The following is a 72,089-nucleotide window of genomic DNA, read 5'->3' as shown; positions in this document are numbered from 1 at the left end:
AGGTCGGACGTCATGTTTTGCCATTTTAAAACATGTAATTGGAGGTCGGACATCCCGCAATATAAATTTGAACTTCTCCATTTTTTTGTAAAATGTAGAAGCACCCTTTTTTATAAAAAATTTGAACAGTTCCATTTTTTATTTTTGAACTTCTTGGTTTATTCTATAGTAACGGGGAAAATCAAGTTTGTAATAAACATTGAACCACCCTATTATTTAAATTTGAACTTCAATGTATTTTATAGAAATGGTTAAACTTACAAAGCAAAATTATAGCTTTTTCCACTTTCTACGATTTGTTTTTTTCTCATGACATTTTTAGGCATTTTTTGCTGTCGGTGAAATGGCCTAGGCGTTCCTTTTTTTAAATTGATGATTTTTTCAGTATGTGGGTACACGTGAACTTAGGAATTTTTGAAACATGAACTTCGCATGCTATTGAAATTCAAGAAAATTACACACAACAATACACAGACACTTTGTGTGCTACGTGCACAACCAATACATCATCAAGTGTAGCACACCAATACATCATCAAGCTTGGTACCAACATACAAAAATAGCGTCACAGGAAAAATCCTTGCGAAATTTTTTTGTATAGTCATTTTTTTTTCAAATTCACCGTCATTTTAAGCACTTTTTATAAAATGCCAAAACAACATCATCCTTTTTTGTAACATGAAAAATCGGAATTTTTTATAGACATCAAACTGCTCTACTTTTAAAATTTGAACTTGTGTGTGTATTTTTTCATACAAAGAAAATAAGTGAGTTTTCATGCATAAACGCGGAGTTTTTTCAGTAAATGTCGAACTTCGTCGTTATTTCTAAATGAACTTCTTGGTTTATTTGTTAGTAACAGAAAAAATTCGAGTTTTTGTAATAAATATCGAACTGCTCCATTTTTTGAAATTGAACTTCTTGGTTTATTATTTAGTAACGAGGAAAATCTAGGTTTTTCATATACATTGAACTATTCCATTTTTTAAAATTAAGCTTCTTGGTTTTTTCAATTTGGACTCCTTGGTGTTATTCATTTGTAACGTAAAAAATACTAATTTTGTAATAAACATGGTAGAACTTCTTGGTTATTTTGAACTTAATTTCTTGGTTTATTCATTAGTAACGGGAAAAATTAGAGTTTTTTAATAAATATTAAACTGCTCCCTTTTTTTCAATTGAACTTCTTGGTTTATTATTTAGTAACGAGGGGTTTTGAACTTCTGTTTTTTGTATGTATGAACTTTCTATTTATTTAAAAAAATAAAGGAAAAGCATACACATAGCACAAGCACACCGAACGCACCACACACACACAAACCACACGAACACACACACGACCATCTTATAAAAGAATTGGTTGGTGACACACTGTCGGCTTTCCTAGTTTGCTAAGTTGGTACCATTGATCTCAAATTGGTGTTCAGTGGTGATTTTCCTTCTCTGTTGGTGGTAGCGAGACTTCACAAATTCACCAAAGATGTTAGTTACTAGAGAGGGGAAAAATCACGCGTGCGCAGGGAGCAGTGTGTGTGAGGCGCTACCGGATTGAATGCCACATTGTCGAGATTTGCCTTACACAACTCGTACGTTTTCGCTCGCTTTTACATCTTGCATGCATTCGAGAACAAAATTGTGTTGCAAACATATGTTATTTCTTTGCCCAAATTTTTTGTGTGCTTGTCCAACCGTGATGAAACCCAGATCAGGATAAGAGCCCTTGCTCAACTGTCACGCTCGATGGCAAGGGCAAGCAAGGGGAGCTATCACGCGAAGGTTCAGGGCCCGTCACTGGCATGTGAGGCCCGGCCGTTGCTCGGGTTTTACACAATAGCTCGTCGGCAGATGGCCCGTATCAGCGACGCACAATGATGAAAGACACCGCTGGCACCCCTTGAAGGTCAGGTAGGCACCCATGAAGGTCGGGTATTGGGATGGTGAGGATCCGCGTCGGCGGCGCATGGTTGCTCAGATTTGTGGAGGAGCAAGAGGCTCCGGCCGATGTAGCTCACGGCAACTTCACCGCCGGTATTTTTCTTCTGCAAACTTCCAGTGTTCTCATATTACTCGAACCTCTAAAATTATACTTATTGAACTTTGTGTGGTTTTCCGATGAACTCGCCAGCATTTTGTTTGCTGAATTTCGTTTTGGTTTCCAAGGCTTTTTAAACGTACGAAGTTTACTATGTTTTCAGTGGATTTCGGATTACAACAAGCACCTGTGGAGCATCCGCACTTTGCACAACTAATTTTGACTATAAGTGCTATTTTTGTGCACTCTAAATTCTAAAATACATATAACAAGGTGCCAGACTACAGAAAAGACCAAATCCAAAATGCTCCCGTATATTGTACAAAACTAAAAGTCAAGTACGGCCAAACATCAAGACCAAAATTCAAGAACCTACAGCACTATACCACTACCCAATCTATATGGCCAACTAGTATTAGTATATTCGAACTGCCCGTGATAGAGCACCTGGGCGTCAGGAGCATCACGGGCTGCGAGTACCGCGGCACAGCTTGGCACTACTCCCTCGGCCCAGCTGCATAGCAGCTGTACGCGACCTCATGGGTGGCGGCGGCCTCGAGCGCTGGAACCAAGTCGTCTACAGAGCCCGCCATGGCCGTGGGACACCATGGAGCCAGCTCGTTTGCAGAGGAGCTTGACGGTGGCCTACTTTGAATCCATTCTTTTCATACAACAGACACCATGTCATTTTTTCCTGCTAATCCACACTCCCATGGTAATCCGAGGTGCAAATCAGGTTCAGATGCCCGAATGGACCAATGTCCGATAGTGAGATAGACATGAACTCTTGCCAGGAATCCACCTAAAGGACGAATGGGAGGGAGGAGGTCATTGTAGATGTGCCATGCTAGGGGAGAAAACGAGAGGAAGGAGACTGGCTGGTGGTGGCCTGTGGGTTGTGCCACCAGCGGTGGTGGGTGGCGCACCGACCAGATCAGGTTGGACCTGCGCGCGCAGCTCCACTCCTCCGTCTCCACCCAGATGCGCACGCGGCTCCACTCCGCCGTCAAGCGAGCAGATCGGGCGGGAGCTCCTTGTCGGTGTCAAAACCGGCGGATCTCGGGTAGGGGGTCCCGAACTGCGCGTCTAGGATCGATGGTAACAGGAGACGGGGGACACAATGTTTACCCAGGTTCGGGCCTTCTCTATGAAGGTAATACCCTACTTCCTGTTTGATTGATCTTGATGAATATGAGTATTACAAGAGTTGATCTACCACGAGATCGTAATGGCTAAACCCTAGAAGTCTAGCTTGTATGACTATGGTAATTAATATCCTGATCCGGACTAAGCCCTCCGGTTTATATAGACACCAGAGGGATCTAGGGTTACATAAGGTCGGTTATAGAGAAAGGAAATCTTCATATTTGGTCGCCAATCTTGCCTTCCACGCCAAGGAGAGTCCCATCCGGACACGGGTGAAGTCTTCGCGGTCTTCGTATCTTCACAGCCCATCAGTCCGGCCCATAGCTAACAGGCCGGACGCCCGAGGACCCCTTTGTCCAGGACTCCCTCAGTAGCCCCCGAACCAGGCTTCAATGACGAGGTGTCCGGCGCGCAGATTGTCTTCGGCATTGCAAGGCGGGTTCCTCCTCCGATGACCTCAAGGTGATGTATCCGGCCTTCCATTTAATGTCGTACCCCTCGACTTCTGTGCGTCAACAGCTTCAGCTTCCACGTGTCGAGCAAATGCGAGAGGTCAGAGTATTTTTGCATATAACACCCTAGCCATGAAAAAGAGCCTCAATTTAAAGAGATTGGATCCCAGATCCATTTGGCACCACACGGAAGAAATCCTCAGAGACGGCCAGAAAAGACCATCCCAACATGGCGAGCGCACCCAGCTCCTCCTCCCATCCCTGCAGCCCAGAAAAAGGCGAGTGGGAGAGGTGCTCCGTATCCCATGGTCAGCTGGAGAAGCTACAAACACAGGGATTTCTTCCCCCGCAGATCTAGTCCCTGTTCGAGCAGGATTGACTGTCTTCAATGGCGGGGCTCAGGCCGAAGATTTCCCCAATCCATCCGAGGGGAACGGGTGTGCTTTGTCCCTTATCTGCTAAGAGGTGTCGGGTTTCCAATTCATCCATTCCTCCGCGGGCTCTTGGAGTATTATGGCCTCCAACTGCACAACTTTACTCTGGCCTCCATCCTGCATATCGCGGGCTATGTGGCCCTTTGCGAGCTATTCCTGGGTTGTGAGGCCCATTTTGAATTGTGGAGAAAGTTATTCTGTCTCGTCCCACGCAACCGCGAGGGATCAATATTTGAAGTGGGCGGAGCCGAAATATGGCACATCGCCGAGACCGGATACCTATTCGGCACACCAATGAAGGCATCTGAAGAGTGGCCGTCTGAATGGTTTTATATTGAGGACGTCGCGCTTCCGGAACCAGTTCGGAGGGGTCTCCCCGAATTTGCTAGAGTTCCTTTGAAGAAACGCCACAGCTGGCGCCCCCGGAGTCTTGAAGAAGACGACAACGCGGAAGTTCGTCAACTCATGGGCAAGATAAAGACGCTCGCCCAGTCCGGATTATCAATAGCTGAAGTAATGGCGATTTCAATAGTGTGGGGGGTTCAGCCACTCCAATACCGAGGGCTTCCCATATGGCACTACAACGGGGAAGATGACGCCTCCCACTGCGGTAGGAAGGGTCCGGAAACCCCCGCCGCTCTGGCCAAAATATTGGCCGAACTGTACAAAGGGGAGGAGGAGGAGTTCCTTCATATCAAGCGCCGAGATGGATATTCCATGTACAATCCACCTAGCTGGGTAAGTCTTAACCCCTCTGCTCTGTTCTGCTTACTCCCCTCCTCAAGTCATCTTTTAATGAATTAGTAATCCGCCTGTTTATTATAGCACTGGCGAAAGGTCTCCGAGGGGCTTTACAGCCCCGCCCCCCAGCCAGAGGACCACAACCGGGACCTCGATCCTGGATTCGAGGAGGATCCGGATATATTCGTGACGCTCGCGGACGGGATGTTTTACCAAGCGAGCTACGACGGCACGGAAGTGGCCATCATCGCCGACTACCCCGGTCTTCTTCCCGCCTCCCATGTAAGTACTCGGGAGATATCTTCCCCGAAAGGGTTTTATCATTCCACCTCACCCACCGCACCATCCTGTGCTCAAAAGGGGAGGCGTATGGCGCGCCATGCCGCACCAGGGGCGTCTCCTAAGAGAGCGGTCCCCACGCCAGGCGAGCCTTCGAAGAGGAAGGCAGACAAAGATACGGCCGAGCCTTCGTCCAAGATGTATGGGTTTGCAAATATGTGCTTCAGCAGTTGTATCGAATTGCGATTCATATATTTGTCTTGTATTAGGAAAAAGTAAGCTGGACTATGTTCGGGGGTTCGGCCGGTCGGACTCCCCACAGCCGGGATCCAAATCCTGCCGTAAAGACGGGGGCTGGTATGGGGATGACGCCGGATTGTCCTCCGGCCGAGGATTCGGACAATATGCCCGTCACCAACTCGGAAGTGGAGAGCGCCATGAATCATCGGCGCCGGAGGGCCATTCTTCGTGACCCCGGCTTTTCAACGGAGGCATTCAATGCCTTCAACTCAGCTGATGCATACATCTGGACTGCCCGAGACGGGCTTGCCAGAGCCACAGACCAATATTTGAAAGATGTGCAGGTAATTTCACTTTGTCCAAATGCAATGGTTATATACCAGTAGCCCCCGAGACTTGGAGCAGTTGGCACAACTGATTTAAGGATTGTTGTGTACCCAGGTGTTGACAGAGAAAAACAGACTGTTGTCTCAAGAGCTGGAGAAGTGCCGGACACAGCTAAGCGTTGTTGCCGCCGAACTGGAGAAATCCAAGAAGGCGTCACCTGGTAATATTCCCCTCCAGCGAGAAATAGAAGTATATATCAGTAATGCTAACAATTTTGCATGTATCATGGCATGATCGTCAGATAAACTGGCGGAGGCACTGGAAGTCGCGCAAGCGAATGAAAAAGAAGCCAAAAGGCTATGTGCTGCGGGCGAACATGTGCTGAAACAAGCCATTGCTGAGAAAAATCAGCTCCAGGATTCCAAGACCCATCTGGGCGAAGAGCTGAAGGATGTGCGGGCTCAGCTAGCCGACTCCATGAAAGAAAATAAGAGGCTGCGAGGCGGCATATTTAGTATCTGTTCAAACTTACACCGTGTAATTCGGCAAGGAAAGGAACTAACGGAGTTAAGTCTGTAGGTATGTTGACTGGCCGTCCCGAGGCGGAGGTATCCGGATCATCGGGCGATCTGCTTCAAGGGTTGTCCCAAATGCACGAGCAGGCTCGGCAGGCAATGCGGAGTGTTGCCAAGGCTTTATGGCCATCCGCCTCCCCTCCAGGAAGTATGGAGGAGCTTGTAGAGCTATACAAGGGAGCACGGTGGCGTATCCGATTATGGAAGATATCGTCCTGCCGGGAGGGTGCGCGAGAAGCCTGGGCCCTGGTGAAAACACGGTATACCAAGCTTGATCCAAATCGTATGGCCCGGGTCGGGCCTCTAGGGTCATATGGGAAGGAAATTCCCGTGAGTTTGGTATATAACCAAGTAGAAGTGGCCGCCAAGTATTCTCAGCAGGATTGCAAATTAGATAGCCTGCTGGACGACATAGAACAGGAAGTTTTTGAGTCTTAAATGACTATGTACTTTCCTTTTCACATGTAACTCTAGCTGAATTGTAAAACATTTGTCATGGCAGACCTTTTCACTTCAACCTTTGGGCCCAAAGGCGCGGAGTGTTTCCGAATACCCGAGCGGCCGAGTAGACCGGGGTATGCTTGGAAACCAGGCGTAGGGGTCATAGTTGCTTGAACAGACAAGTATCCGGCTAGTTATGTTATATTACATTAAAATTGTAAGAAACATCTTCCAGGGAGAATAGTTCCGTTAAGGGTTCCTTTCCCTGGGTGTGCATGCGTTAACGTGCATGTCCGAACTGTGATTGAAAAATCGCAGTATATATAACTTCTGGGGGTTCACAATGGAGTGAGTGCAAGAACATCTTTAGTTCACCGACCGAATATTCCCTTAAGAACGCTAGCATTCGGCTTCACCCCGTCTGAGGTACACATCCGGATGACCCGGCAGTAACAATCGCAGAGGTGCTCCCTTTATGCCCTAGCCGAACTAACGGGAACGTAGGGCATAAGCACAGGAGCCAGGCAACCCAGCTTGGCCAAAACTTAAGTCATATCGATGCATATAATGGCGAAGAAAAGGCACATATGGAAAAAAGAAACACATATGTGATGAGCTTGATGCTCGAAAAATAACATTAATAAGCTTCTGTTAAAGAAGCCCCCAGGTATAGTGGACGTACATAGTTGAGTATGTATTCGTCGCGGGTGTGCGGTCGAGCCGCATGAAAAAGCTTGAAGGCTAAAAAAGGAAGGAAAAGGGGCGAAAAGAGAGGAAAAAATAATAGAAACAATTGGGAGAAGGAGACGAACAAAGAGTTCGGCGCTTAGGCATAGAATCTTTGGAGTCTGGCCGCGTTCCATGGGTTCGGCTCTAGGCAATTGTCTGACGCATCACGCAGGCGGTACGCTCCTCCGGTGAGAACTTCGTCAATGATGAAGGGACCCTCCCACTTGGGCTTGAGTTTGTCCTTTGTCTTCTTCGATAGGCGTAGAACCAGTTCGCCAATGTTATAAGTCTTGGCCCGCACTTCTCTGCTTTGATACCTGCGAGCCTGCTGCTGATAAAATGCGGAACTGGCTTTTGCAACGTCGCGCTCCTCCTCCAGGGCATCTAGGTTGTCCTACTGATCAAGCTCGGGCTCTCTCTCTCTTCGTACATGCGCACTCGAGGTGAGTCATGAATAATGTCGCAGGGTAGCACAGCCTCTGCGCCGTACACCATGAAAAAAGGTGTATATCCAATAGTGCGGTTGGGTGTGGTCCGCAGCCCCCAGAGTACGGAGTCGAGCTCCTCAATCCAGTGCTTGTCTGATTCTTTCAAAGACCGCACTTGTCTGGGTTTAATGCCGCTCGTAATAAGACCGTTGGCCCTTTCGACTTGACCATTTGTTTGCGGGTGATAGACAGAGGCGTAATCAAGCTTAATGCCCAGATTAGCACACCAATTTTTCACCTCGTCGGCTATGAAATTGGAGCCGTTATCGGTGATGATGTTGTGTGGAACACCATAACGGTGCACAACGCCGGATATGAATTCTATCACTGGCCCGGCCTCGGCCGTTTTAACTGGTTTTGCCTCTATCCACTTAGTGAATTTGTCCACCATAACCAGCAGATACTTTTTCTTATGGCTTCCCACTTTAAGGGGTCCGACCATATCGAGCCCCCAGACCGCGAAGGGCCAAGTGATGGGGATCGTTTATAGGGCGGTGGGTGGCATATGGCTTTGGTTGGCGAAAAGCTGACATCTGACGCAACATTGGACAAGGTCCTGTGTGTTCCCTCGGGCCGTTGGCCAATAGAAACCTGTACGGAAGGCTTTGCTTATGAGGGCCCGAGCCACGGCGTGGTGACCGCCAAGACTAGCATGAATTTCAGCCAAGAGCTGCCGCCCTTCGTCCTCGGAGATACATGTTTGAAGTACTCCGGTAGCGCTCTTCTTGTAGAGTTCTCCGTCGTGATCTGATCGATGCGGGGGAGGGGGAAGGGATCCTTAGGGCAGGCCTTGTTGAGGTCTTTGAAATCGACGCACAGGCGCCAGGATTTATCCTTCTTTGGCACCATCACCAGGTTTGCTAGCCAGTCCGGGTGTTTTATTTCTCTAATGAATACGGCCTCGATTAGCTTGGCTAGCTCCTCCCCCATAGCTTGACGTTTAGGTTCTGAAAAGCGCCGCAGTGTTTGCTTCACCGGTTTATATCCCTTCAATATATTGAGGCTGTGTTCCGCCAACTTGTGTGGGATTCCTGGCATATCAGAAGGGTGCCAGGCGAATATATCCCAGTTCTCGCGCAGGAACTCTTGTAGCGCGGCGTCAACCGTTAGGTCTAATTGTGCACCAATGGATGCTGTCTTCTTGGGGTCCGTTGGATGGACTTGGAATTTGACTATTTCTTCTGCCGGTTTGAAGGAGGTGGATTTGGGTCGTTTGTCTAGGATTACGTCGTCCCTGTCCACCGTGGAGCGCAGTGTGGTTAATTTTTCGGTCGCGAGGGCCTCAGATAATGCCTCAAGGGCTAAGGCTGTGGTTTTGTTTTCGGCGCAGAGCGCTATGTCCGGATCACTGGCGAGAGTAATTATGCCGTTGGGCCCGAGCATCTTAAGCTTCATGTACCCGTAATGAGGTATAGCTTGGAAGCGTGTAAATGCATCTCGCCCCAAGATAGCGTGATATCCGCTGTTGAAAGGGGCCACTTGGAAGGTTATCTCTTCGGACCGGTAATTCTCCGGTGTGCCGAATACCACGTCAAGTGTGATTTTTCCCGCACACCGAGCCTCCCGACTGGGAATAATTCCTCGGAAGGTCATGCTGCTTTGCTCGATGTGGCTCCTGTCTATTTCCACTTTGCGGAGTGTATCCTCATAGATGAGGTTTAATCCGCTGCCGCCGTCCATGAGGACCTTGGTGAGCTAAAAGCCGTCCACAATTGGACTGAGGACCAAGGCGGCTGGTGCTCAAACTGTCTTGTACTTTGGTTCGTCACCGGCATTAAAAGTTATAGCCGTGTCGTTCCAAGGGTTTATTGCTGCGATTTGGCAGACTTCGGCAAGTTCGCGGAATGCCGTTTTGCGCCTATTATTTGAAGCAAATGTCTCGAAGACCGTTAATACTTTGAGGTTGTTGTCTTCTGGGGGGTGTTGTTCTGGGGTGTTCTTGGTGAGGATATCCTCGCCGCTCTTGGCCACTTGCCGGAGTACCCAACATGCTCTAAGGCTGTGGGTTGGCGTGTTATCCGGTGTTGTATGTATTCTGCATGGCCCATCGAGCCATCCTTCCAGAACGGTTCCGCGCCCCATGATGGGTTTGTATCTCTTTACTATTGGGACGGGCGTGCCACGAGGGTGCGCCCTTTTCGCCTGAACAAGGGGTTGAGTGGGGACCGATGATTCCCAGCAGGTCTCCTGAGTCTTCCAAGCGCTTTCCATTGCGCTGTACTTTTGTATGATAGTTGCCAAGTCAGCGAAGTGTAAAATGCGGCGACGATTGATGGCATTAAGGATTCCTTCATCCATGCAGTTGTTGCGGAACTTTGAGATCGCGTCTTCGTCGTGGCAATCTTTTATCTTGTCTTTAACAAGGAGGAAGCTGGCCTAGAAGTGATGGACTGTTTCCTGAGATTGTTGTCGTATGCTCATTAGAGCGCTTATGTTCGGGTGGGTGGGTGGATTTAAATCAGAACCCTGGCCCAACTTTGGATCTGGAGTCTGAAGATCTTCCGGAATTAACAGTTCGGGCTCCGAGATATCAATTGATTTTTCAGGCTTGCCATCCAATTCTATGTTCGGAGTACAAGGTGTGTCTTTCTGCCGGTGGGTGTCCGGCTCTTCGAGATCGGAGATCCAAACATAGTTCGTCCTCAACATAGAGGAAGAGTTGTCTTGCTCCTCGACTACCGCTATCTGGTGGGTGATCGACGGAGTTTTAATCTCTCTTTGGTCGGGTTTAAGCCCAATCTGATCGTAGTCTGTAGCGACTCCCAAGGTGGCGATGCGATCTAGGAGTTCGTTTAGGGACGATAGCTCCGTCGGATCCATCCGTTTGGAGTGTTCAGGATCAACGTGGAGGCGATTTTTGATGACTCAAGAGGTCATCGTCGGCTTAAGGGCCGGACAGGCGGTCATGACGAAGCCGCCCAGCCGGAGGGTTTGGCCTGGGGCCAGGGTTCCTCCGGAGGTAATATTTTCCTTGACAACAAGGCGAGCCATCGACCCTTTCGACGACGGCACAGTGGAACTCTCAATGAAAGCACCAATGTCGGTGTCAAAACCGGCGGATCTCGGGTAGGGGGTCCCAAACTATGTGTCTAGGATCGATGGTAACAAGAGACGGGGGACACAATGTTTACCTAGGTTCGGGCCCTCTCTATGGAGGTAATACCCTACTTCCTGCTTGATTGATCTTGATGAATATGAGTATTACAAGAGTTGATCTACCACGAGATCGTAATGGATAAACCCTAGAAGTCTAGCTTGTATGACTATGGTAATGAATATCCTGATCCGGACTAAGCCCTCCAATTTATATTGACACCGGAGGGATCTAGGGTTACATAAGGTCGGTTACAGAGAAAGGAAATCTTCATATTTGGTCGCCAAGTTTGTCTTCCACGCCAAGGAGAGTCTCATCCGGACATGGGTGAATTCTTCGGTCTTCGTATCTTCACAGCCCATCAGTCCGGCCCATAGCTAACAGGCCGGACGCCCGAGGACCCCTTAGTCCAGGACTCCCTCACTCCTCTGCTTAGTTGAGGCTGCTCGGAGGTGGGGACAACACCGCCGCCCGCCTGGAACAACGACGGCGACACAACTACTCGAGGTGATGGCCGGATCTTCTTTCCATGGATGGGCATGGCGACGACATCCTGGGGACCTCGGCGGCGGTGGGAAACAGGGAGCACGGGCCGATGGACCTCGATAGCGGCGCCTGGTGGAGGTTCGCACAGGGGTAATAGGGAGGGTATTCGTGAGGAGGTGCGGGGAGGCAGGTGCGGCGCGCTGGGGAAGGCGGACGGCGGCGCGCCAAGCAGCGGTGGGGATGGTGGCTGGCGGCGCGCTGAGTGGTTGCGGGGAGGGGTCCGTCACGGTGACACGGAAGAAGGCTGGCGGCAGGATCCGTCACGGTGGAGGTCCGTCATGCGTCGCTCTGTTTGTTGTTGGCGGCGGCGAGGCTCCCCCTGCTACCACGCAGCCTCCTCCAAGTGGGGCCCCACCACCGCAGCAGTCAAGACGTTCACCCCTGCCATCTCCGGCCGTTCAACTACACAGCCCCAGGACATTCGCCGCCTTAGCCACCCGGTTCCCACTACTGCAGCGCCCGGACGAGGCCCATGTCCTTCTTCCAGGCTCATACTTTTGATTTCAGACTGTCCATCGTTATGCACCCAATTTATTCATAGAGATGGTCAGTGATGCTTGCCATGTTATGCTACTGCAGGTTAGGCAAGGAAAAATGTGCTGAAACACACTCACGCAGGTATTTGGTTCTAGAAATTGGTCTGAGTTTGGCAAGACTGCTACTTCATCTTTGCAGCCATGTAAATAATGTTGTGTTGACATTTTACTTCATATAATTTTCTACGACCATCATGCATGTCAGTATCCATTTATCAATTGGCATTGCATTTATTTTAACTCCGCTTCTTCTTTGCAGCCATGTATGATAACTACAGAAATCCTCATCCTCCTGGGATGCAGATACCCCCACCAAACCCTCAGCCTGGTCCCTATGACAATCCATTGTATGGTGCTAGCTTGGGCCTGATTAAAACTGGGTTAGGAGTATATGGGGAGAAGTTCCTCGGCTCCAGTTCAGAATTCATGCACAACAATGTAAGGAGCCTCCAAAGAACCTTGACCCCCCCCCTGGTGTTTCAAGTCACTCACATATTTGTTTCATAACGCTCATATATTCTCTCTAAATTATTTATTGGTTGTACTCTTGCAGATCAGTAGATACTTCTCCAACCCACAGTACTACTTCCATGTGAATGATCAGTATGTCAGGAACAAGTTGAAAGTCATAATGTTTCCGTTCCTTCACAGCGTATATCTTCTTTCCTAGCTGCACTGGATGTGTTGTACTGAAATGAAATGGTTGCAATGCCTTTTCAGGGGCACTGGACTCGGATAAGTGAGCCTATGGGTGGCCGGCTGTCCTACAAACCTCCGATGTACGACATAAATGCGCCAGATCTGTACATCCCTTTCATGGCGTTTGGTACCTTCATTATTATTGCAGGCTTCACACTGGGCTTCATGGGAAATGAGTTTTTCTTAAACTTTATTCAGCCACAAAACAACGTCACTTCAAATCATAGTTCCTAATGCACTCGAACCCATATGCAGGTTCACTCCAGAAGCCATAAACCTTCAGTTCACAAGAGGATTGATCGGATGGGGCCTACAAATCGTCGCCTTGAAGACGGCCTTGAATTTGGCATAGACCGCTGCTTCATTCAGTACTCCATACTCATGAAGTAATTGTTTTTTCATTGAGAGGCTCATGAAGTAATTGTTGTTCTCACAGATCACACCTAATTGGCACCTCGGTGATCTCAGGGTCCAAGTTCGGCAAGTATTTCAGTTCAGGAAGATTTGGTATAGATAAATTTTGCACGGATTAGTTGTGGATGGATCATTTGTCTGTCAAATTTGGAATTGATACTTTGCTCATGTATATATGTGAATGAACCTTCTCTATATCAAAAATAGTATTGTGTTGTTTATCATATGGTATGTACCTAAAAAATTCTTTTGGACCTTGGTTGATATGTACAGAAGTTTTCTTAGACCAAAAGACGACTTTCTCTCTGCCCGGTTGTTGACCTTCTTCCTTCTAATGCACCCTCCTCCCCTTCAGGGTGAAAAAACTTCATTACATAGTGGTGTAGATTCGCAGGCATTACTCGTCCTATTTTGCGTCACTCTTGCTATTTTAAAAAAAAGTTAAAATAAATATATGGGAGAAGGTCATGCACGTGTACTAGGAAAAAATTTGTGTAAAAATGTAGAAGACATTATTATCGATGTGCTCATTTATACAAAACACATAGAGTGTTAAGAGCATAAAAAATCCTTTAAAAAAGATGAGGGGTCCATTGGGACAAACAACGGGTATTCATGAAAAAAGGTTCAACAAAAAAGGAAAAAAGAGTTAACAAAACTCACAAGAGGTTCGACGATTCAAAAAACAAGAACGGTTAAAGTTCGAAACACGAAATACTTGATAATAAAAGAAAAATAACATTGAAACAAATAAAAAACTTCAGTGAGATCAACAATCAGATTTCATTCAGTCTCTCACTTCAAAACACATGAAAAAAAACATGTAAAAATTACGCGAGAAGTTCAAACAAGAACAAAAGGAAGAAAGTATCACTAGTGAGCACGCGTTCGTGCCGGTCATTGCATACCCCCACATGATGAAGATGCTTGTGTGACCCTCTTTCCCAAATGGTTTTTTCCCGTTTAAAAAAATAACCTATAGGTTGAAATTTAACTAATGTATAAGTTCGTTGTTTATTTCAAAAACCAAGAAGTTCAATTATAAAAAAACGAGAAGTTCAAAAAATACAAATGTAGAAGCTAAAAATAATAATTGAGGAAGAAGTTAAAAAAATCAACTTAAAAAAGCATTTAAAAAATAATATATAAATGATTTCCCCATTTTCAAAAAATAGAAGTTCAAATTAAAATAATGGAGTGGTTTGATGTTTATAAAAAATATATAGAATTTTCCTGGTATTAACCAAAAACTAAGAAGTTCAAATTTTAAAAATGGTGAGGTTCAATGCCTATAAAAAATCAGAATTTTCTCGTTAATAAAAGAATAAAACTCAGAAGTTCAAATTTTAGAACATCTTGATGGTTAGATGTGTGTTAAAACCATGTGCGTGTAGGTGCGTGCCAACACAAAAGTTCAGATGAGGAAAAGGTAATAAAATGAAACCTAAAATTGTTCATTGCAACAGGTTCCCCCCCCCCCCACCCCAAAAAAAGAACACACCATCAAAATATCCACAAAAATGGAAGGTAAAATTAAAATAACAAAAAATGTTCAAAATGTAATTAGAAAAATGGATTTCCCTGTTTCTAAAACAGATCTATAAGTTCAAATTAAATTAACGGGCCAATTCAATGTTTACTAAAAACTCAGATTCCAACCGATAATAGAAAATCAAACCAAGGTGAAGTTCAAATTAAAAATAACATAGAAGTTCAGATTATATTAAAACCTAGGATTTACATGTTTAAGTGATAACAGACTGAAATTCACGTAGTACATGGTGTGTGTTTCATATGAGAAAATAAAAAAGCAAAGTCTAAATAAATTTGTTGCTAGAAGTTCAAGTGCTTGGCTCGAGGAAGTTCAAAAATACTTGTGAGAGAGACTCATCGTGTATTTACATGTGCAAAAACGCATAAAAAATGGTGTGTTCTTTTTGTGAATTAAAATAATACTCTCAATCCATTACCAATTTGAAACAAAAATGCTCTACATTAAAAAGTTCCTCTTATTCAACAACTTTTCAAAGGTGTATAAATATTCTTATTCTGAAGAACGGTTAAAACAAAATGGTGCATGTTGTTCAAAACAAAAGCTTAACCGTTATGTTTTAAAATTCATGTTTTAGGTATAAATGTGAAGTTCATGTTTTAGAAATTCATAAGTTCACGTGTACTATATACTGAAGAAATTCATCAATGAAAAAAAGGACCGTCTCGGCCATTTCACTGACAACAAAAAAATGCCTAAAAATGTCGCGAGACAAAAAGACAAATCATAGAAAGTGGAAAAAACTATAATTTTGTTTTGTAAAAAGTTAGAGCAGGTCGGTGTCTATAAAAACTCAGATTTTTTCCATTACTAAAGCAAAACAAAGAGAAGTTGAAAGTGATAACAGCCGGAAGTTCACGTACTGCATAGTGTGTGTTTCGTATGAGGAAAATACAATAAAAAGGCAAAGTCTAAAAGTTTTGTTGCTAGAAGTTCAAGTGCTCGGCCTGGGAAAGTTCAAAAATTCTTCTCAAAGAGGTCCACCGCGTATTTAGATGTTCAAATGGAAAAAGAAAGTATTTCAAATAAACCAAGAAGTCCAAATTATAAAAATAGAGAAGTTCAATATTTATAAAAAAGACAGGTTTCTCTTCGTTACTAAAGAATAAAATTAAAGAAGTTCAAATTAAAATAAAAGGAGTAGTTTGATGTTTACGGAAAACTCAAATTCTTTCCATTTCTAGGAAAAATAAATGTGTGAGATTCAATTTAAAAAAATTGATGCTTATTAGAAAACAATTTTTTTCTAAGAATAAGACTAAGAAGTTTAATTCAAAATAACAAAGAAGTTCGAAGTATATAAAAAACTTCATGCACGGTTCAGAATTTATATTGCGTGGGCGTCCGACCTCCAATTACATGTTTTAAAATGGCAAAAAATGACGTCCAACCTTCAATTGCGTGTAATTTGACATATACATAAATATGTGACAGAAGTTCATAGTGAAAACAACAAGAAGTTCAAGTACTGCAAGGAATGCATTTCAGGTGAGAAATAAAAGTATAGAAAAATAAAAACTTCAAAGGTTTATTAAAAGAAGTTCAAGTGCTCTGTTCGGGAAAGTTCAAAAATTCTTGCGAGAGAGGTTCACCTTGTATTTCATGTTCGAAAACACAAAAAAGAAATTGTTTTTTGCATTTTAAAATAATTCTCTCAATCCACAAAGAAGTTCAGTTATTATTTGGGAGCAATTTGATTTCAAAAAGAAAATAAAAAAGTCAAATTATAAAAATGGAAAAAGTTCATGTACTACATAGTGTGTGTTTAATATAAGAAAAATGAATTAGAAGGCAAGGTCCTTTTTTTATAAGTTCAAGTTCCCCATCGGAGAAAGTAAAAAAATTATTGTCAAAGAGGTTTGTACAAAAGGAATATCATTTGTGTAACACTTACGAATGGATGGAAAAAATTACAAACGAAAATATGTCATAGAAGTTCAACGTGAAAACAGGAGGAAGTTCAACTACTACACTGAATGAATTTCAGATGAAACAAATTTAAACCGTCGCGAGTATGAAAAAATGATCAACACGAGAAAGTTGTGTGTTTACAGCAGCTTTCCATCGGTATATCACTTGCTCAATTCCGGTGAGTGGATGGAGAGCTATGAGCAAAAAAACATGTGAAAAACAAAGTGAAGTTCAAGTAGACATGCTGAGAAGTTCAAGTTCTTCACGCGGTGCATTTTAAAAAAATCTGTCTCGCGATCAAGGCAGAACGAATGATCTCGCCGTTTTCAAAATTACTTGAAAACGACTAGGAATGAGAGAATACCATATACATGAAAAAGATTCACATTTTCATAGCTTTTCAACGGTATATTATTTGCCCCATTCCAATAAAGTTTGTAAAAATTACGGCGAAAATACATTTTTAGCCATTTGCAAAATTGACTTAAAACCGTAAAGAATTGGGAGAAAAAATATATACAAAAAAGTTTCGCATTTCCTTAACCTTTCCAAAGCTATATCATTTGCTGCATTTGGACGCACGGTTAAAAAACTAACTTGAAAATACGAACTTGGTGGAACTTCGACCGTTTTCTAAACTACTTTTAAACCGTTCAAAATTAGAAAAAACTTTCAACATGAAACAGTAGCACATTTTTATAAGCTTTTTAATGCCATATCATCTGCCTAAATTGGATTAGCCACAAAACTATCAACATGTGAAAGGAGCAGTTTTGCAGCAGCTTTCCAAGGCCATATTATTCGCCTCATTCTGATAAACGTTTTAGAAATGCGATCAAAAATACGATTCATGTTTTTTATATGAAGAAAAAACGATTTTCAAAACTGCTCTTAAACGCTTACATTTTGCCAAAAATTTAACTTGGGTCATGATACTCGTGTCCATAGCTTTCTAACGGTATATTGTGAGCCACATTTGGACAATGTTGGCGGAAGTTCAACCTAGCAATGGGAGAAGTTCAACATACTACCGCCGAGGCAGGTCAGTTTGTGATCAGAATATCATTCTTATCCCGTGATCAGAATATATACAGCCGGTCTATTCTGCTAATATTAGCAGAATAACTATTCTGATAACACTTCCGCACTGCACGCTCAACGCAAGTGCACGTCATTGTTTGAACCAAGTGTGCTGCAGTACTCACGCGAGTGAACTTCCCGTCGCAAAAAAACTGCACGCCGTGTTTTTACGGTACCTTTTTTGCTCTAGTTTTTAACCCTTTATCGGAACAAGGCGTATAATATACTGTTCAAATGCTATAGATTAGGCGCTACTTCGCCACGTTGAACACTTTTCGAGATTCCTCACGGTTTAAGAGCAGTTTTGAAAATGGTGCGGCCCATGACGAGTGGCAGCGAGCGTTTTGTCGCGTTTTCTTCTAAACCGCTCGTCAGAATGAAGCAAATGATACACCGTTGGAAATATATCGTTGAGGCGCTTCTTTTTCATATATATTATTTTCTCTAATTCGTTACGGTTTAAGAGCAGTTTCAAATTTACTAAATCGCGGAATTCTGTTTTTCAAATTTTTTGAAATTTTCGGTACTGTTTTTGCTCCAGTTTTCTAACGTTTGTCGAAATGAGGCATATGATACGCCGTTGGAAAGCTATGGACGAGGCGCAACTTTCATATGTTGAAAAGTTTTTGAGATTCCTTACGGTTTTTAGTTAATTTTGAAAATCGTGCGGCTGACGACGAGAGGCAGCGGTCGTTTTTTCGCAAAATTTTTACAAACCACTGGTCGAAATGATTCAAATTATACGCCGTTGGAAAGATATCGATGAGGCGCAACTTTTTCATGTAGAACACTCTCTCCGATTCCTTACGGTTTAGGAGCAATTTTGATTTTAACGAAATGCGGACACTCTGTTTTTTCGCGACACCAAAATCGTCGTATGTACTGCATCAGATAGAAAACCGCACTTCTTTTAAACTAAAAACTGCACTTCATCGGACAGACAAGTGCACTGCATGATTTCTTTTTTGTGGGACGTAAATTTTCCTAAACGAGGTGGAGTGCACTTCATGTCGAGTGTTGGTGAACCGCAATACTATGAAAAGTGAACCTCGAGACTACCATAAACGGACTATACTGCATCAGACAGAAAACCAAACTTATTTAGACTAAAAACCACACTTCATTGGACAAAGAAGTACACTGCATGATTTCTTTTTTGTGGGACGTAAATTTTCTAAAGCGAGGTGGAGTGCACTGCTTCAGACTAAAAACCACACTTCATCGGACAGACAAGTGCACTGCATGATTTCTTTTTTGTGGGACGTAAATTTTCCAAAACGAGGTGGAGTGCACTGCTTCAGACTAAAAACCGCACTCCATCGGACAGACAAGTGCACTTCACGTCGAGTGTTGGTGAACCTCGAGACTACCGTAAACGGGCCGCGACACTACCGAAAGTGAACCGCGTGAGTTTTTTTTCAAATTTAATATTTTTTATGGCGAACTTCGTGAGAGAACAAAGTGAGCTTCAAAGCATACATATCCATTCATTATTTTGATAGAACCACACTCACATCCTTAATCCTTTTTTTCACACATAGTGACCAACAAAGCTATACACAGTGAACTCCATCCTATGAAAAAACGCTGTGTGAGCCGCGCGAGGCACCTAGCAGAACTGGACCAGACCATGTCCAGTGGCAAACCACGTTTTTTTGCCAAACCCAGGATGGAATCCCAACATCGCCAGAGTGTACTGCACGTGCGCTCACTGCCGGAGTGACAAAGCTTGGCGAACTTCAAAAATGTTTATACAAAACATTTATACAGTGCACTGCAACACACATCTAGAGAATTACAAACAATATTAAAACAGAAAGGCTCTATAGCCCACGGACTCGCACGTGAATTACACCGAGCACAAAGTTAACTGCAACGATACTCTTCAAAAGCAAAAACAAAACTACCGGGGGAAACAACACTTGGTCATGGGACGGAGGCAACCTACGGTCAGGGGAAGCAGCAATGATACAGAGCCAGCGGAGGCCACCAGCGATGGCGTCAACAACCCTCCTTGTCGCACCACCATCAGCTGCTCTGCTCCCGTACCTACGCGCCGCGACACACGCAAGCGAGCTGCAAACAAGAAGTAGGAGAGAGTTGCAGGTGAGAGCCGTAGACTGCACGCCGACGCGAGCTGCACTGCACGCCACGCTCGACAGCACTGCATGATGTGCTCGCTGGAAAGGGCTGCCTCACCGGTCGCTCATCAACTTCACGGCCTCGTTTGTGGATTGCACGGGTGTTGTCGCCTGGTTGCAGGGCAGGGACGCCCGCACGCTCACGCTGTTCCAGACACTGGCCGAAGTGAGCTGCAGTTCGATATAAAAAAACACCCGTATGGACGAAGTGAGCTGCATCGATGCGGGAGTGCTGCCAGGCCTGCCAAACAGAGGAAGTGGGGGTGGGGGATCCGCCATCCCTCTCCTCCCACGGCACCCAGACCTTTCCGAGCCCCTCTCGCGCTTTCCTTTCCGTCCGTCGAGGGTCGGTGGAGGCAGATGCAGAGGGGAGGGAGGCGTTGGCGATTGGATCATGCTGGACTGCCCTCACCAACGCACGCATGCAAATGAACCGCAGCATGATCGATGGCGACCAAAGCATAACACCAGAGAACAGCCATGGCATCCTCGAGCGAAAAAACCGCAACGGCCCCACCGGAATCGGTGGAGTCGTCGGGGGCCGGAGTAGGTGGGGCTCCATGGGCGTGGCTCGTCGGATCCAGCCGCTGGCTTGCGGATCTGGCACTGTTGCCGACGGATCTGGGGCGGGAGGCCGTGGTTGTCGTTGTTTGACCACCACACACCCCCAGCGGTCTTGGTCCGGTGCGCGTGGCAGGGCGGATGGTGGTCGGGGTGGCATGGGAGAAGGTAGGAGGGAGGGGGCGGCGATGGTGGGGTGGTGGCGGGGGAGGTTGGCAGAGGGGAGGTAGCCGGAGGGCTCGGGCAGGGCTAGGGCGCCGGCGTGGCCACGGGAAGTAGGGGGCGGCGCCACGGGAAGGTGCTGCAGGGGAGGAGGCGGGTCATGGTGTAGGTGGCGGGGTGGAGCTCCGGCGGCGCGCGGTGGGGGTGGGTCTCCGGCGGTGCGGGTTGGAAGGAGGAGGTCGGCGGCATCGCATGGGCGGGGCCGACGCGGGGTGGGAGGTAGGAGGTCGTCGGGATGGCGCCGCGGCGGCGCGGGGGAAGGAGGTGGGGCGATGGCGCGGGCGAAGATGGCGGCTAGGCGGCGCGGGGGAGGAAGGTGGTGCGGCGGCGCGGGCAGGGAGGTGGTCTGGCGGCGTGGGGAAAGGTGGTCCGACAGCACAGGGAGGTGGCCACGCGGTGGGATGCGGGCGTGGATCACGGGGAGAGCGAGGGGTGGAGGAGAGAATAAGGCGGGGTGGGTTCGGTTTTTTTTCTTTGCGTCTGCAGTTTGGTCGTGGTTAGTTTGTAGCTACAGGTGGGTCGGGGTGTTATCTAAATAAGCCCCGGTGTTATCATAATAAGACTCTTAAGGGTGTTATCATAATAGACCCACCCTATATATATATATATATATATATATATATATATATATAATTTCTCCTACAATTTGCAGATCATTACATGCAGGCATTAAGTGTAATGGTATTCTCCTTTGGATCTATGACTTGGTCAACCAAAAATCTCGCTATTTCCTCTTGAAGTGCTCGTGTGTGATCTGTTGGTACGAGCCGATCCGGCATCTCCGACATATTTAAAGAAGGAGATCAATATGAATGTATTAGTTGTGTGTGTATATATTAGATAAAGATTTAAAAATTGTAAATAGTGTTCTCGCAAACGTACCAAAGTTTGTCTTGCATCTTTGGTCCTTTCGGACGTCATAATGCGAATGTTCTCGCAAACATAGTATGCACATAAATTATTACCCTGCGCCTGCCTCATGCACTTTACGAGAATAGAATTCAATCAGATAATAATTAATCAGGCATGATTATGGTATTAAAACTAGAATTAAAGAGATGCACGGGCGTAGCTACCTAGTACTACTTAATTACCTTGGGTCGCACCCATTTCAGCTCTTGTTTCCATGGGCCTTGAACCTCTTTGATGAACATTTGCCAAGCCCTGCCCGCCGGCAAAGAAAATGAATAAAGAAGTTATTAATTGGTTGATATCAGGAAATGAACAAAAGAGGCCGACATAGTGCGATAATGATTGAAATTACCTGTCGACCATCCCCCTCACGATTGAGTATTGTTTAGTTTCTTTAAGTAGTGAGTCCAGTACTTGAACTTTTCCCTCATCAACTTCAATGATTGGCAGGATCCCGTGGAAACTGCATGCGCACACGTTTGTATAATTAAGCGGTCATATGCATAACTCATCAACTACAATTATTAACATCTAGTAAGCAAAAACAGAATTTGTAGTACAAGGCAGTAACGCTCACCCGAAGTTGTAAGGAAGTAGTATTTCTGGTTGGGTATTTAGTTGCTTCAAAAATTCTAGCAAGCATTTCTCTGTGTCTTTTTTTCTCACATGACCATGTCTTTTCATTAATGGTATTTGGGTCAATGAACCCAATACCATAGCGTCCGTTTATTTTCATTTCGTAAATCTTCATTCTGCATAACACCACAGAAAAAATATAGTGAGGATAATTACAGGTAATGAACGAGCACAACTAGAGACTTAAATTACAGAAAGAAATCACTTACAAACAATAGCAACTGATGATAGATTTGTCGAGTGCGTCTTGATTGAATGACTGAAACATTTCTTAAAACTCAACATACAACTCCAGTTTCATCTTTTCTTCTTCAGTTCTTTTTAGTATTTCTTTCAAATACTCGTTTTTTTCAACTAAATTTAACTTCTCGACAAGAGGGTCAACTTGATGGACATAATTGTCATAAACACGAAATGCAACAAATAGTTATAAAAGAGAATATACCACATCCGAATCATAAACCGGACGAGGGCCAATGGGGACGGATACCAAAACCATGCCACTATGTATAACAAACAACGTACGGGTGATAAAATTATACAAGTAACTATCTAAATCACACAAACATGGTTTTTTTTATAAAAGGAGAAGAACAAGAGGCTCACCAAGGTGGTGCCGGCGACGGGATGGTGCGGGCGATCGACGGTGGTTAGGACGAGGACGGGAAGACACTAAGTAAACCACACCTACATATGCAAACTAAGAAGTTAATTTGAGCTCAAACCGCATATAAATCAAATAAACTACTGCATATAATTACTCCCAAACTAAAACCCACAAATCACCATACTTATAGAGCATTGCAAGAGTTAATCTAGCAATGTGAGATGAAAGGATAAAGTTGCTAACATTTGTGAACATTTGGATGGATGGGATGCCTTCAAATCTTGATAAATTTTGACAAAAATGGGGGTGAGCTCGAGCAAGAGGGGAAGAAAACACAGAGGAGGGGAAAAACAGAGAGCTTCGGCTCGGGCTGGACGAAGCACTATATATAGTGATATCATTAGTCCCGGTTCCAACGGCTAGGGGGCGTGCATCATTAGTCCCGGTTTGTGTCACGGACCAGGACTAAATGTGCTCGTGGGGGCCCAAGCATGACACAAGCCTACCACCACCCTTTTAGTCCCGGTTCGTGACACGAACCAGGACTAATGATGCATGCCCCCTAGCCGTTGGAACCGAGACTAATAGTCATATTAGTACTGAGCCATTATCAAACCGGGGCTAATGAGGCTCACCTAAAGTCGTTTTTCTACTAATGCAAGCTCCCTCGCGTGCAACCAATCGCTTCCGCCAAATCACCTCATCACAAAAGTCATCGTGCCAAATGAACCGGTCAAAGATACCACCCCCGGGTCCAGTCTTTCCTCTGTTGCTAGAAGACGTTAGCATCGCCACCCGATTGCGCGCTAGCGTTGTCAGCTCTACCAATCAACAAACGGGATGGAAGAACGGTTAATTCTTCACATCTCATCGATCCGGCTGGACATGAGCCACTAACGCTTGCGCGGGATCACATGAAGGAGGCTATATGAAATTGTCGCAACCATGTGATGGAAGAATGGTTAATTTTTCACATCTTGTCGTTGCGAAGGGCGTGTGCATTTCCTTTTCTAGGTGGCGAGGCCCGATAGAGGAGCTGTGTGGTGCCTGTGCAAACGTGTTACATGTGCGCATGGCCTGCACCCGCTCTCTGATCACACTCTGCCGCTCCATAATCTGATCAGCCTTCTCGGTTCCCTTTTGCCCTCATCGTTCCTTGTGGGCATCGAGCCCATGCCCATCTATGACTCTCGCGGTTGTTATAGCCGTCTCACTCAGCTTCTTTTTGCCGACGTCATTCCGGGTGGGAGGTTCGTCCGGGTAAGGCCAGAGGCATAAACACTAGAAAAACTAGAGAATACCACGGGCGTTGCTGCGTGAATCAATTACAATATATTTTAGTGACTTGATCGTATGAAGCTTTCATCGTTGAATTACTAACATATGAACTAAAGCTGAAAATAAATATTAAATATTGTATTTGATTATTGTGTAGTCAAAAAATATTTTGAATATAGGTGGTACAACGTAATAGAAAAAAAATTACTAGAAAAATACATCGACAACATGTGGGCAAGGGCCAATAGATTCGACACTCTTACCGTTACTCGGAAACACAGTGACATCATTTGTATCATTACCGTATGTATTTTTGCCATGCGTGCACACGAGCACACATACTCTCGTCCCCAAAGGCCATTAGGATGAATAAAAATACATACGGTAACGATACAAATGATCAGATGTCAACAAACGAGTGGAAACTAAAATATAAACCGAAAAAATACTGTGTGAGGTGTCTTGAGAGGCCGGTTGCCCCGTCGTGCGGCTATTCGGTCATTCTGAACTGTTACCTGATCCGCGAATCAACCTGTGATTGAATGATTAGAAGGGCATTGATATCTCAGTCCACGAGGGTTAGGGCCATATTCAAAAAATCCCTACACCTTATTTATTTTGACCTGAATTTGTCCTAGACTTAACACAGATGCTCGCATTTTCTAAATTTATTTCAGGTCTTTCTGCGATGTGTGTTGAGTGTGAGGAGACATTCAAGTCGACTACAAAGGCGTCTGTGGCGGCTCTGTCAATCTCAAAATGATGTGCTGCCTCAATTTCTCTAAGGTGCTTATAGTGATAGGATGTGTGTGTCCATAAAGGCGAATGTATAAGTGTCTGCGTCGGTGCGTTCATAGGGGTAAAATAACTGTTCCAAATGTTGGAAATATGAGCAATTTACCATATGATTTTATTAACGGAAATACTAGATAAAGCATGACTAAAGTTACAGAGATAAAGCAAGTCATGCGATCTGACAAAGAGAAGGTAGATAACATCTGCAAATATAAACTAGAACCGAACATCTCTAGAGTAGACAGTATACCAAGTAGCATATATGAAGTAGAACCTATCATGTGTAGGGCAAGGACTAGAACAAGGAACTGTGGCAGAACCTCTAACAGGAAAAACAAGAACACGTATGGGACAGCAGCTGCAACAGTAGCACTGGACTTGGGGTCGGTGTCCTCGGTAGCCATGTCATGGAGGAGGTTGTCGACGTCGGGGAAGTAGTCGTCGTCGGGGAAGTAGTCGTCGGAGTCCGGGGTGTCCGTGACGAAGAAGTCAGTAGTCACGCAGAGCGCTCCCCAAAAACCTTATCACCCTTCTCCCGTACAGGACTCAAAGAGGTGCGGTTTCAGAGGCCTACTGTCCCGACCTGCGGTGCACGCCGCAAGCCGGGATGAGAAAGATCGTAGCAGCAGCGCAGTGTTCAGGAACCGGTGGCGAGAGGAAGAATGAGTTCTGGTACGTCTCTCTGAGAGGAGCGACCTCCCTTTTATAGGAGCAAGAGAAGAAGGCGAGAGGCTGCGTCGGGAGATGAAGGGAACGAGGGAGATGAAATGAACAGATAGCAGCCGAAGGGTGCAGCATTCGTATTCAATATCCACTACAACAAAAACTTTCCAGCTCCCGAGCGACCTTTCATATACCCGTAGTGCGTGGCAAAAATTTAGACATCGGCTCGGATCATTCCCGCAACCCGCGGCGCGTCGTGACGAGGCGGGCGGCGGAGGAGGAGCGTGCGTGGATGTCCCTCTTGTTCTCATGCTCATACATATGGGGAAAGAACCTCCCTTATAAAGAGGTCCAACTCCCTCTAAACTAGCAATGTGGGACTAAACTTTAATAGTGTCCCTTGCCTTGCACGAATGGGCTAAGTGGGCCTCTAGGATTTATTAGGAATTTCTGAAATTATTATTGGGCTAGGCCCATAAATAGATAAAATTCCAGCAATCCCCCACTAGATCCTAGAGGCACGTAGAATTTGCCTTTAGTTCCAAAACACTGTTTTATATACCGGTACTGCAGTGGAGACTGTTAAGTTGAACTTCCACCTAGAACTCTATGCTACACTAGTAAGCAACTTGAACACTGGACTGGGCCTTGAACTGCAAGTTTTCTGCGAATCTAGCTTCACATAAAGCCTTGACCGATACGTGGCTACCGTGGGTCTTCCCCGCGGGTGGAGCTTATGCGTCATACTCCGAGACCTTTCATGAGTTTACTAGAGAGAACCCTACTCTCATAGATTGCGACGTTTAACAATCAGACTCATATAGGTGTGTTCTTCAAAAGATGTTCCGCAGGACAACATCTCTGCTTAAATGAGCCACTTAGAACACATTAAGATATACATCAACCTGCCATACAGTTTTAGGAGAGTATTGCATCTTCATGGAGTGGTATTGTTAATAGTAAGGATACTCTCCTCTCAGTTGATCAACAGCTTGTCTTCCACATCTAATTCACGGGATCTCCGATCACAAAGAATAGGTTACCACTGTGAACAACTCATATTGCGGGTCTCATACCCATCTCCCTCGATGCATTATCTATCACATTACGTGATAGACCCTTAGTAAAAGGATCTGCCAATCTGCTTCGACCGTAGCTGTATCTAGTGTTGTGAGTTCTGCTTCCATTGTTGACCTCGTTAAGATGGTCTGCTTGCAAGACTTCCAAGAAACAGCGCCACCTCCATGAGTGAATACATAACCACTCGTGGCCTTTATCTCATCAGCATCTGAGATCCAGTTTGAGTCACTATACCCTTCAAGCACCTTTGGGTGCCCAGTGTAGTGAATTCCATAATTCGCAGTGCCTTTCAAATAACGCAAAACTCTCCCTAGAGCTTTCCAATGCACATCTCCTGGTTTTGAGACAAACCGACTCAGTTTGCTAACAGCAAAAGAGATGTCAGGTCTTGTAGCACTGGCTAAGTACATAAGCGAGCCAATAATCTGAGAATATTTCAATTGATCTCTAGCAATTCTTCGATTCTTTCGAAGTAACACACTCGCATCATATGGTGTTGGAGAGGGCTTGCAGTCACTATAGCCAAAGCGACTCAAGATCTTTTCCACATAGTGAGACTGAAGCAATGTAATCCCACCATTATCGTCTCTCAACAACTTGATGTTCAAAATGACATCAGCCACTCCTAAATCCTTCATCTCAAAACAACGAGATAGGAAATCCTTGACCTCCTTAATAACATTCAGATTTGTTCCGAAAATCAGTATGTCATCAACATACAAGCAAAGAATAACTCCTTCGCCCCCACCATGGCGATAGTACACACATTTATCAGCTTCGTTTACAACGAAGCCTGCAGTGGTTAAAGTTCTTTCAAACTTCTCATGCCACTGTTTGGGTGCTTGCTTGAGTCCATACAAAGACTTCAGCAACTTGCACACTTTTCCTTCCTGACCATCTAGTACAAACCCATCTGGTTGTTCCATATAAATTTCCTCGTCCAACTCTCCATTTAGGAAAGCAGTCTTAACATCCATTTGATGAACGAGAAGACCATGTGAGGCAGCTAGTGAAAGTAGAACTCGAATAGTGGTCAGTCGAGCCACAGGTGAGTAAGTATCAAAGAAGTCTTCACCTTCCTTTTGGGTATAACCCTTAGCCACGAGCCGAGCCTTGTACTTTTCAATAGTACCATCAGGCCTAAGCTTCTTCTTGAATACCCATTTGCATCCTATAGGTTTGCACCCATAAGGACGATCAGTTATCTCCCATGTTTCATTCGCCAAGATGGAATCCATCTCGCTACGAACCGCTTCCTTCCAGTAGTCAGCATCTTCAGATGCATAGGCCTCTGAAATAGAACTGGGAGTGTCATCTATGAGATACACAAGAAAATCATCACCAAAGGACTTTGCAATCCTCAGTCTCTCGCTCCTAGTAGGAACTTCATTGTTCTCCTCCACTGAATTTTCAAAGTGTTCCATCGAAATGGCAGGTTCGGTAATTGTAACTAGTTCCTGATTCGATGAACTAGGAATCTTCTGATTAGACGAGGTAGACATATCCTTCATGGGAAAGATATCTTCAAAGAAAGTCGCATCATTCGACTCCATGATCGTACCGACATGCATGTCAGGTACCTCCGATTTTACAAACAAGAATCTATAGCCAATGCTATGGAAAACATATCCGAGGAAAACACAATCCACAGTCTTTGGTCCAAGCTTCCGCTTCTTTGGAATTGGAACATTGACTTTCGCCAAACAACCCCATGTTCGCAGATAAGAGAGTTTTAACCTTTTCTTCTCCCATTCCTCGAATGGAGTTATCTCTTTGTTCTTTGTGGGGACTCGGTTTAGGACATGACATGCCGTCAATATCGCCTCCCCCCACCATGCCTTGGAGAGACCCGATGTGTCTAACATGGCGTTAACCAAATCAGTTAGAGTACGGTTCTTTCTTTCGGCCACCCCATTTGACTGAGGTGAGTAGGGAGGCGTCCTCTCATGGATTATACCATGTTCCGCACAAAAAGCATCAAATTCATTGGAAAAATACTCTCCACCACGGTCGGACCTAAGCCTCTTGATTTTTCGATCAAGTTGGTTTTCCACTTCAGCTTTATAGATCTTGAAAAAGTTCAAAGCCTCATCCTTAGATTTCAGAAGATACACACGGCAGTATCTAGTGGAGACGTCAATTAATGTCATGAAATATTTCTTTCCACCTTTTGTCAAAACACCATTCATTTCACATAGATTTGAATGTATGAGCTCGAGTGGTGCAAGATTTCTCGTTTCCGTAGTCGTGTGAGACTTACGAGGTTGCTTAGCTTGCACACACACTTGACACTTAGATCCCTTGATAGTGGTGGAACTAGGGATTAAGTTCAACTTCGCTAGTCGCGACATGCAACCAAAGTTAACATGACAAAGACGTGAATGCCACACATTTGATTCACTATTGTTGCAAATATGATTAACAACTTTATTGCAAACGTCTGATAAGGATAAACGAAACAGGCCTCCTGACTCATAGCCTTTACCAACGAAGGTTCCATACTTGGATATTACAAATTTATTCGACTCAAAGACAAGCTTGTAGCCATCTCTACACAGAAGAGATCCGCTAACAAGATTTTTATTGACGGAGGGGACATAATGCACGTTCTTCAGCCGCACGATCTTCCCCGAAGTAAACTTCAGATCGACCGTGCCAACACCACGAACAGAAGCACTTGAACCGTTGCCCATCAGCACAGTTGAAGTCCCTGCGGTATGATAAGACGAAAACATGGAAATATCACCGCATACATGCAGATTAGCTCCCGTGTCAATCAACCAATCAGGAGAATGACATACTGAAAGAATAGTGGAAAATATACCATACCCAGCATCCTTTATGTCAGTGTCTCCAATGACAACATTAGCGGTCTTGCCGCCTTTCCCAGGATGACGCTTGTCATAGCGATTAGGGCAACTAGGAGCCCAATGATCAGGATCCCCACACACATGACAAGCACCTTTCTTCTTGTCATTCTTCTTCTTGAAGTTTGTGTGTTGCACAGCCTTGTTCTTCCCATCAAACTTTGCTTTACCATCAAACTTGCCCTTGTTCTTGAACTTGTGGGGCTGGAAGTTCTTCTTCTGTACCAGATTGGCACTAGATCCTCCCTCAATACCTCGAGCACGTGTGTCCTTTGCTCTCGCCTTTTCTTCCACATCAAGAGTGCCAATGAGATCCGGAACGGAAAACTCCTGCCTCTTATGCTTCAATAAGGTAGCAAAGTTCCTCCATGAAGGAGGAAGCTTATTGATGATACCTCCGGCAACAAACTTGTCCGGTAGCATACAACTGAAGTGCTCAAGTTCTCTAGCAAATGATTGTATCTCATGAGCTTGCTCAACCACGGAGCGCTCTTCAGTCATCCTGTAATCATAGAATTGCTCTATGATGTACAGCTCGGTGCCAGCATCCGAGACCCCAAACTTGGCCTCGAGTGCATCCCACATATCTTTTCCATTATCAATTGACGCATAAGCATCAACTATGTTCTCACCAAGAACACTCAAGAGAGCAGCCTTAAATAGAGTATTCATTTTCTGAAAAGCTTGTGCCTGTTGAGCATCAAGCTCTCCTTCAGGTTTGCCAAGAGTGGCGTCATAGCAACTCATGGTTTGAAACCATAAGACTGCTCTCACGCGCCACCTCTTATAGTGGATACCCTCAAATATAGGACGTCTCATGGAAGCAGCAAAACCACTTGGTGTAAATTGCCTATAATAAGGTTTTTGGATTGTTGGAAATATGAGCGATTTACCATATGATTTTATTAACGGAAATACTAGATAAAGCATGACTAAAGTTACAGAGATAAAGCAAGTCATGCGATCTGACAAAGAGAAGGTAGATAACATCTGCAAATATAAACTAGAACCGAACATCTCTAGAGTAGACAGTATACCAAGTAGCATATATGAAGTAGAACCTATCATGTGTAGGGCAAGGACTAGAACAAGGAACTATGGCAGAACCTCTAATAGGAAAAACAAGAACACGTACGGGACAACAGCTACAACAGTAGCACTGGACTTGGGGTCGGTGTCCTCGGTAGCCATGTCGTGGAGGAGGTTGTCGACGTCGGGTAAGTAGTCGTCGTCGGGGAAGTAGTCGTCGGAGTCTGGGGTGTCCGTGACGAAGAAGTCAGTAGTCGCGCAGAGCGCTCCCCAAAAACCTTATCACCCTTCTCCCGTACAGGACTCAATGAGGTGCGGTTTCGGAGGCCTACTATCCCGACCTGCGGTGCACGCCGCAAGCTGGGATGAGAAAGATCGTAGCAGCAACGCAGTGTTCAGGAACCGGTGGCGAGAGGAAGAATGAGATCTGGTACGTCTCTCTGAGAGGAGCAGTGACCTTTCGTATACCCGTAGTGCGTGGCAAAAATTTAGACATCGGCTCGGCTCATTCCCGCAACCCGCGGCGTGGCGCAGCGTGCGGCGGAGGAGGAGCGCGCGTGGATGTCCCTCTTGTTCTCATGCTCATACATATAGGGAAAGAACCTCCCTTATAAAGAGGTCCAACTCCCTCTAAACTAGCAATGTGGGACTAAACTTTAGTAGTGTCCCTTGCCTTGCACGAATGAGCTAAGTGGGCCTCTAGGATTTATTAGGAATTTCTGAAATTGTTATTGGGCTAGGCCCATAAATAGATAAAATTCCAGCACCAAATACCCTCTAAAAAAATCCCCAGCTTACTCTAAAAGAAAACCCCATCAAATTCAAATCCCCTCGAAGCCCCACGCACTCCAACAGTCCAACCATCACGAAGCGCCCAAAACAGACCTTCCCGCTCGCATTTCGCTACCCAAATTTCCGCTGGCCGCCTAAAAGCATCTCCAGCCGCGCCCCCAACAGGCCCTCCCCAGGCGTTTTTGCCGCGCCGGCGCCGAAAAAACGGCCAGTCGCCCCCCAGAAGCCCGTTTTTCGCCGGCTCGGGCCGAATCTGGTGCCGGCGGACCCAGGCAGAACCCGGCGCCCTGGGGGGCGCCTGGGGCGCCGGCACAAGCGAAAAGGCGCGCGTGGGTCCGCCCTGTCGGCGAGTCGAGCGCCTCTTAACGCCGTTTCTCCCCGCTTTTCCCCCATCCCATTTTCTCCTTTCCTCCCGCCATTCTCTCTCCCGCTCGCCTCCCAGCCGGCCGCCATGGCACCGAAGAAGTACGTCGTCCCCCGCGCCTCGGCAACCGTGACCGCCTTCGTCGCCCAGCCGAAGCAGAGGAAGCCGAGGGCGCCGCCGTCCAAGCCGCCGAGCATGACAAACGCCGATTGGAGGGTAGAAGTACAGCGACGGGAGGCCGTCACCGCCGACCGGCGGAACAGGGCCCTCGCGAAGAAGGCCCGTGACAACGCGGCACGCGCGACTGCGGGTGCCGCTGCCGCTTCCGCGGACCAGGCCGAGGCCGAGGCGGCACGCGCGGGGATGATGAATCCCCCCGGCAACCACGCGCCGTACGCGCCCTGGGGCCAGCAAGGTGTCGGGTCTCCGACGCCGCAACCATGGGGATCGCCGGGCTACGCCGACGGGGACGTGCACGGTGGGTTCAACCCAAATGTCACGTTCCCCCATGGACACCCGGCCCAGCGCACGCCCTCGCCCGCCTTCACCGGCGTGCAGTACCCTCCATACAACTACTCGCCGCCCGCGTACGCGTCCTCCCCGACGCCCCCTCTCCGCCGTTGTGCACTGCCCTTCTCGCACCTCGGTGATGCCGACGGGACCGAGACCGACATGGACGACATCATCGCGGAAGGATCGGCCGCAGCCGCCGCGTCTCCCGGGTTCACCGCGGATGAGGCGGTGGATCTCAGCGGCGGCATGGACGGCGAGCTCGGCTACGTCTACGGCGACGAGGAGCAGGAGGAAGAGGGCGAGGACGAGGACGAGGACGAGGAGGAGCCAGCGAGGAGGCGCAAGAAGAAGTGGACGGCCAGGTCAGCCGAGCCGCATATCAAGTGGGCGTCCAAGGAGGAGGAATGCCTCGCTGAGGCATGGAAAGTCGTCTGCCTCGACCCGACCACCGGCGCGAACCAGAGCATCGACACGTACTGGGCGCGCATCAAGGCCGAGTTCGACGAGCGCAAGATCGTCGACCCCTACTTCAAAGGCGTCTACATGCAGCGCGGGTTGAAGGCGATGGAGAACGATTGGGGGCGCATCCAGGGGGCGTGCAACAAATGGCATGGTGTCGTCGAGGAGGTGGCCGCTCGCCCGGAGAGCGGCGCCAGCATTGAGGATCAGGTATGCCACGCCGGTCTCCCGTCTCTCTTCGCCGTGTGCGCCCGCCAACTGTTTGTTCGTCCCCGCGCAGTTGCTGCGCATGTTCGGCCTGTATAGGCAGAGCAACAACGACGTCGAGTTCATGTACCTCCACGTTTACAAGCGCATTGACAAGTGCGACAAGTGGGCGGAAGTCCGGCGCACCCTCGAGAAGGCCAAGGAGACATACAAGCCGGGCGGCCGGCTCCGGGCGCGTCAGAAGGGCGGCCGGACGACAACAAAGGTGCCAAGAAGGGGAAACACGCCGATGCGGCCACCGCTCGCGTGCAGGAATCCATCCAGCACTGCCTCGCCGACGCACAGGCCCGGGGCGTCCTTCGTGAAGAGAAGACCGAGGCGCGGTGGTCGGCGTTGATGTCGACAAGCGCCGTCAAGCTCGACCTACTCCGGACCAACGTCGCCGTGAAGAAGAGGAACACCGACCTGGCTTTCCTGCTGGGCGGGGCCGACATGCTCCAGAGCACCGATGAGGTCAAGGCGTGGTACAGGGCGCATGTCGGCCTCATCCTGGACCAGCTTCCCTCGACGCCGCCGCCCACGCCCACGCCCACGACGACGCCGCCCACGCCCACGCGCACGCCGACGCCGCCAACAAGCCCGACCGATGATGCCGCCGAGACTGCCCGCGCGCAGAAGCCACGCCACCAAGCACAGAGACCCCGTCAAGCCCGCCAACGCCGGAGGCCGACCTCGCCGTCTGATGCGCGTTTCTGTTCTGATTTTTGTACGCCGAACTTTTCATCAATCGCCGATCACCGCTTGATCGCCGGATTGTGGCGTTTATTTTTGGACGCGGGAATGAACTACGTTTGAATTTGCCAAGGCTGGGGGGCGCCTGGGGCCGTGGCTGGGAGCTAGGCCGCCCTAGGGGCCGAACTAGCGCCGGCTCGCTCCCAGGGTGCAGTTTTTCGGCGCCCTGGGGGCCGAACGGCTGTAGATGCTCTAAACCCACCGCGGAACAGCGAGGTCACGCGTCCCCACGCGGATCCACCCCGTCACCGCGCCCAAATCTGTCCGTCCATCAAATCCAACGCCCCATTACTCCGCCACGTCACCGATCCGGACCGCAACCCTCTCCGCCAGTCAGGTCGCTCCCCGCAACCCTATATATCCCCAGCGCCCCGCCCCCGGAAACCAACACCTCGAAGCCCAACGCAAATCCTCCAGTCCTCCCACCTTGCGCCCCCAAATCCGATCTCTCGTCTCCTCCTCCCCGCTCGAAACAGCCATGGCGCCCAAGGCCGAGAAGAAGCCCGCCGCGGAGAAGAAGCCGGTGGAGACGGAGAAGAAGCCCAAGGCCGAGAAGCGCGTGCCCGGCAAGGACGGCGGCGCCGACAAGAAGAAGAAGAAGGCCAAGAAGAGCGTCGAGACGTACAAGATCTACATCTTCAAGGTGCTCAAGCAGGTGCACCCCGACATCGGCATCTCCTCCAAGGCCATGTCCATCATGAACTCCTTCATCAACGACATCTTCGAGAAGCTCGCCGGCGAGTCGGCCAAGCTCGCCCGCTACAACAAGAAGCCCACCATCACCTCCCGGGAGATCCAGACCGCCGTGCGCCTCGTCCTCCCCGGCGAGCTCGCCAAGCACGCCGTCTCCGAGGGCACCAAGGCCGTCACCAAGTTCACCTCCTCTTAGATTGCCGTCGCCTGAATCTCTTATTCGCTTTGTTCCGAATGTTCGCATGTCGTCAATCATAGGGGGTTAGATTCCCCTTTACAGACAGTGTAAAAATGAGTCAGATTTGCTAAATCAATGAATCATTCAGTGGTTGTTACAAACGTGCCTTGCTTCAGCAATTTAACTTTCTCCTCTTAACTTGGATGATTTCGTTGAAGCAAACCTCCATGGTTGTGTAAGCTGCTCTGGTAATTTTATTTTTTGATCCTGCCATGTTTGATTAAGCTGCTCGGGAAAGTTGACCTTTTGCTTGTGCCGTACTACATGGTTGAGTAAACTCTTGGCGCAGGTCCTTATTTTTCCTTGTGTAGATGCAGTCAGCTACAGATTGTTCTACAGGTGGAAAGTTTGTAACTTGATTTGTTAACTTCTTACTGAATTTTATTTTCAGGGTTAGTATTTCATTCCGAGCTTTTAACGCCATTAACTTATTCTCATTCTAAGAGTTCTAGAAGTCAAGCCGTACTCTAGGAAGTTTCAGAATTCAGTTGTCTGAATTTTATAACTCTGCGATCTGTTCGGACAATTTTTTAAATTCCGAATGTGCTTCTGCCTTTTGAAGATTGCGTTGAATTCACGTTGACGTATGTCTTGATTTAATTCTGTTGATATGCTATACTATGCTTGGTTTGCTGTAGAATTCATTTGATGAGATGATTGGCTGCCAACTGAGGTTGGGAGATGTACAGATTATATATGGGAAGTTGTTATTTGGTCATATTTGGTAACTTTATACTGAATTTTGTTTTCAGGGGCAAGATCTCATTGCGAGCTTAAAACAACTTACTCATTAGAAAATTCAGAAAGCCAGCCGTATTCTAGTGATTCTGTATACAATCCAACCCAGTGCTGAAATGTCTACTTCTTGAGGAATACAGATGATATTTTGGTCATCCCTGTAGCTTAATATGCTACTCTGCAATAAGTTTGATTCGAACGATTTTATTATCCTTAAACACGATGAATTTCTAGCCCTGTACGACAATAGTTTGAAAAAGAAAACATTGGCAGATTCAAACCAATTAGCACCCTGAAAGTCCAGCTCTACTGTATACTCCCTTTGTAAACAAATATAAGACGTTTTACAGTGGTAGTAGGAAGTTTCAGTTAAGAAGACGTCAGTTATTTTAACTCTGTGATCTGCAGAACAATTTTTCTGTTTTGTTCTGAACCTTGTGCTTCTACCTTTGAAGATTTCGTTGAATACACCTTTGACGTAGGTCTTGATTTAATTCTAGCAGTATGTTGTATTTGCTGCCAACTGAGGAAGGGAGGTGCACAGTCTAGAGATGGTGTTGTACGGATGAAAATATTTTATTTGACAAGATTTGGCTATTTTTCTTTTACTGGACTAGGTGAATGCCCGTGCGTTGCACGGGGCACACATATTCTAATTGCTCATTACTATTCATGCTGAACATACATCTTTAAGTTCTAATGTACCTCACGTGACATTTTCAACCTTTCTACCGCCAATCAGTTTCTTCTTACTCTTGCTCTTCGTCCCACTGTCTCCGCCTACAAATTCATGCTCGCCATCTCCATCAATACGGCTTGTTCTTTGAGTCACAAATACCATTCTTCAAAATAAATCAAAGGCCCATTATACCCAGCATGTACGGAAAAGGGATATTTGGGTTTATCCAAATATCACATGTATAATACGAAAAAGTTCATCAACTAAGCATCTGAGGTTACATGTCCACCTTGTTCCTGTAGAGAGAGCACAAACTATCATGATAGCTTTCATCCAAGATATCAACATTATTCATTTCCTGCAAATATATTATTACACACCATAATTTATTCGAAGTAAAAAAATAAAATTTTGAACAGACATTAAAGCGTGCGTGTTACTCACTTTTAGCATAGGGAGTAAAGAATAACACAATTAGTCCATGGTGACAAAGCGGAAAAACGTATTTTTGCTCTATTACATGACATGCAGCCGTTAGAAGTAAACTACGATTTTGACATCACCTCCATTGCCTTTGAGCCAACGAAAAAGAAGGCCCCAAAAATTGATGGACCTAAGGAGCCAATCTCAGGCTAGCTAATCTGCTGATCATCTGCTTATGATACTACTCGAACAGTAAGCATTTGTAGCAGAAATGAGAAATGTAACTCAGTGGAGGAGCTACAAACAAAAGGGTGGGCGGGCAAAGCTAAAGGACAATACAACTTCTGAACCATTTATATAGTACTCCCTCTGTACACTAATATAAGACGTTTTAGATCAGTGATCTAAAACGTCTTATATTAGTTTATATAGGTAGTATTACAGTAGACGTACACTGAACTGTAAACACAATTGAGTGAACTGTTTATGCTATCATCTGATTTTTTTAAACCATTGTGCCTTTTCATAATCTGCAAGCAACAAGGTCAACGAACAAGTTCTTCCATAATTTATTTATAGTAACACAGACAAATAGACAATAACCTATGTAAAATTTAGGGGAAGAAATTGGGAATGAACAACAGAAAATTACCGGTGGACAGGATCAGATTCAGAGAAGGAACTATGTTGTTGGCTTGCCGCTTTGTGTAGCTTGCAAATGATTCAAGGAAAATTGGAAAGGCTCAGATTCAGAGAAGGAACTGTGTTGTTGGCTTGCCGCTGCTAGCTGCGTGCGCTTGCGCTCCACGGTACTAAAATGTCAAGCTGAATTGTGGCGTGGCTATATCCCCCCCCACTCCCCCCCCCCCCGCCCAACATTTACCTTGTTTCAGTGGCTCCACCACCTCCATACTATGCATGTAACCAACACCCTTTGACCTTTCGACAGGTCTGGTATTGTTTTTACTACTTCTTTAGCATCCATGTGGATGTAGTCCTAGCTCTGAACTTCTCCATAGTTTCTTGACTTCCTTGTGGGCTGTCCTTATCTAATCTTTTGCAGCACACACACACACACACACACACACATCATGTCACAATATTCATGTACGCTTTAGGGAGAGTCTCAAAGGGAAACTATTATGGGTTAGCCTCAACAAGAAGTGCTGCACTTTGGTTGACATGGTATCTCCCAGTTTCTTTTCTCAGCGATGCTTGTTACCGAGTTGTCACTTGTTGGAGGGGATAGTGACATGGGTAGACGAACATGCAAAGTGCGAGATTGCTCGAAAATTCAACTGGCATCAATAGCACCTACTGCCAAGTGAAAATAAGCTGGATGTTGATCATGTAGAGGTTGATGCAGGTGACGTCATTGCCATGGACGCCCTACAGCCGTAGCTCCTTGCCATATCACGAGTTGCCACACCCTACCTCAACGACACACGCGCTGCAGCACAACAAGCAACATATATGTCCAGAAATCAGGAGTCCATCACGAGATTGACCTCAAGAATGGGGGAAGAGGCAAGGGAGCATGAACTGGGAGGGAGAGGGAGAAGAACGGGGCGTGGCCGGTGGCCGCATAGACTCCATGTTCACCTGAGGATACGAGCCTGGTGGCGGCAGCCTCGGGAGGACATGAACTCTCGCCCACCCCCTCCTCGACGCCGCAAAATAGCTCCTGGCGGCAACGGCGAATCCTTGGGTGTCACACAACGGTGTCATTGGAGCGTCGCTGGCAGGAGCTCGAGGACGGGGAGCGCGCGTCCTCCTGTCGTCAGCCAGATCGGGGAGCTTGTGGCAGCGACCAGGTCACATGTGGGATAAGGCAGGGGAATCAATTGGCATCGGTTTGTTAGTTTTTATTATTTTTCTTTGTCTTTGTGTGTCTTGTAGGTGGGATGTACTTCCCAAGTACTTAGCACGTTGAAAGGAGTTCAAACGGTGGACACACAGGACCCAGATTGAGCCATTTTGAAGGTGGGAAAAGTCATTTTTCCAAAATGCTCCAATCAAGATCTAAAACCAAAAATTGATCAGCGTCGATCATACGAATCCAACAAGTTCAAGAACGTCAAATTCTGAGTTCGTATGAAGAAATGACGGTCGTTTTACTGAAGAGGGGCAGCAGTATAAAAGAGGGTGGACTCCACACAACACCGAAAGTTGCCTCTTGTGACGGGATTCTTCATGGATTTCGTCCCCGTTTGTTCCCACGACTCTTTGGCCTTCAAGGGATGATTTGGGAGAGGTTTCGGCTCATCTAGAGCCCTTGGATCAAAGGAGAGAAGCCACATCAAGGGAGGAAGCTATGGAAGAGCTCTTATATATTCAGCTTCAACCCTAGTCGCCGTCTCCATCTCCACACACACTTTTCATCTCAGAAATTCATCTTCACGTCCATCCGCCGCCACATCAAGAACACCATTGGGGCAACAAGGAGGGAGACTGGAAGGGACCGCCACCGCCGCACCTTCACCACCATCATCCGCCGCCGCGCCGCCTCCATCACCATCACCATCACCATCATCAGCCCTTCTTCCTCCCCCATCACAGTCTCCGTGATGGGTTGTAGTAACTCTTGAACCCCTCTTTATGTGGTGTTATTTGAGTAATTGTTGGATATGGGTCGATCGATTAGTAAGTGGTTGTTTGATATGTTTAGTCTATTTATGTGTGTTGCTTCGTGTTGCTTATTTACCTATGCGGTAATTTAGTGATTGGAGACATTCAATCCATTGGTGTAGTTGAAGATGTTCAACTCTTAGGCCACACATGAAGTAGATAGAGGATTGTGCAGACCGATGGACCTGTTACGTGTTAGGTGCATATATCTTGAGGGGAACACAATTACTCCAGGAATCACGGTTGTCCATAGAGCCTAATGCCTTCGTCCGGTCCTCAACCACGAGGACCTCAATATCTTTGCGTTAGCCGCCTCAGGTATGAGACAAGAAGTAGGATGAACGAGTTATCTCAATACAACACATCTTCAGAGATGACATTATGTGAGGGACCGCCCACCATCCGTAGATTATCGTATCCTATGATGCATGTAACGACTTAGCTACTACGTGGCATAGTCGTAAAGCTTAACTCCATTCTGTGCCCGTACTGAACGAGACCGTACCTAGATGCCAGCAAACTCATTTAAAACATCACACACCTCTCTTAGTTTATTTCCTTTGTTTAGTTTAGTATTTACTTTTTTGTTCTCTCTAGTACCTTAGTTTAGTTCTCTTTTTACCGTTCCCTAGCAACCTACTTAAGTGAACTATTTCCAAACTCTGGTTTGGGTGTGAGCGTGGTTGTGTTAGTGACAACACAGCTGCGAGGATTGTGGTATCCTATTCACTCCCTATGGGATCGACAAACCTTACTTTTCACGAAATAGCTACATAGCCATGTGCACTTGTAGGACATCACCTCATTAGTCCTGTCATACTAACACTCATCGGATCATGATTACCTTAAGCTTGTGACCCTGTAGGTTCAATAAAACATAGACATGAATAAAACCCCTTTCGTTCAATGATACCGGAACCGTGGACGTCCATATCAATCCCTATGAGTACACGAATGAAATTCGAGTGAACCTTTGGTTATCACATGTTATTCCCTTTACTTCGCGATACTTTACAAAACCCGAGGTGAGATATATCGGTATCCTCTTGAGTCATAAGCATGTTCACTACACCGGTCTCCTCGTTACCCGTTCTGTTCTATTTTCTCGTTGACATTGAAAGGATCGAGATGGACCTAGAGGGGGGGGGGGGTGAATAGGTAAAATTACAAATTTTAATTATTACTTAGCAATTTTAGGCAATAATGCGGAATATGAAAGTGAGCCTAACAATTGCAAGTATGATGCTAAGAGCTAAGCAAGGTAAACAAGTAACACAACTATGTGAGTAAGCAAGCACTATATGATGTAAGTAAGGACTAAGAGACAAGTAACCACAAGTAGAGAGTTAGGGTTAGGAATAACCGCAACTCCGAGAGACGAGGATGTATTCCGATGTTCACTTCCTTGGAGGGAAGCTACGTCACCGTTAGAGAGGTGGATGTTACCATGAAGGCACACCAACGCCATGAAGGCTCACCCTATTCTCCCTTTGAGACAACACCGCGAAGGCGTTTCTCAACCACTAGTGGTAGACCTTGGGGTGATCTCCAAACCCTCACAAACTTTCCAGGGGTAATCACAATGATCGATTCCTCTCCGAATGACTCCTACCGCCTAGGAGTCTCCAACCTCCAAGAGTAACAAGAACGATGGGAAAATCTTAAGAACTTGCTCAAATCACGAATTCCTTTGGTGAGAAGAAGGGGAAGGAGTGGATCTATCACTTGATTGGAGAACTTCTCTCAAATGTTCTCAAATCCCTTGGGGATCTAGGATTTGGTGTAGGGGATAAAGAGAGGGAGTGTAATGTGTTCTTGGAAAGCTCAAAGTGAATGGTTAACCTTATCCCGTGGAGGGAGGAGGCTATATATAGTAGTAGTGTAAAAACTGACCGTTGAACCACATAATGTACTGGAGTTGTCGGACGTCCGGATAATACCGGACGTCCAATGGCACAGATTGGACCGGACGTCCGACCAGGCCGCCGGTCGTCTGCTCGCTGGGAATCCACCAGGCCACAAAGTAGCATGAGACACACAGCCACCGGACGTCCGGTGAGGATCGGAAATCCGTTAATAAGTGTTCTGCTGAGGCTGTACCGGATTTCTGGAGAGAAACGGCCGTCCGGTGACCGGCCGTCCGGAGAGGACCAGATTTCTGCTATGTTCTTTATGTGAAGATGCACCGGACATCCGGAGAGAGCCAGATGCCCGGTCGGCTGTGAGGGGTCGGACGTCCGTAGAATTTCGTACGTCCGGTGATAACAGAGCACACTAGCTCAGGATCACAACAGACTTTGTGCACAAGGTAGTGGAAGAACTTAGAGATGAAACAGAGATGTTGTGAGAGGATACTTTGTGGGTTATGAGCAAGTCTTTCACGATATCCGACGATCCCCTCTTAATAGTGCGGGACCCCTATACCCAAGAGCAAACCGAAAAAGAGCCAAAGCTATTGTCTTGTATCTCCGCTGTTGAGTGATATATATTTGTCCGTAGTCATGATCCACACACGACCCTTGAGACTTAATCCTGAGATATACTTGATAAACATGATTAGTCCCCTATATGCATGTTGTCATCAACATCAAAATAAGGTTAAGGGCATGATTGCACTTTCAATCTCCCCCTTTTTGGTAGTTGATGACAACATACATGCACTTCTCAATATGTTAAAAAAAACTTTTGAATATCGAAAGGATTTGTTGCGGAGCTCCCCCTAAACATGTGCATAAATAAAATAAGCATGAGGAGAGCTCCCCCTCAATATGATACCAACACAACCAATTCTCATAAAGTAAACAAGATACCATAATACCATAATAGGCTCAATATATAGGTGCATTACTCAACCCATAAAGGTTCATTACTCATAGCATAGTACATAAAACGACAATAATAATAACATGGTTCGATACAAGTTAATATCACAACATTACATAATAGATAAGTGCCTACTCCCCCTTGGCATCAAGTACCCAAAAGGGGTCAGAACATCTTAAAATAGCATCATCATCATGAGCACCACTGCCACCAGCCTCGTCAAAGAAGTCAGACCACTCAGGACCCGAGGGAAAACCAAAGTCAGAAGGTGGTTCCTCAGGAAGACGTTCATCATCACTCACATCGAAAACTCCGGAGTCTCTCAAACGAGCCTTCAGAGCATTCTTGGAAGTGACCAGGCGAGTGACAACATCGTGATTTTGGGAGCAGTGAAAGGTAAAAACCTTCATCATGGCAGAGTGAGCCTTCCCAACAAAGCGAGTAATGCGCCCAAAAGATGCAAATCCGGAAGGAGCAGTAGGAGGAACGCTAGCAGCAGTTCAGCTAGCATTAGCAGAAGAGGAAGAGTCCTTGGGGACCCAATCATCCGCCATGTGAGCTGGAATGACCCACCGCTCATGCAAGTGAGTGCGGACAATGGGAAACGGAGCCACACTCTCGATGAATGCCTGAAGAAAGGGAGCATGAGGAAAGGCCCGCTTGTGCTGAAGACAAGCGAGGCGAATCTCACACTACAAAAAAAGACACATCCGTGACATTTTGGGCCGAACGAATTTTTTTCTGTCATACTTATGACAGTTGTATGACGATAATTGTGACAAAACACGGTATCATCATAGATGTGGTGGGGTCCTACTTCTATGACAAAAAATCATGACAGAAAATGGGCTTTTCGTCCTGGGCGGGCCGGAGAAGTAGCTGCATGACATTCTTTGGGCCGTCCATGACGGAAAAAACCGTGGTAGAAGCGAGGGCGCGGAAAATATCAGGGAGTCCCCGGTTACGGTGGATGGTCGGGGGCCGAGCGATGCGCGTTTCTCTCGTACATACGCGCGTGTGTGCGAGGCATTGGGCTCTAACTGAACCCAAGCGAGGCGTTGGGCTCTAACTGAACCCGAGCGATTGCACTGCAGGCTACGCGTTACTGAACCCGAGCGATCGATCGATGGCTGATAACTGAACCCGATCGAGCGATTTGTTCGCTACTGCTGCTAACTGAAGCCGATCGATGCTGCCTCTGGATGAACAGTGACCGTTGTGGGGGGGGGGTTGGATGAACAGTTCCCGGTGGGGGTGGATGAACAGGACCCCGTGGCGTTGCCTCTGGATGAACAGGACCCCGATCGTTCGAGCCGGTTGGGGCTGGATGAATAGGACCCCGTGGAGGGCAGGATGAACAGGACCACCCCGTGGAGGGCAGGATGAACAGTAGACGGTGGAGGGCTGGATGAACAGTAGCCCGTGTAGGGGTGGTTGAACAGGAGCCCGTGGAGAGGGCTGGTTGAACAATAGCCGGTGGAGTAGCGCGCGGTGGAGGCTGGATGAACAGGAGCCCGTGGATGAACAGTCGCAGGTGGAGGCTGGAGGAGGTCGACGGTGGATGAACAGTAGCCCGTGGAGGCTGGAGGGGGTCGACGGTGGAGATGAACAGTATCTCGTGGAGTCCCATTTTGTGGTACGCCACACCCCTCCCGATGAACAGGACCCCCGTTTCGACCGTAGTGCTCCAACACAAGTCCGTTTCCTCCGTTTTGCGGTACGCCACACCCCTCCCGATCAACAGGACCCCGTTTCGACCGTAGGAGGTCTGTTTCCTCCGTTTTGCAGTACGCCAGACCCCTCCCGATGAACAGGATCCCGTTTCGAACGTGGCCGGTCGAACACAAGGCCGTTTCCTCCGTTCTGCGGTACGTGAGGCCTCGTTTCCATCGGTTGTTCTGTCCAAGCCCTCCCGATGAACACGACGACGCATTCCGTTCCGACCCAGCCGGTTGGCTCCCCATGAACACGACGACGACGCTGTTTCTCTGTTCTGACCCAGCCATGTACACGAGCCCTGGCCGTACGTATGCGCGAGTAGGCGTTCGATACCCTGCCCGTATGTACGTACGTGGCCATATTTTCTTTCTTGCACACTGGCCGCTGTACGTACGTGTACATGCTATGTGCGTGCCTCTACTACGACACGTGCGCGCCTCTACATCGACCAGTATGTACATACATGTTCGCGACCAGAATGACAACGCTACGTACGCTTCGACCAGGTGGGTCCCGACTGTCAGGCACTTCCTTGCCTGCGAAGATGTAGCTGGTGGGTCCCAGCAGTTAGGGGGCGAATCGTTTTTTTTGCCCGGACGCACTTCCTTGCGTGCGAAGATGTAGCTGGTGGGTCCCAGCAGTCAGGGGGAAACATTTTTTTCACGAAATACGGTGGCCCGTCCGGTGGGTCCCCGCTGTCAGGTGGAGGAATAATTATTTTGCGCGTAATAAGGAGGCACTTCCTTGCTGCGGCCGTGGACCTAGCTGTCAGCCTCTCCACGTACAGTCCACGTCCGATGGAAGCCGTTCCTTGACCATGTTGACCACGCCGCGCCGAGAGCACCTGGGCGATGGACGACGACGAGGCCTAGGAAGGGGATGACGCGGAGCCGGGGAAGACGCGACAGTGGAAGCCCGCGCAGAGAGGAGTACGAGGGTTCACTAGTTCGGCTGTGGTGTGAGGCTGCCGTCGCCGCAGGGCCTGGCTAGCGGTGGGAATAGTAGGGGGCGGTGAGGCCCCCGCGGCAGCACAGCCGGCCACGGGAGGCAGGAGCATGCGGCACGACCGGCGCTGCTTTGGGCGGCTGGAACAACAAGACCAGAGGTTGTTGAAGCACTACGACCGTTGGATGGACATCGTACGGTCACTGGAGCTAGAATCGTGCATATTTACTAAGTTGACAAAGCCCTCCGTCCCCGTCAACTTAGTAGGCCCACAAGTCAGCCTGCCACTATACTGGGTCCCAGCTAGCAGGGGGAGTATTCTTTTTTGTGCGTAATAAGGACGCACTTCCTTGCGTGCGAAGATATAGCTGGTGGGTCCGAGCTATCAACGGCGGTAACATTTTTTCGCGAAATACAGAGGCCCTTTCGGTGGGTCCCAGATGTCAGGTGGAGGAATCGTTATTTTGCGCGTAATAAGGAGGCATTTCCTTGCGTGCGGCTGTGGACCCAGCTGTCAGCCTCTCCACATACAGTCCACTTCAGATGCATGTCGGTCATTGACCACGTTGACCAGGCCGCGCCGAGAGCACCCGGGCGGTGAACGACGGCGAGGCCTAGGAAGGGAACGACATAGAGGCAGGGAAGACTCGGCAGTTGTTTCCCACACGTAGGGGAGTACGACTGTACGAGGGTTTATTGGTTCGTCTGCCGTCGCCGGAGAATAACAGCAGGTGTGGGTGAGTAGAGGGATGGCTAGGCCAGCGATGGGAGTACAGTGGGGCGGTGAGGCCTGCTCGGCAGCACAGCCGGCCGCGGGGAGGAGGGAGCAGGCAGTCCCGCCGGCGCTTGTTTGAGCGGCTGGAGCAGGAAGAGCAGAGATTGAAGAAGCACGAGGGCCGTTGGATGGACATCCAACAGTCACTGCTTGTGCGTCAACCTTTTTTTAGGAAAGCCTCAAATCTGTGGAAAACAGCATACAACCCATATGCCATTATTTCTAATAATTTACAGCCCATTTGCTAATTCTTAAGGTTTTTTTTGGAGTCCATATTTTTTTTGTTAGCATTACAACCCATATTGTGGCCACGGTTAAAAAATTATACAAATTTTTGCATATTTCGGTGCAGTCCGAACTGTTTTTAATCCCGAAATTTCGAGTCACATTCAAATTGATTTATGAATTCTTCACTGAGGGGGGGGGGGTGAATAGGCGATTTTTATGAATTCTTCACTGAGGAATTTGTCAGTGAGGAAATTCCTTAGCGAAGAACTACTTGCAGCGGAATAAGTACTCAAAAGTATGCATAGTAGAACACAAGCATGATCATCATGATGAAACGAAGACAAACACAGAGTACAGAAGCATAAACACAGGATAGCACAGGATGAAGACAAACAGACTGAAGAAATTGAACTGAGGAAATTGAGAAAGTCTTCAGTCAAAGTCTTCAAACACAGATATGAACAAGTGCACAACACAATTATGAGGAAATAAAAGAGTTGAGGAAATAGAACCAGTAAGCTTGGTGAAGACAATGATTTGGTAGACCAGTTCCAACTGCTGTCTCAGTTGTACGTCTGGTTGGAGCGGCTAGGTATTTAAACCTGAGGACACACAGTCCCAGACACACAGTCCTCACCGTATTCTCCTTGAGCTAAGGTCACACAGACCTCGCCCAATCACTTGTGGTAAGTCTTCAGATGACTTCCAAACCTTCACAGACTCGGTCACTCGGTGATCCATAATTTTCTCTTGGATGCTCTAGACCACGACGCCTAACCGTCTGGAAGAAGCACAATCTTCAGAGGTAACAAGCGTCAGATCCACACAGGATCAATCTCTTCAGTGATGCTCAATCACTTTGGGTTTGTGGGTGTTTAGGTTTGGGTTTTCCTCACTTGATGATTTTCGCTCAAAGTCCTCGGAGGATGGGATGCTCTCAAATGACAAGTGTTAGTTTCTCTCAGAGCAGCCAACCAGCTAGTGGTTGTAGGGGGCGGCTATTTATAGCCTAGGGAGCAGCCCGACATGATAAGACATAAATGCCCTTCAATGATATGACCGTTAGGTGGGTAGATATTTTGGGACAGCTGGCGCATAGCACATCAACGGTCGGAAATTTGAGTATCAAATTTCTCAGGGCTATCATGTTCCTCACTGTGTAGGCAATCCGCACTGGCGAATTCCTGACTCCTCAGTCAGAACAAATTCCTCAGAGACCAGAAGAACTTCGTCTCTGTCACTGAAGAAATTGACTGAACTGTATGAGATTTCCAATGGCTTCACTCGAAGGGATTGGTAGGTGTAGGATTTTGAGTTGAGCATCACATGGAAATTTTTCCTTAGTATTTCCTCGGCCCCCTTTTACAGTACGGTGTTTCCTATGACTCAAGAAAGAGAAAATGAAACTACGAAAACAAAAGTCTTCACGCTTCATGTTCCTCAAATGAATACCAAGTCTTCATGGTCACACCAATTTCTTCACTTTCAAAGTCTTCAGAAATCCAAAGTCTTCAGTCGAAGAACTTCATTTTTAGGGGTCGAATTTCTTTGTAAATATCAAACTCCTCATAGACTTATAGACCTGTGTACACTCATAAACACATTAGTCCCTTAACCTATAAGTCTTCAATACACCAAAATCACTAAGGGGCACTAGATGCACTTACAATCTCCCCCTTTTTGGTGATTGATGACAATATAGGTTAAGTTTTCAACGGGGATAAACATATGAAGTGTAAATAATGATATTGAGGAATTTGATTGCAAGATATAGAAGAACTCCCCCTGAATATGTGCATAGTGAGGAATTTGCTTTTGAAGCAATGCACACTTGAAGAGTTGAATCATGGAGATCTCCCCCTATATCTTGTAATTCATACACGCATTTGATATAATATATGAAGAATTTGAAATGCATGATGAAATATGGTGACTGATGTAATTCAGCATGCGTGCAATAACATTAACGAGGAATAAGCATGCAGAAGAAACAACAAAAGTATCAGGCCACCATAGAGTTTTAAGTTTACAACTCGATCCAGCAAAGTCATCAGAAGAACGAGAGTTGTAACTTAGAAAAAAAAACGCCCATATAAGATAGACCTGCTTGAAGACTAACTCAAATTTCTCCCCCTTTGTCATCGAATGACCAAAAGGTTCGAAAATGAGAACCAACGCCCCTGAAGAATATCAAGTTGATGAAGGAGCGCCAGCGTTGTTGGGGTTGTTTGGTGGAGTAGGGCCTGCCGCAGTGTCGTCCAAGTCTTCATGTTCATCGGTGTCGCGCGATGAAGAATAGGAGCTGGCCACCAAGGACGGAACCTTGACCTTCTTGTATTTCTTCGATGGAGGTGCAGACCAGTCAAAGTCCTCCTGGAGACCCATTTTCTTCACATCTTCTTCGCCGTAAATGTGAGACAGAACAACCCAGGTGCGGTTGAGGGTTTCATGAAGGTAGTAGTGGTTTTTCTTCACTGCATTGTGGGTAGCAGTCATGTTGTGAAGAATTGAACCAAACTGACGCTTGACCCATTTGTGATTGCGATCAACCTTCTGGTGAAGACTGAGGAGAAGCTCACGGTCAGTCATCACCCTGGGAGCTGTGCCTTGAGGATTTGGCTTGGTGGCGTTGGCGGCAGAGTCATGGGTGGCAGAGTCATCATTGGTGGAGTAGGATGCAGCCTTGCGAAATTGACCATCCAATGGACGAATGCCTTCATCAATGACAGCAATAGCCTTGTCCTTTTCATCAGCTGAGGAAAATGTCCGTTTGAGGACTTCAATCGGGGGCAAGTAGCTGCAATGGTTCAGTGTGTCAGCTTTGTAGTTGAGTGAAGACCTTGTTCTGATGAATCTCATGATCCAAGGAGCATAAGGCTTCAACTCAAACGGTGTCATTGCGACATTGGCCAGAGTCCTCATGAAGATATCATGGAAGTTGACGGGAATGTTATGAATGATATTGAAAAGCAGATTCTTCATGATGCCAACGACTTCTTCTTTATCCGAGTCGTGGCCCTTGATAGGACTCAATGTCTTCGTCAGAATGCGATAGACAGTCCGAGGCACATATAACAATTCCTTCACAAGGAATTTTGTTCTTGGGGCCTGACCTGGCTTCAAAGGCTTCATCAGCACTTGCATATAGTGATCTGTAAACTCAGGTTCACTGTAGACGCAACAAGCAGCTTCAAGGGGAGGACTAAGAGGTAAAGCACGAAGCAATTCAGTAGCTGGTGCCTTGTAGTGAGTATTTTCAGACATCCAGTCCAGCACCCATGAATTCACATCTTCAGAGTCTCCGGTGATGTGCAGAGTTGCATAAAATTGAAGAATAAGCTCTTCGTTCCAATCACATATATCAGTGCAGAAATTTAACAGTCCCGCGTCGTAAAGAACACTGAGGACTGGCCCGAAGCACGGCAGAGATTCCATATCCACGTGAGGAATGTGCTCATGATCAAAGACTTTGTCTTTGTTGAACAACACTGAGGAATAAAAATTTGCCTAGCTGGCAGTCCAGAAACGCCTCTTCCTAATGCGAGCAGAGTCATAGGGGTTGTAATCAGTGAAGAATACGTGCTCCCCAAAGAAATCATTAGCAAATTTTTGCTTCCTTGAGAATGGATCCTTTGGCTTGGGTAGAGGAGTGTCAGTCAGTTGCATTACAACCTCAGGAATCACAATCTCAGGTTCTTCAGGCTGAGGAATTTCTGGTTCCTCTTCAGTGGCAGCCTGGGTCTTCAATTCTTCATTTTCATTTTCTTCAGCTCTAGTGGCTGGAATTTCTTCATGAGCTTCATCAGATCCCATTTGAACTGTAGTTGCTGGGGACTGAGGAATTTGTTGCAATGGTGTGAAGAGTGGAGAGTTGGGGTGCTGACTTTCCCAAAAGTCATCATTAATCACCGGTGTGGTGCAGCCAATGTCCACATCTTCATCTTCCATTTCTTCAACGCCGGCCACTTCAGCAGTAAACTGAGGCATAGGCGAGGAAACTGTGGGGGTTGAAGGGATTTTATCCACTTCAATTTCTTCATCCATCTGCTCTGACGAAGCAGCAGAAGGATTTTCTTCATCAGATCTGCTAGGGATCACATATTCTTCATCAAAAGGGACGATTTCCTTTGATGGCATGGAGGAAACCGGAACAACATCAATTGGATTAGCAAATGAGCTTGTCAATTTCTTCATCTTCTTCGGTGCTGAAGAATCTGAAGGAGCTGATGCTTTCCTTTTCTTCACCGCTGCACGCTCTGCAGCCTTGGTCTTCTTCACATCTGATGCAGATGGAAGGATGGGAGTTGGAGTAGGCGCAGGAGGAGCAGAGGAATGTGGTTGATTTTCTTGAGGCACAACTGATGCAGTTGCCCTGACCTCTTCATTTTCTTCAGGCGCACCACTAGTGGGTGCCCTGGCAATTTCATCAGCGGCTGGAATGCAGTCATCAGCCCTGGAACTCACATTTTCTTCAGCAGCCTGATTGTCATCAGCGGTGCTGGTAGCCCCGGGCGTTCGGTCTTTTCGGTTTGTTCGGTCCGGTCTTTTCGGTCTTTCAAAATTTCGGTCTCCCATAATTGAAGACCGATATAATTTCGGTCTTTTCGGTTATTCACTATTCGGTCTTCGGTCTTTACTATTTGGTCTTCGGTCCTGACCAAATAGACCAAATTAAATGCTAGAACCTAGATTTATGTTACTTCCAGTACCAATTGTATACAAACTACATAGAGTAAAGAGGTACATGTGTGCAGAAAGCTGTGTGTATAGAGATAACATATGTCTGTAAATTGGCGCATGTGTACATAAGAAAAATTCAAACAAGTAACACTTGTATGCAATCTGGATGGAATACAGTACACCATATGAAAATCTTTAAAATAGAAAATTAGCACTATATATAATCACCACTTCACCAGCAACAAGATCCATGCATGCATACTCACTATATATAATCACCACTTCACCAGCAACAAGATCCATGCATGCATACTCATATATATGGAGTCGACAAGCAGCAAACACCATCACCACTTAGTACTTGACATGAAACAAATCAAGTTTAGTACATGATTTCAATTCAGCAGCAAACAACAAACATTAAGGTCTCACACTCTCACTCTCAGTTCTCAATTCTCAAGTCTCGAGTCACAAATTAAAAGCAAAAGATGATAACTAAAACAACATACATTCAACATCATTTTAGTTCAGCCATGAGTAGACGTGGATGTCACTTTGTTGGTCGACTTGCACACTTGTTTGACTTGGCCATGGAAGAAGCAACAACACCACCATTGAACTTGCGCTTTCCCTTCACCTTGTCACCAAATTCTTCAATCAACTCTACAACAAGTCAAGTATTCAATCAAATTTCATAATCTGCTAGCTATGGTGATATACTGATAGTGACAAATGCAATGTGATTTTGTTGAGATCTACTAGCTAGGTCTAGTTAATGAAGAAGTTTGTCAAGTCATGCATATAAAGTTCTCCATACATTGGTTTGGTACTGATGCATGTCATGCATATTAATATCTCTACAATAAAAAAACAAATGTATTGACAAGTTGGCTGATTTTTTTACCTTTTTCTAGCACTTCTAATTCTTCCAAGTTCTCCTTGATGTCGACCGGATCTGTTGACCTTCTCAGCCAGTCTTGCGTACAAACTAAAGCTTGCACCATAAACGGAGTTAGAGATGTCCTCAAGTCATCAAGTATGCGTCCACTTGTGCTAAAGGCAGACTCAGAAGCCACAGTTGTAATGGGGATAGCAAGAATATCACGAGCCATATTTGCCAAGATTGGAAACCTAGATGAATTCTCTTTCCACCATCCTAGGATGTCAATTTTTTTGTCAGGGTCTTCAGAGTCTTCAGCAAGGTATTTTTCAAGCTCAGATTTACTACTTGCATGTAACGCCCACGATGCGGCTATATCTCCCACGTGTCGAGGCACGACTTAGAGGCATAACCGCATAGTGGTTTTGTCGCAAGAAGGGTCATCTTCACACAATCCCATGTAATGAACAAGAATGGGATAAAGAGTTGGCTTACAATCGCCACTTCACACAATACATAAATATCATTATACATCATCCAAAATACAATCATATAGACCGACTACGGTCAAAATCCAGATGAAAATAAGACAACCCCAAATGCTAGATCCCCGATCGTCCCAACTGGGCTCCACTACTGATCATCAGGAAAAGACACATAGTAACGACCACGTTCCTCGTCGAACTCCCACTTGAGATCGACGCCATCATCTGCACTGGCATCGTCGGCACCTGCAACTGTTTTGGAAGTAACTGTGAGTCACGGGGACTCAGCAATCTCACACCCGCGAGATCAAGACTATTTAAGCTTATAGGACAAGGAGGTGCAAAGAGGTGGAGCAGCAGCAGCAAAAGCATATATGGTGGCTAACTTGCGCAAATGAGAGCGAGAAGAGAAGCAATGGAACGGACGTCATCTAGCAATGACCAAGAAGTGATCCTGAACACCTACTTACGTCATACATAACACAGACCGTGTTCACTTCCCGGACTCCGCCGAGAAGAGACCATCACGGCTACACACGCGATTGATGTATTTTAATTGGGTCAAGTGACAAGTTATCTACAACCGGACATTAACAAATTCCCATCTGCCTCATAACCGCGGGCACGGCTTTCGAAAGATAATACCCTGCAGGGGTGTCCCAACTTAGCCCATCATAAGCTTTCACGGTCAACGAAGGATAAACCTTCTCCCGGAAAGACCCGATCAGTCTCGGAATCCCGGTTTTACAAGACATCTCGACAATGGTAAAACAAGACCAGCAAAGCCGCTCGAATGTGCCGACAAATCCCGATAGGAGCTGCACATATCTCGTTCTCAGGGCACACCGGATAAGTCAAGCTACGAGTAAAACCAGACCTCGAGTTTCCCCGAGGTGGCCCCGCAGGCTGCTCGGTTCGGACCAACACTCGAAGGAGCACTGGCCCGGGGGGGTTAAAATAAGATGACCCTCGGGCTCGCGAAAACCCGGGGGAAAAAGGCTTAGGTGGCAAATGGTAAAACCAAAGTTGGGCCTTGCTGGAGGAGTTTTATTCAAGGCGAACTGTCAAGGGGGTCCCATAAATCACCCGACCGTGTAAGGAACGCAAACTCAAGGAACATAATCCCAGTATAACAGTAACTAGGGCGGCAAGAGTGGAACAAAACACCAGGCATAAGGCCGAGCCTTCCACCCTTTACCAAATATATAGATGCATTAATTAAATAAGAGATATTGTGATATCCCAACATATCCATGTTCCGACAAGGAACAAACTTCAACTTCACCTGCAACTAGCAACGCTATAAGAGGGGCTGAGCAAAAGCGGTAACTTAGCCAAACAACGGTTTGCTAGGAGAGGATGGTTAGAGGCTGACATAGCTGAAATAGGAGACATGATATAGCAAGTGATAGGTAGCGAGCATGGCAACAGAACGAACAACTAGCATAGCAAAGATAGAAGTGATTTCGAGGGGTGGTCATCTTGCCTGCAAGATTCTCAGAGTTGTCGAAAGCTTGATCCTCGTAAGCGTACTCGACAGGTTCCTCGTTCACGAACTCGTCTCCCGGATCTACCCAAGACAAGAAAACAAACAAACGGAACCACAATCAACAACGAGAAATGCGCAAGCAACATGATGCAAAACATGTATGATATGCAATATATGATATGCGATGCATATGCGTGCTCCGGAAGGAAAATGATGAACATGGCAGTAACTTGGCAAACCAAGCATGCCACTGGAAAGATGAGATGATTTCGGTCGAAATCGATATAAAGATCATCGGAATCGGATGCACGGTTTGCAAATGGCAAGCGAAACAAGAATGACACTAAACTGCGATAAACAGCAAGATAGCACTTAAAATGCAACAAACAACAAAGCTACAGCACCCCAACATAGCAACAAAGCACATGGAAGTAATCTACAGAAGATCCTTGACAAAAGATGAACACTGAGCTACGGCTAGTTCACAACATATCAAGCTCAAACAAGCATGGCAAAAGTGCAAAAGATTACAGGTTCACAGACTTGGTGAAAAACTGGACATGGCAGAAAACAGCATCAGGTAGCAATGTTTAGAGCATGAAATCAACATGCTACAGGAACTTAACATAGCAAAACAAGGCATGGTAGTGTTCTACTAAATGCACATGACAAAAGTCCCTTACTGACCATTATCCAAAAAGGACCAGAAGATATGATGGCAAGCATGTAAACATAGCAAGTTTCGTTATCAGGTTTCAGACTTGGCAGAAAACAGAGCATGGCAGAAATATTAATATGTAGGCCTCTTTGTGAGCTTGATGCACTCCCTACAGAGCAATGCATGACAAACCAAGCATAACTACAGCAATATGGCATGTTTATGAAGCTATCTAAGGCAAGAACAATTGCATAGCATGTATGGGTCAACTACAATAAGCTTGGAAAATATGCATATCATGTTAAGAATCTGCCAGAAATATTTTATAGCAAAAGTAGAGCAATATTGAGTCATGCTATGGTACTCGAAAATTGCAAACAATTGCAGGAATGGATCAATTACAACTATAGATCCAAAACATCCTTATTGAATATCTCCAAAGTATGCATGGATCTCTCTGTAGTATCAAATTTAGATGGCAACAAAATTACAGCAGACAAGGACTTAGAGAAATCCCTAAGTCCCTGAAATCAGAAATATTACGGGGCCTACTTTGCATGCTTGTGCTAGTCACCATAAAGATCACAAAAATATATGGACTATACCACTGGAAAGATGGCATGGCATACTTCAAAACACATGTAGAGCTCATGCTCAGAAGATGCACAAATTAAATGATACAAAAATGACAAATCTCCAAGTTCTGTCAAGAACCAGAGAATAACAGCAACTAGCCCTCTTCCAACGAAGATTTGAGCATCAAGATGACCTCTAATGAACATGGTGCAATTGAACAAAATGAAGAGCATCACGAGACGAACAATTTGACATATTACACGCGCGAATCGAAACTACATGCGCAGAGTTATAGCCTCGGGAACAGGAGCACATGCAGAGAAAATTTCATGACTCAGCAAAATCGGAGGGGGGTCTCGGGTCAACCTTTGACCAGATCGGGATCGCGGTCAACAGGAGCTCGAGCTCGCCGGCTCGGTCGATGGCGACGGCGAGGCAGGGGCCGGCGGGGCCGACCGCGGCGTGGGGGACCGGTGCCGGAGGAGGGGCCCGGCCGGAGGCGGTGGCGCCGGCGGGCGGCGGCGCCCGGAGCGGCGGACGACGGAGGGGAGCACGGCCGGCGGCGGAGCACCCGAGGGCGGCGGCGGCGGCGAGGAAGACCGGCGGGTCGGCGGGGCCGGGCGACCGGCGGCGGCGGCGACACGCGCGGGCGCGGGCGCGCGGCGGCGGGATGGGCCGGCGGGCCCGATTTGGGCCCGGCGGGCCTGGCGCGGCGGGATCGGCGGCGGGGCGACGTGGCGCGACGCCACTGGCCGGGAGCGGCGGCGCGTTTGTCCGGTGGGCGCTGGACGCGTCCGCCCGCGGAGAGGGGAATTTAGGGTTACGGGAGACTGCGATTTCGTTTTCGGGATGCCCACCTATAAATAGGTAGAGGGAGCTAGGAGACTCCAAATGAGGTGCGGTTTTCGCCCACACGATCGTGATCGAACGACCTAGAGCATGGAAGAGAGTTTGGTGGGTTTTGGGCTGGTTTTAGAGGAGGTTTTTGCTGGATATTCAAATGGACTTTGCGGATGCCCGGTTAACCGTTGGAGTACCAAACGACCTCCGAATGGAACGAAACTTGACCGGTAGTCTCCGGGTGGTATAAGAAGACCACTTGACAAGCCTCGGTCCATTCCGAGAAAGTTTGACACACGCACACGAAATAAAACAAGAGGGGTGCACCGGAGGAGATAGGAGCGCTGGATTGGAAAACGGACAACGGGGAAAATGCTCGGATGCAAGAGACGAACACGTATGCGAATGCAAAGCACATGATGACATGATATGAAAATGCATGACATGAAAAAATACAAAACGAAAAACAAAACCCGACAACGGAGGGAAAAACATATCACATAGCCAAAAATGGCAAGAGTCGGAGTTACAAATATGGCAAGTTACAAGCGGGGTGTTACATTGCACTTCCTCCACTATTATTTTGCCTCAACCTACTTGCAATTAGTTCCTTCATCATACTTGCTCCTCCTCCTTCTATTGTTACTTGGCTAATGGCTGGTGTTGTTGGTTCTTGTGTATTCAATCTTACTCGGTATTCTTCAAACAACTCGCGAACACATTTGTTGACTGCATACCACACCTTCTCTCTAGACTCAACACCAAATATTTCCATGTTGGGGAACGTAGCAGAAATTCAAAATTTTCTACGCATCACCAAGATCAATCTATGGAGTACTCTAGCAACGAGGGGAAGGGGAGTGCATCTACATACCCTTGTAGATCGCGATGCGGAAGCCTTGCAAGAACGCAGATGAAGGAGTCGTACTCGTAGCGATTCAGATCGCGGTTGATTCCGATCTAAGCACCGAAGAACGGTGCCTCCGCGTTCAACACACGTGCAGCCCGGTGACGTCTCCCACGCCTTGATCCAGCAAGGAGAGAGGGAGAGGTTGGGCAAGACTCCGTCCAGCAGCAGCACGACGGCGTGGTGGTGATGGAGGAGCGTGGCAATCCCGCAGGGCTTCGCCAAGCACCGCGGGAGAGGAGGAGAAGGGAGAGGGGTAGGGCTGCGCCGAAAGAGAGACGTTCTCATGTGTCTTGGGCAGCCCAAACCTCAACTATATATAGGGGGGGAGGGGCTGCGCCCCCTCTAGGGTTTCCACCCCCAAGGGCTGGCGGCCAGCCCTAGATCCCATCAAGGGGGGCGGCCAAGGGAAGGAGAGGGGGGGGGGGGGGCGCCCTAAGGCCCATCTGGACCTAGGGTTTGCCCCCTCCCACTCTCCCATGCGCCTTGGGCCTTGGTGGGGGGGGGGCGCACCAGCCCACCTGGGGCTGGTCCCCTCCCACACTTGGCCCACGCAGCCTTCTGGGGCTGGTGGCCCCACTTGGTGGACCCCCGGGACCCTCCCGGTGGTCCCGGTACATTACCGATATCACCCGAAACTTTTCCGGTGACCGAAACAGGACTTCCCATATATAAATCTTTACCTCCGGACCATTCCGGAACTCCTCGTGACGTCCGAGATCTCATCCGGGACTCCGAACAACATTCGGTAACCACGTACATACTTTCCCTATAACCCTAGCGTCATCGAACCTTAAGTGTGTAGACCCTACGGGTTCGGGAACCATGCAGACATGACCGAGACGTTCTCCGGTCAATAACCAACAGCGGGATCTGGATACCCATGTTGGCTCCCACATGTTCCACGATGATCTCATCGGATGAACCACGATGTCGGGGATTCAATCAATCCCGTATACAATTCCCTTTGTCTATCGATATGTTACTTGCCCGAGATTCGATCGTCGGTATCCCTATACCTTGTTCAATCTCGTTACCGGCAAGTCTCTTTACTCGTTCCGTAACTCACATCATCCCGTGATCAACTCCTTGGTCACATTGTGCACATAATGATGATGTCCTACCGATTGGGCCCAGAGATACCTCTCCGTTTACACGGAGTGACAAATCCCAGTCTCGATTCGTGCCAACCCAACAGACACTTTCGGAGATACCTGTAGTGCACCTTTATAGCCACCCAGTTACGTTGTGACGTTTGGTACACCCAAAGCATTCCTACGGTATCCGGGAGTTGCACAATCTCATGGTCTAAGGAAACGATACTTGACATTAGAAAAAGCTCTGAGCAAACGAACTACACGATCTTGTGCTAGGCTTAGGATTGGGTCCTGTCCATCACATCATTCTCCTAATGATGTGATCCCGTTATCAACGACATCCAATGTCCATGGTCAGGAAACCGTAACCATCTATTGATCAACGAGCTAGTCAACTAGAGGCTTACTAGGGACATGGTGTTGTCTATGTATCCACACATGTATCTGAGTTTCCTATCAATACAATTCTAGCATGGATAATAAACGTTTATCATGAACAAGGAAATATAATAATAACCAATTTATTATTGCCTCTAGGGCATATTTCCAACAGTCTCCCACTTGCACTAGAGTCAATAATCTAGTCCACATCACCATGTGATTAACACTCATAGGTCACATCACCATGTGACCAACATCCAAAGAGTTTACTAGAGTCAACAATCTAGTTCACATCACTATGTGATTAAACTCAATGAGTTCTGGTTTGATCATGTTATGCTTGTGAGAGAGGTTACTAGTCAACGGGTTTGAACCTTTCAGATTCGTGTGTGCTTTACGAATATCTATGTCATCTTGTGGATGCTACCACGCGCTATTTGGAGCCATTTCAAATAATTGCTCTACTATACGAATCCGGTTACTACTCAGAGTCATCCGGATTAGTGTCAAAGTTCACATCGACGTAACCCTTTACGACGAACTCCTTTTCACCTCCATAATCGAGAAAATTCCTTAGTCCACTAGATACTAAGGATCAGTTCGACCGCTGTCACGTGATCCATTCCCGGATCACTATTGTACCCCTTGACCAACTCATGGCAAGGCACACTTCATGTGCGGTACACAGCATAGCATACTGTAGAGCCTACGTCTAAAGCATAGGGGACGACCTTCGTCCTTTCTCTCTCTTTTGCTGTGGTCAGGTCTTGAGTCTTACTCAATACTCACACCTTGTAACACAACCAAGAACTCCTTCTTTGTTGATCTATTTTGAACTCTTTCAAAATCATGTCAAGGTGTGCGTTCTTTGAAAGTATCATCAGGCGTCTTGATCTATCTCTATAGATCTTGATGCCCAATATGCAAGTAGCTTTTATCCAGGTCTTCCTTTGAAAAACTCCTTTCAAACAACCCTTTATGCTTTCCAGAAATTCTACATCATTTCGGATCAACAATATGTCATTCACATATACTTATCAGAAATGTTGTAGCGCTCCCACTCACTTTATTGTAAATACAAGTTTCTAACAAACTTTGTATAAACCCAAAAACTTTGATCACTCCATCAAAGCATATATTCTGACTCCGAGATGCTTGCTCTAGTCCATGGAAGGATCGCTGGAGCTAGCATACCTTTTAGCATCCTTAGGATCGACAAAACCTTTCTGATTGTATCACATACAATCTTTCCTTACGAAAACTGGTAAGGAAACTTGTTTTGACATCCATCTGCCAGATTTCATAAATGCAGCTAATGCTAACATGATTCCGACGGACTTAAGCATCGCTACGGATGAGAAAATCTCATCGTAGTCAACTCCTTGAACTTGTGAAAATACTCTTTGCCACAAGTCGAGCTTCATAGACGGCAACCTTACCGTCCACGTTCGTCTTCTTCTTAAAGATCCATTTATCTCGGATTTCATGGCTTCTAACCATTTGTCAGAATATGGGCCCACCATCGCTTCTCCATAGCTCATAGGTTCATCGTTGTCCAACAACATGACTTCCAAGACAGGATCACGTACTACTCTGAAGTATTACGCATCCTCGTCGTCCTACGAGGTTTGGTAGTGACTTGATCCGAAGTTTCATGATCACCATCATAAGCTTCCACTTCAATTGGTGTAGGTGCCACCGGAACAACTTCCTGTGCCCTGCTACACACTAGTTGAAGTGACGGTTCAATAACCTTATCAAGTCTCCACCATCCTCCCACTCAATTCTTTCGAGAGAAACTTTTCCTCGAGAAAGGACCCGTTTCTAGAAGCAATTACTTTTGCTTCCAGATCTGAAATAGGAGGTACACCCAACTGTTTTGGGTATTCTATGAAGATGCATTTATCCACTTTGGGTTTGAGCTTATCAGCCTGAAACTTTTTCACATAAGCATCGCAGCCCCAAACTTTTAAGAAACGACAACTTAGGTTTCTCTAAACGGTGTCGTCTCAACGGAATTGCGTGGTGCCCCTTTTAAAGTGAATGCGGTTATCTCTAATGCCTAACCCATAAACGATAGTGGTAATTTGATAAGAGACATCATGGTATGCACCATATCCAATAGGGTGCAGTTATGATGTTCGGACACACCATCACACTATGGTGTTCCAGGCGGTATTAATTGTGAAACACTTTCCACAATGTCTTAATTGTGTGCCAAACTCGTAACTCAGATACTCATCTCTATGATCATATCACAGACATTTTATCCTCTTGTCACGACGATCTTCAACTTCACTCTGAAATTACTTGAACCTTTCAATAATTCAGACTTGTGTTTCATCAAGTAAATACACTCAGCATCTACTCAAATCATCTGTGAAGTAAGAACATAACGATATCCACTGCATGCCTCAGCACTCATTGGACTGCATACATCAAAATGTATTACTTCCAATAAGTTGCTCTCTTGTTCCATCTTACTGAAAACGAGGACTTTCAGTCATCTTGCCCATGTGGTATGATTTGCATGTCTCAAGTGATTCAAAATCAAGTGAGTCCAAACGATCCATCTGCATGGAGTTTCTTCATGCATATATACCAATAGACATGGTTCGCATGTCTCAATCTTTTCAAAAACGAGTGAGTCCAAAGATCCATCTACATGGAGCTTCTTCATGCGTTCTATACCAATATGACTCAAATGGCAGTGCCACAAGTATGTGGAACTATCATTACTATTTTATATCTTTTGGCATGAACATGTGTATCACTACGATCGAGATTCATTTTAGGTGCAAGACCATTGAAGGTATTATTCAAATAAACAGAGTAACCATTATTCTCCTTAAATGAATAACCGTATTGCGATAAACATAATCCAATCATGCTCAACGCAAACACCAAATCTCGATGGTAGAGGGAGCATGCGATGCTTGATCACATCAACCTTGGAAACACTTCCAACACATATCGTCATCTCACCTTTAGCTAGTCTCCGTTTATTCCGCGGCTTTTATTTCGAGTTACTAACACTTAGCAACCGAACCGGTATCTAATACCCTAGTGCTGCTAGGAGTACTAGTAAAGTACACATTCATATAACGTATATCCAATATACTTCTGTCGACCTTGCCCGCCTTCTCATCTACCAAGTATCTAGGGTAGTACTGCTTCAGTGACCGTTCCCCTTATTACAGAAGCACTTAGTCTCCGGTTTGGGTTCAACCTTGGGATTCTTCACTAGAGCAGCAAACGATTTGCTGTTTCATGAAGTATCCCTTTTGCCCTTGCCCTTCTAGAAACTAGTGGTTTTACTAACCATCAACAATTGATGCTCCTTCTTGATTTCTACTTCCGCGGTGTCAAACATCGCGAATGGCTCAAGGATCATCATAACTATCCCTGATATGTTATAGTTCATCACGAAGCTCTACTAGGTTGGTGGCAGTGACTATGGAGAACCATCACTATCTCATCTGGAAGATCAACTCCCACTCGATTCAAGTGATTGTAGTACTCAGACAATCTGAGCACATGCTCAACAATTGAGTTTTTCTCCCTTAGTTTGCAGGCTTAAGAAATTCGTCAGAGGTCTCACACCTCTTGACGTGGGCACTAGTCTGAAATCCCAATTTCAGTCTTCGGAACATCTCATATGTTCTGCGATGTTTCAAAACCGTCTTTGGTGCCACAATTCTAAACCGTTAGCAATACGCACTGAACTATCACGTAGTCATCAAAACGTGTGTGTCAGATGTTTCGCAACATCTACAGACGACGCTGAGGTTCAACACACCGAGCGATGCATTAAGGACATAAGCCTTCTGTGCAGCAATGAGGACAATCCTCAGTTTACGGACCCAGTCCGCATAATTGCTACCACCAACTTTCAACTAAATTTTCTCTAGGAACATATCTTAAACAGTAGAACTAAAGCGTATGACATAATTTGCAAAGACCTTTTGACTATGTTTATGATAATTAAGTTCATCTGATTAATGAACTCCCACTCAGATAGACATCCCTCTAGTCATCTAAGTGATACATGATCCGAGTCAAACTAGGCCGTGTCCGATCATCACGTGAGACGGACTAGTCATCATCGGTGAACATCTCCATGTTGATCGTATCTACTATACGACTCATGTTTGACCTTTCGGTCTCTTGTGTTCCGAGGCCATGTCTGTACATGCTAGGCTCGTCAAGTCAACCTAAGTGTTTCGCATGTGTTCCGAGGCCATGTCTGTACATGCTAGGCTCGTCAACACCCGTTGTATTCGAACGTTAGAATCTATCACACCGGTCATCACGTGGTGCTTCGAAACAACGAACCTTCGCAACGGTGCACAGTTAGGGGGAACACGTCTCTTGAAATTATTATAAGAGATCATCTTACTTACTACCGTCGTTCTAAGCAAATAAGATGCATAACATGATAAACATCACATGCAATCAAATAGTGACATGATATGGCCAATATCATTTTGCTCCTTTGATCTCCATCTTCGGGGCACCATGATCATCTTTGTCACCGGCATGACACCATGATCTCCATCATTGTGTCTTCATGAAGTTGTCACGCCAACGATTACTTCTACTTCTATGGCTAACGCGCTTAGCAATAAAGTAAAGTAATTTACATGGCGTTATTCAATGACACGCAGGTCATACAAAAAATAAAGACAACTCCTATGGCTCCTGCCGGTTGTCATATTCATCGACATGCAAGTCGTGATTCCTATTACAAGAATATGATCAATCTCATACATCACATATATCATTCATCACATCTTCTGGCCATATCACATCACATAGCACATGCTGCAAAAACAAGTTAGACGTCCTCTAATTGTTGTTGCAAGTTTTTACGTGGCTTGTATAGGTTTCTAGCAAGAACGTTTCTTACCTACGTAAACCACAACGTGATATGCCAATTTCTATTTACCCTTCATAAGGACCCTTTTCATCGAATCCGTTTCGACTAAAGTGGGAGAGACAGACACCCGCTAGCCACCTTATGCAACTAGTGCATGTCAGTCGGTGGAACCTGTCTCACGTAAGCGTACGTGTAAGGTCGGTCCGGGCCGCTTCATCCCACAATGCCGCTGAAACAAGATAAGACTAGTAGCGGCAAGAAGAATTGACAACATCGACGCCCACAACTACTTTGTGTTCTACTCGTGCATAGAAACTACGCATAGACCTAGCTCATGATGCCACTGTTGGGGAACGTAGCAGAAATTCAAAATTTTCTACGCATCACCAAGATCAATCTATGGAGTACTCTAGCAATGAGGGGAAGGGGAGTGCATCTACATACCCTTGTAGATCGCGATGCGGAAGCGTTGCAAGAACACGGATGAAGGAGTCATACTCGTAGCGATTCAGATCGCGGTTGATTCCGATCTAAGCACCGAAGAACGGTGCCTCCGTGTTCAACACACGTGCAGCCCGGTGACGTCTCCCACGCCTTGATCCAGCAAGGAGAGAGGGAGAGGTTGGGGAAGACTCCGTCCAGCAGCAGCACGACGGCGTGGTGGTGATGGAGGAGCGTGGCAATCCCGCAGGGCTTCGCCAAGCACCGCGGGATAGGAGGAGAAGGGAGAGGGGTAGGGCTGCGCCGAAAGAGAGACGTTCTCATGTGCCTTGGGCAGCCCAAACCTCAACTATATATAGGGGGGGAGGGGCTGCGCCCCCTCTAGGGTTTCCACCCCCAAGGGCTGGCAGCCAGCCCTATATCCCATCAAGGGGGCGGCCAAGGGGAGGAGTGGGGGGGGGGGGGCGCCCCACTAGATGGGCCCTAAGGCCCATCTGGACCTAAGGTTTGCCCCCTCCCACTCTCCCATGCGCCTTGGGCCTTGGTGGGGGGGGGGGGGCGCACCAGCCCACCTGGGGCTGGTCCCCTCCCACACTTGGCCCATGCAGCCTTCTGGGGCTGGTGGCCCCACTTGGTGGACCCCCGGGACCCTCCCGGTGGTCCCGGTACATTACCGATATCACCCGAAACTTTTCCGGTGACCAAAACAGGACTTCCCATATATAAATCTTTACCTCCGGACCATTCCGAACTCCTCGTGACGTCCGGGATCTCATCCGGGACTCCGAACAACATTCGGTAACCACGTACATACTTTCCCTATAACCCTAGCGTCATCGAACCTTAAGTGTGTAGACCCTACGGGTTCGGGAACCATGCAGACATGACCGAGACGTTCTCCGGTCAATAACCAACAGCGGGATCTGGATACCCATGTTGGCTCCCACATGTTCCACGATGATCTCATCGGATGAACCACGATGTCGGGGATTCAATCAATCCCGTATACAATTCCCTTTGTCTATCGATATGTTACTTGCCCGAGATTCGATCGTCGGTATCCCTATACCTTGTTCAATCTCGTTACCGGCAAGTCTCTTTACTCGTTCCGTAACTCACATCATCCCATGATCAACTCCTTGGTCACATTGTGCACATAATGATGATGTCCTACCAAGTGGGCCCAGAGATACCTCTCTGTTTACACGGAGTGACAAATCCCAGTCTCGATTCGTGCCAACCCAACAGACACTTTCGGAGATACCTGTAGTGCACCTTTATAGCCACCCAGTTACGTTGTGACGTTTGGTACACCCAAAGCATTCCTACGGTATCCGGGAGTTGCACAATCTCATGGTCTAAGGAAACGATACTTGACATTAGAAAAAGCTCTGAGCAAACGAACTACACGATCTTGTGCTAGGCTTAGGATTGGGTCTTGTCCATCACATCATTCTCCTAATGATGTGATCCCGTTATCAACGACATCCAATGTCCATGGTCAGGAAACCGTAACTATCTATTGATCAACGAGCTAGTCAACTAGAGGCTTACTAGGGACATGGTGTTGTCTATGTATCCACACATGTATCTGAGTTTCCTATCAATACAATTCTAGCATGGATAATAAACGTTTATCATGAACAAGGAAATATAATAATAACCAATTTATTATTGCCTCTAGGGCATATTTCCAACATTCCAAAGTAGTGAGCCTAGTGAAATCAGAAAGCTTATACCTTGGATCAAGAGCTGCAGCAATAAAAATGAGCAAGTTGAGATTTTCCTTCTCCTTCTCCTCCTTCTCCTTCTTCTTCCCTTTCCCTCTTTCATTTACAATAGGACCCTTATCCTTCACCTTTTCATTCTCATGCCAAGACCCCCAGTATTTGTCAAACTTTTCTTTTATCCTCTCTGCCATAGGTTTTTGCAAAGGATCTGTACTGCTCATCCAATTTTGAACCAATATGTGTATATTGCCAACCTCGAAAAGAAAGTTGTTGGAAGTGACATGAAGTGAGGATGACACACGAATAGTAAGATCATAAAAATGAGCAAGAAAGGCAGCCATTTTCCTAGCATTTTCCCAATCCATTTCATCTGGATACCCAAATCCTCCTTTTTCTTCAGACAAGTCCAACGCATACAATGGGTCATCCTCACAGTACCTTGTAAACACCTTCGCGTAGGTGATGGCAGCCTTCAACATTATGTAAGTTGAGTTCCACCGAGTGCATACATCTAGGTTCAAGAATGCTTTGCTCTTAACTTTTTCTTCCAATGCTAGCTCTTTGAATTTTACCAACCGAGAAGTCCCATTCTTGATGTATCGCACAGCAGCTCGGACACGTTTGATTGAAAGTTCAACTTCTTTTAGGCCATCTTGTACAATAAGGTTGACAATATGTGCCGCACATCTCATATGCAAAAACTTTCCAGCAGCTATGCTAGTTTTGGCCTCAACCATGCACTTTCTCAAGTGAACAATGCAGCCATCATTATTGCTTGCATTATCCACGGTGACTGTCATAACTCTCTCTAGCCCCCATTCCATCAAACATCTCTGCAAGTTCTTCCCAAGATCCTTCCCTTTGTGGCCCTTCACCATAATGAAATTAATAATCTTCTTATGATACTTCCACTCTTCATCAACGAAGTGTGCAGTCACTACCATATAGCCATCTTGCTGCTGAGAAGTCCAACAATCAGTGGTTACACACACACTTCCACAATTCTCTTTGAAAAACTTTTTCAACTTGCATTTCTCATCTAGATAGATTTTGACAGTGTCCCTAGTACAAGTTCTTCTTGATGGTGGAGTAAAGCGGGGGCAAGCGATTGAAATGAACTTTCTGAATCCAGATTTCTCACCAAATGCAAAAGGCAGTTCATCCTCTATGACCATCACAGCAAATGCCTTCCTAACTTTTTCTGCATCATATCTCCAAGTATTAATGCCATCTCCTGGAGTTGCTTGCAAAGTGGTCTGATTTGGATCCATTTTCTTATTCGGACTGCGCTTGCATGTACCAAAGTGCCTGCGCATTGCTGTTGTTCCATTGATTGATGTAGTAGCTTGAATTGGTCGGTCACAATACTTGCATTTTACTTCCTTTACTAACCCCTTGTCATCAAAAACTTTGGTAAAATGCTCCCAGATTTGTGATCTTGATGCCATTTGCTTCCGTCCTTTTGGCTTGTCATCTTGAGCAGCTTCTGGATTGGCACCTTCACCAACTTTTGCTTCGGCATCTTCATCTTCAATGATGCTACGTAAGAATGATTCGTCTCCTGCTTCTGCAGCCGCTGCTTCTGCATCTGCTTCTGCATCTACCTCTGCATCTACACTCATAAATGCATCATCTTTGTCCTTCAATCCCTCATCATGTTCAGATTCCAGTATAGAAAGCATCTACAAAAGAACAGGTTACTCGTTACTGAACCATTTCTTCATCTAATGGTACACAGGAACATACAAACTAACAAAAAGATACTACTTATAGCCTAGTTAGTACATAAAGCAGCATGGCACGAATCTGTCGTGAATATATACAAGCCAAAAAAAGGCAAGCCACTATATCAACCTTAATTTGAACATCACAGAACTTGAACAATATAATTGATTCACATAAAAGAATGACAATCTTGACATCACATATGCACATAGAGAGATGAAGTATCTTGCTCGCCTTCAGGATTCAGCTGCAAGGTACAACACCGGAAGAACAGCAGGCGATGACCCAGCACCAACCTCGAAGAGGACGAGAGGTGGTGATGAACTGCAGCAGCCAGGAGATGGAGCACCGTCGGCGGATGTCCCCGTCACTGGCAGTGGAGCGACGAAAGAGGGTCGGGCTTGGCGGCGCGACGCAAGGGGCACGGTGGTCGCGGATGGTGGTCGGCTCGTCGTCACCGGTCAGGGCAGCAGCTCAGGGCGCCGGTCCTCGTCGCTCATCGGTCAGAGGCGCGCGGCGCTCCTCGGTCACGGCTGACGGCTCACGGCATCACGCCACTGTGAGGGACGGCGGCTAGGGTTCGTGGTGGGAGAGAAAAGAGGAATTGTGCAAAAGTGGGCGGCGGCTAGGTTCTGTGAATCGATTGCATCGTGAGGTGAGGACGAGGTGTGTTTGTGTGTTATCTCGCTTGTGACCTTGGGCTGGCCAGATGGGCTTTTCTAAATTCGGTCTATACGGGCTATTCGGTCCACAACATCAGATGACCGATCAGACCGTAACTAGTTCGGTCATACAGTAGTGCATACCGTTTTTTATTCGGTCTTATTTAGTTCGGTCATTTCGGGTTCGGTCTCGGTCTTTTCGGGTTTGGTCTTCGGTCTTCGGTTTTTATGCCCGGGGCGAGGTGCTGGCATGTTCTTCAATTGGCTGAGCAGATGCTTCAGCCTGAGGAATTTCCTGTTGCGATGGGGCTGCAACATTGGAGGTGAACATCTTAGTCAGTTTAACAACCTGACCTTGGCTCCTTTCCAATCAGCATAGTAAGCATTGAAATCATCGCTGAGGACTTTGATTTCAGACTGGATCTTCACAAGTTCATCAGTTGTCATAGAGACAACATTGTTCTTCAGGAATTTCTCCTTCCTGTACTGTGCTTTCTTGAGCTGCCTGGCCTTCTCAAATTTCCATTTTTCTTCTTGGATGAAGGCAGTCAGCATATGACTTTGGCCAGGAGTCAGCTTGAAGTCAGGCATAGGAGTGTTTGGGTCCTTGTGCTAGAGATCAATGTAATCGAGGATCAACTTTGGATCCAAAAGCAGAGGCACATTTGTGCCCTTGGCTCTAGCGGCCCTGACTTGCCTATCTCTGATGATTTCAGCAAGTTCTTCATCATCAGCTTCGTCTTCTTCAGACGGCACTTGGAAGGCGACCTGCTCCTTGTGAGGACTTGGGCAAGAGCCTCGTCCAACAGTGGTCTTAGTCTTCAGCAGAGAGGGTCCTGTTGAAGAATTTGGTGCAGCTGAGGAACTAGCTGAAGCTCCTGAGGCAATAGAGAAGCCTGTAGTCCTTTGGCACGTGGCAAGATGCACAGGTGCTGAGGATTTGGTCGGAGCAGCTGAGGACTTTGGAGGGGCAGGAGCAGCGTGAGGAATTTGCCGTGAGGACATTGACGGTGAAGCACTTGGCTTAGCGCAGGCTTCTTTGCCATGGATTTCTTCGGCTTGACAGCAGAGGCCTCAGCAGAGGCAGCAGCAGCAGCAGAGTCCTCGCTGAATTTCCTCACTGCATCTTTTGCTTGTTTGGCCAACTTGGCCTGGCGCTTGGCCCATTCTTCAGGATAATCTTCACCACGCTTGAGGCTGGTGAGATCAGCTTCTTGGCCAGGTGCCAACGGAGGTCTTGAGCATGGAGGATTGAGTGCGAATTTCTTCATGTACTTGGGAGTCACATATCTGTACTCCCTCCACTCTCTTGCCCATCTCCTCTCTATCTTCTGAATGCACACCTTGCGCTGATTTTTATCTTCCTCAGGGGGTGTGCAGTACCCAGCATAGATGTCCTCAGGGATTTCAAATGCAGTGTTGATCTCAGGCCTCTTTCCTCATTTCTGTGGCTTCTTTCCATCAGCCATTTTCTTCAGATGAGGAATTTGGACAATTGAATTTTCTGAAGAAGTATGCAACTTTTCTTCGAGGAACGCTGCAAATGAGTTAAGTTGATGAGAACCTAGTGATTCAACTGCGAACATGAGTACCTGTGAACAAAGTATAGTTGCGAGGAATTTGGAGAGGTCATATGCGTTCTCAGAAGGTTTTTCAAAAAGAACAAGTTTGAGGAATTTGACCAAGCGAGTCTTGAAGAATTTCACTAAGCATTCTTAGTCTTAGGTTCCAGAGTTGTACAGATCAGAAATCCGCACAATTGAGGAATCTTGAATAGAAATTATAGCTTAGAGAAATGAATCAAGATCAGATGACATGTGAGGTGTTTAGTGTGTGAAGATTTTGTAGAAATCATTTGAATCAAAGAGGGCAGTAAAAGTAACTTTTAATTACCCTGAATGAAGAACACGACGAACTGTGAGGTGGAGAAGTGAAGTTCGTCTGTGCAGATCTTCCACGCCCTAACTCGGCGGAGGAAGACGGCTACGGCGGCGGTGCAGTGAAGATTTCCGTGGCCGGCGCGAGTATGACGGCGACGAGGTCGAGGCAGTGAAGCTCTTCCTCACCGGCGACGATGAAGTAGTGGCGGCGCTAGGGTTTGAGAAGCTCGAGCTGGAGAGAGGTCGAGCGGAGTAAAGGAAGTGAGGAAGGGGAGAGGGGGTATTTATAGCCACGGTGAAAAACTGTTCGCCCGAAGAAATTGGACGAACGTGCCCCTGACCCTTCTCATTCGCTTGACATGTGTCACCCACGTACTGAGAAGTGGAGATCGTGTTAGATCGTGGGTGAATAGATAAGTATTCGTGGGATGCGGAACGGTTTGAGCGGCAAAGCCGAAAATTTTGATAAGATAAGTTAAAAGTTCCGTTTGCAAATTCTTCAGCTGACAAGGACACAGTGAAGATTTTGAACGAGTTTCAAATAGAACGCACATGAAGAATTTGTGAATAGATTGGGTTGAGTATAGCATAGAGGGGGAAGAGTCCGATCACATTCACTTAGCAGAAAAAAATGACTTGAAGAAATAGCAATAAGTGAATGCTGTAGAGGACATAAACTCTTATATATATATATATATATATATATATATATATATATATATATATATATATATATATATATATATATATATATATATATATAGCCAATGAAGAAAAATGACGGAAACAGTGAAGATTTTGAAGAACTGAGGAATTTCAAAACTGCGGAAAAACTCAAATTGAAGATTTTCAACTTTTGGTGGTGGCGTGACCCACCGTATAAGAATGATGATTTCAGACACCGCGTACAATTGTCGTAGGGTTCTGAGAATCAAATTCTTCGTTAATTTCTTCACACTTAGAGTGTTATTCTTCATTGATTGAAGAAAAACGTTTCTTCATGTGTTGCACATCTAAGTCATCAATTTTACATAAGTGTTAGGATGAGTGTCCTTTTCAAAGAACATTCGAAGATTCTAGGATATTTAGCTCACACCGCAACTTGCTAAATCTCTTCTCATCCAAGGGCTTAGTGAAGATATCGGCTAGCTGTTCTTCAGTCTTCACATGCTCAATAGAAATGTCGCCCTTCAACACATGATCGCGAAGAAAATGATGACGAATCTGAATGTGCTTTGTCTTCAAGTGCTGAACTGGGTTGTGAGCAATCTTGATGGCACTCTCATTGTCACAGAAGATAGGCACATTCTTCACGTTGACGCCGTAGTCCTTGAGAGTTTGCTTCATCCATAGCAATTTTGCACAGCAAGAACCAGCAGCAATGTACTCAACTTCAGCAGTAGACAGTGATACACAGTTCTGTTTCTTCGAGGACCAACAGACCAAAGATCGTCCGAGGAAATGACATGTACCAGATGTTGACTTGCGGCCCACACGATCACCGGCATAGTCAGAGTCAGAATATCCAATGAGATCAAAAACTGAGCCCTTGGGGTACCATAATCCAAGTGTTGGGGTGTGAGCTAGATATCGAAGAATATGTTTCACAGCCTTATGGTAAGATTCCTTCGGTGTAGCTTGAAATCAGGCACACATGCAAACACTAAGCATAATATCTGGCCTAGATGCACATAAATACAATAAAGAACCAATCATGGAGCGGTATACCTTTTGATCGAAATCAATACCATTTTCATCAGTGCACAGATGGCCATTTGTGGGCATCGGAATTTTGACGCCTTTGCAATCTTGCATGCCAAATTTCCTCAGTACATCCTTGAGGTATTTCTCCTGAGATATGAATATGCCATTGCGCTGTTGACGAATTTGAAGACCTAAGAAGAATTTCAACTCTCCCATCATAGACATTTGATATTCTTCACTCATTATATAGGCAAATTCATCACTATAACGTTGGTCAGTACAGCCAAAGATAATATCATCAACATATATTTGGCACACAAATAATTCATCATCATAAGATTTAGTGAAAAGAGTAGGGTTGAGTGAACCGGGTTTGAAGCCTTTCTTCATGAGGAATTCCTTCAAAGTATCATACCATGCCCGAGGGGCCTGCTTGAGGCCATAGAGGGCCTTATTGAGTCTGAAGACTTTGTCAGGATGCTTTGGATCTTCAGAACCTGGGGGTTGAGCAACATATACTTCTTCCTCAAGCTTACCATTGAGGAATGCACTTTTCACATCCATTTGATATAAAGTGATATCATGCTGGTTAGCATAAGCAAGTAATATGCGAATAGCTTCAAGTCTAGCAACACGTGCAAAAGTTTCATCGAAATCAATTCCTTCAACCTGTGTGTAGCCTTGAGCTACAAGCCTTGCCTTATTCCTCACCACAAGGCCATTTTCATCTTGCTTGTTGCGGTAGATCTACTTTGTGCCAATGATATTGTGTTTGCGAGGATCTGGACGTTTAACTAGTTCCCAAACGTTGTTGAGTTCGAATTGATGTAATTCTTCTTGCATGGCCTGAATCCACTCAGGCTCCAGGAATGCTTCATCTACCTTAGTGGGCTCTGTGATAGAGACAAAAGCATAGTGCCCACAAAAGTTAGATAAATGTGAAGCTTTTGAGCGTGTGAGAGGACCTGGTGCTTCAATGTCATCGATGATCTTTTCAACTTGCACTTCTTTTGCAACGCGAGGGTGAGTTGGTTGTCATCGAGGAATTTGATCAGCATTTTCTTCAGCACCATTTTCTTTAGCATTTTCTTCAGGTGCATTAGCTCGACGTTCTTCACGTCCTGGAATGAATTCTTCAGCAGATTCTTTGGTAGGAATGACATCCTCAGTAGCCTTGAACTTGATAGATTCCTCAGGTGCTGGTTCATCTATCACAAAAGGTGGGTGCTTTCTTTGTGAGCCATTAGTTTCATCGAACCGCACATCTACAGTTTCAGCAACCTTGTGAAGAACGTTGTTGAAGACTCTGTAGGTGTGCGAGTCCTTTCCGTAACCAAGCATAAAACCTTCATGTGCTTTCGGTGCAAATTTAGCATTGTGATGAGGATCTCTAATCCAACATTTAGCACCGAAGACTTTGAAATAACTCACATTGGGTTTCTTGTCAGTGAGGAGTTCATAGGCAGTCTTCTTGAAGAATTTGTGAAGATATACCCTGTTGATGATGTGGCACGCAGTATAAATTGCCTCAATCCAGAAGTGACGAGGCGTC

General features: G+C 46.3%; 2 protein-coding genes and 1 long non-coding RNA gene across 3 annotated transcripts; 1 reads left to right on the top strand and 2 right to left on the bottom strand.

Moving 5' to 3' along the window:
• Positions 1-34,023: 34,023 nt before the first annotated feature.
• On the top strand, positions 34,024-34,666 carry LOC109768706 (histone H2B.5). Its single transcript, XM_020327444.4, has one exon. It carries the CDS (start codon positions 34,113-34,115, stop codon positions 34,521-34,523), a length of 411 nt encoding a protein of 136 aa, XP_020183033.1. The 5' UTR covers positions 34,024-34,112; the 3' UTR covers positions 34,524-34,666.
• A 1,725-nt stretch (positions 34,667-36,391) lies between these two features.
• Positions 36,392-38,238, bottom strand: LOC123497880 (uncharacterized). The gene is made up of 2 exons (XR_006672413.2): positions 38,008-38,238; positions 36,392-37,855 (listed from the first exon to the last, which is right to left on the bottom strand). It is a non-coding gene; the product is annotated as an uncharacterized lncRNA (long non-coding RNA).
• Positions 38,239-54,138: 15,900 nt separating this feature from the next.
• LOC109782303 (zinc finger BED domain-containing protein RICESLEEPER 2-like) lies at positions 54,139-66,363 on the bottom strand. Its single transcript, XM_040402690.1, has 3 exons — positions 66,352-66,363; positions 64,576-66,248; positions 54,139-54,172 (listed from the first exon to the last, which is right to left on the bottom strand). Exons 1-3 carry the CDS (start codon positions 66,361-66,363, stop codon positions 54,139-54,141), a joined length of 1,719 nt encoding a protein of 572 aa, XP_040258624.1.
• Between the last annotated feature and the right edge of the window lie 5,726 nt (positions 66,364-72,089).

Source organism: Aegilops tauschii, chromosome 3 (genome assembly GCF_002575655.3).
Source record: "Aegilops tauschii subsp. strangulata cultivar AL8/78 chromosome 3, Aet v6.0, whole genome shotgun sequence".
Lineage (NCBI taxonomy): Eukaryota > Viridiplantae > Streptophyta > Magnoliopsida > Poales > Poaceae > Aegilops > Aegilops tauschii.
Note: the sequence above shows the minus strand (reverse complement) of the source record. Positions and strands in the feature narration are given on the sequence as shown.

Coding starts and splice junctions, on each gene's coding strand:
- LOC109782303 (XM_040402690.1), bottom strand. Junction 54,173..64,575: donor GCTGCAGCTCTTGATCCAAG/GTATAAGCTTTC, acceptor TTGATACTACAG/AGAGATCCATGCATACTTTG.
- LOC109768706 (XM_020327444.4), top strand. CDS start 34,113: ATGGCGCCCAAGGCCGAGAAGAAGCCCGCCGCGGAGAAGAAGCCGGTG.